The 72,089-nt window shown below is 39.7% G+C and overlaps 1 protein-coding gene across 1 annotated transcript; it reads left to right on the forward strand.

The window, feature by feature from the left end:
- Window positions 1-26,728: 26,728 nt before the first annotated feature.
- Window positions 26,729-46,562, forward strand: TXNRD3 (thioredoxin reductase 3). Its single transcript, XM_032994927.2, has 16 exons — window positions 26,729-26,931; window positions 32,916-32,976; window positions 34,572-34,681; window positions 34,887-35,000; window positions 36,884-36,956; window positions 37,812-37,931; window positions 38,338-38,480; window positions 39,686-39,801; window positions 39,906-40,131; window positions 40,360-40,452; window positions 40,914-40,990; window positions 41,866-42,022; window positions 42,220-42,327; window positions 43,233-43,328; window positions 44,855-44,989; window positions 45,283-46,562. Exons 1-16 carry the CDS (start codon window positions 26,809-26,811, stop codon window positions 45,343-45,345), a joined length of 1,815 nt encoding a protein of 604 aa, XP_032850818.2. The 5' UTR covers window positions 26,729-26,808; the 3' UTR covers window positions 45,346-46,562.
- Window positions 46,563-72,089: the final 25,527 nt, after the last annotated feature.

Raw genomic sequence — 72,089 nt, forward strand, 5'->3', positions numbered from 1 at the left:
GTCTGTTTGCTCAGAGCCCGGTGCAACTCCCACGCGTGGCAACGGAGATGGAGCTAGATGGGGCTCCTGGAAAGTATCTCTCGTTTCTTATTTTATTATTATCTCTAGGTTACCCTCATAAAGCCTGCAGTTCTAAAAGGCAAAGAATTTGTGAATAGACAGGGGACACTCACCCTTGCATAAACATCCAGCATTTCCACGTCCAGGATGCCTAACTGCTCTGTGATCGCTCTGCCAGCACTTCCGAACCACGGCGAGTGAATATCATTAGCAGCATCTCCCAGCCCCAGCGCAAGGGCTTTGTGTGCTTTACTGTTGGCTTGGTAACAGCTGCTGTTACTGTTCGAGGTGGCAGGAGGGCAAAAAAGTGCTTATTGCTTTAAAGCAGTTCAGGAAAGCCGTGCAGCATCTTTGGCAGGGTTTAATAGCAGCCAGGCACTCCCTGGAGCACCGTCCAGTGATGCTCTCGGGTTGTGCTCTTTGGTGGTGTAGCAGTGCCCCCACCGCCTCCACACAATGCCAGGGGCCAGGGGTGAGCCCGGGGCCAGGCTGCGGTACTGGGAGCGCCAAAGGAGCAGCTGGGAGCAGCCACCAGACACAGACAAACCCTGACATATTAATTGTATGCAATGGGGCAAAGATGTGCAGCTCTGCCCCATTCTGACTAGGGAACAGTGAGGGTGAAGCAGATGTTGTTCCAGCAGTTCCTGAAGCAGAGTCCCATGGGTTTTTCACATTTGGTGGGCTGGATGATAGGAGGCCAATCCGAAATGCCGCTTGCCTCCCCTCTCTCAGTGCCTCAGCCAAGAGACACGTCTGGAAGGAAAACTGTGGTCTGTGTTCAGATTTCACCAACAGCTCTGTGCAATGCAGCATGCAATGCAATTAGCACCCGCCTATAATATGCTTTAATATGAGGGATGCAGGCTGCAAGAAATCCAGGCCTAGGTCCTATTTTTACTTCAGTTTGGGTTTCTCTCTATCTGCAGTTGGCTATGATGTAATGGGAGGTGGTATAAAAGCACAGCGTGCTCAGTTGTGCATCAGCCCACAGCACTATCAACTGACATGCGAGTATGTGATGGGAGCTGATGCTTTCTGATGGGGAAGGATTGGGCAGAGCCCTAGTCCCACTGAACTTGGTGATCTGGAAATGGGGAGACCATCAGAAAATGCAGGTGTGCACAGCTGTCACGGCATGGATCTCAGCAACAGATGAGCCTGAAAGACAGTTTAGAACATGTTACCTAGGAAATGTGACATTAAACCTACAACAGCAACAAAATCAAGATGTTTAACAAGGTTTATCCCCACGTTCCTAATGGAGAAAGCGGTGGGGCAGAGCTCACTGCCTTTGAACTCCTAAACCATCGGGAGCTAAGACAAACCTTTAAGGAGTAACCCTCTGCACAGAACACTTGTAGGATATGAATGGAGAGAAACTCAATGAAAAGGATGTAAGGATGCAAGAGTTGCCACTGAACATCACCTTTCTGCCCAGGATTGTAGAATGAGATGAAGCTGTGGCTTCAACCACAACTTAAAGCCTTGATCCTCAGCCTTGCAAAACCACATTACGTTCAGCTGACACAAATACTTTGGAGAGTTTTTTCCTGGGTGATTTTGGTTTTTTTATGCCCTTACCATTTTGCTTCCATCTGATTATAATCAGGATATTGTCAAGTTTTCTAAACTATCATTTTTAATTCTCTTCTCTCTCCCCTCCAACTCTCTGGCTCCCTTGACCTGCTACCATAATGCGCTCACAGCAAAAAGCAATTGTGGGAACTCTTGGCCTTTCTGCATTGTGAAGGACAGAACTATCTCCAGGCTGCCATTCATTCCATCAGCCACCACTCAGGGAAAGCACAATTTGCTGCAAGCCGATAGCAGCACGCTGACACTTAGCGGGATGGGAACGTGCTCCAGCCTGACAAGGAACAATCACACATTGCATTAAAGGAAGAAAGGGGACAGGGAGGAGAGGGGAAAAGAGGTAGAGAAGAGAAGGGGAGAAAAAGAAAAAAAGGAATGGTTAGCTATTTAGAAGATGCCCTGTAATTTGAGTGTCAGTACTAAAATGTTAGGTCAGATGTTTTGATTGAATGTCAGTAGGAATTGTATGCTGGAGAGTCATGCTTCCCACTTTACTGACAGAACAAACTAATGGGAAAATATTCCAAAGTGACTGATTTTGGTGCCAAAACTCTTTTACTGATGTCTCAAAAAAGCACAGGAAATGACACTGCATGAATAAATATATTTTTCCCATGTATTTAAATAAATATATAAAAAATTTGAAAGTAAACTCAAACTCAGTTGAAAGAACTGCTGAGTCCCTGCAGCCCCACCAGCAAGAGCTGGCAAGTCCATAAAAGAAACAAGTCTCTTTTTTTTTTTTTTTTTTTTTTTTTTTTGACTCTCCCAGTGAGAACAACTTGATGATCTTCCCTCTACAGCTTTTCTCTCCTTGGAAGAACAGCACTGTTAATTTGCTCTCTCACATGACTGGATGTAATACAGTTCTATAACCTTTTAACATTTTGCTGCTTGCATGGCATACCTGTGTCTTACTTATTGCTCATCAAATTATGCAGGGAACTCAGAGACCTGCTAAGATATTTTAAATACATCTGCATCAAAAATATGCTTGTGTAATCCAGGCAGCACAAAATCATTATCACAGCCTCATCTGCATATTAGGATTCACTCTCTCAGCCTGAGAATGCAGCACTGAAATAGACAAGCATAAAAGAGATGGGGAATTTTCCTCAGGTGATGTCTCGTAAATCATCAATTTCTAATTTACGGATTTTTTTTTTCCTCTGGATCTCCATCTATTTATTTATTTATTGCTTTCCAGAACACAGAGTAATTAATATTATCTCCTCTGCAGACAGATTAAAAAAAAAAAAAAAAAGAAAAAAGTAAAAAAAAAAAAAAGAAAAAAATGTTGCCTGTGCACGTTCACCAAGTCCTTTTCACTATGAGCTTGTGTGGATGGGGACAGTTGTGGAGCAGAAAGAGTATGTTTTAGGTTTTGGCTAAGGATTCCTGAGTGCTGGACACAGCTCCGACCTCAGCCCTGGGTGAGCTTGAGGAAATTCATCAAACTTTCAAGACAGCTTGAATGCTGTTGACTTTCAGTGGGACGTACTCCTCAATGGGAGTTGGGGTCCTAAATGCAGATGTCTGTTTTTTTCTCTCTGTGCTTTCAACTCTAACCCTGAGACTGTGTAAGTTTGCGCTGGGTTGTGTGCTATTCAAGGCAGACTTTTTTCTTGTTGTATGCCTGTAAGGTGCTTAGGGGATGACAGGCTTTCCACTAGGACCAGTAAGTTTCACTGTATACATAAAAGTAGGAGGTATGGAAGCCTCAGTGTTCCGTATCTGGAAACAAAACCTAATATTTTCTCAACCTGCTGGTGGTTTTCAGTGCCTCTACTTATGGGTGTCCAATCTGAGAAAAGTTAAGGTGTCATGATTTAGATAGAGCAGATTTTCAGCACTTTTGGTAAAGCTGAATGCCAAAAAAAATCACTGCCGATGACTGAAAATGTAAGCCAAAGCTTTTTACTTGCAAATCTCCAGTTCAATTCTGGCACAGGCAAGCAGGCACTGGAAGTTGTTCCTGTCTAACAGTTGCATCAGTGGCATCTGGAAAATGAGCTGCTAAGTTTCAGCTTAATTTCTAGTGAATACATTACTAAAAACCCATTCAGTGCATACATCCTGGTACCTACCAACTGCAATTGCCTATGAATCATCAGTGATGCGTTTGTACAAATGATGCTACCGCAAAAACAAATGGTAGTGATTGCATCATTCTATCCTCAGCACAGAAAGCACACACTAAATGATAAAAACCATTTTGTTTCTTGAGGCCAAGAACACAGAAGGAGAGGAAACAGGCCCAGATTTTAGAATCCAGATCTAGATAGGCTTGTCTAGCCTATGAGCCGCTCCTACAATATTGCTGTGACATGCTTCGTGGACTGACAGAGGCAATGGCCTCAAGGGAAGGCAAGGAGAGCAAATTAATTACAATGTCAAAGTTAAACTGAAACAAAAGCAAGTGAAGTCAGAGCCAACTGTGAGCCCAGTGAACCTCTCTGAAGTAGGAATTTTGCAGCAATTAATAGGACTGTACCCTGATAAAGGTTACACTGTCACTGCCAACAGTATGTGATTTTCCCCTACACCCATATCTATATTGTTTGTCAGGAATGAACTTTAATAAGATTATTCTGTCAGAACTCATCACCAGAATGACCAAAGACATGGTACAGTAGATGCAGTGCAAAGATCTGCTTTGATTTTCCCCTCTAAGGTGCCAAACTAGAGCCATTGGCACCAAGACAAGTCCCACAACACCATGGCAGGTCCATCTTCAGGAGCCTTCTCTCGGAATGGGAAGGAGAGGTGTAAAGACAGGCTGGTAAGAGGTGAGATACATAGATTCTGGTCTCAGCTCTGCTAACAGCTTTTGATAACTGTGTTAGGCTGTCCGGGTCATTATTTTTCCAACTGTGCGGTTGCATGTGCGAATATGCCCACACAACTGGTTTCTCAACTTGGCCAAAAAATTGCTGTGGTGGAACCTAGTGAGGTGGGGGGAGCCCTATCAAGGCTACATCTGGAACGGGGTGTGCAACTTAGCTAAAAAAATTACACCTATACATTTGGAGTCATAAATGACCACATGCATAAATGAAACTTGTACCTTTTATCCTCCTGTGTCTTCACTTCATCTTCCATCCCCCTCTCCCTATACACATTCAGAAAATGGATAAGATTTTTAGCTACCTCACCAGACTGCATTTGAGAATGAAGTAATGCCTGTAAAGAGCTCTGTGGTTCTTGGATGGAAGGTGCCACAGGCACAGAGATTGTAATTAAACTACTAAAGAGTGCAGTTGGGTTTATTCAAAGTGCTGCCAACGTGCTGTAGTTTCAAGCAGAGCAACAAACCCACCCTTTCAACCAAAGGGCCAGACATGACCCGTATTTGTGCCTTCGGGTCTGTTTGGCAAAAATGCAGCCAGCAAACTTCATCAAGCTTAGAAGGCTGCTCAAAGAAACAGAAGACTCCTTGGTAGTTATTTGGGGCAATGAGCCCACTGAAAACCACCTCCCACAACCCATCACAATATTCAGTGGGACTGAATGTTGCTGTTTTATTCAGCACAGAGGACTGAACTTAGTCCTTACTTCTGATCTGTAATGGAAGAGCTCAGTGTGGTCATTTTATCTTCTAACGGGACTCTTGGTAGGCTGGTTCTGTTCTACCTCCCAGATATGATTTTTCATGAGGACCTCTTTCATGCCACTTGCAAGTCTTCAGAATTGCATCCTATCAGCCCTCCAAAATAATTTTGGCTGCTATGGAAAGATGCAGTCACAAATGTTTGTAGTCTGATCTACCACCCCCAAATAATAGGAAGAATATGTATGAAGTCAAGTGGCCACCAAAGCATTAAGCAAATCGTCTTCTTGACATTCTTTCTACACTCAGTTACCCACGATGCTGATCACTTTCTTATGACCTTAACTAATATTTGGATCTATGGAGAGAGAAAGCCTGAAAATTCTTCAGTGTGAGCACTTTAACATGAGGGAAGTGCATTACAGCACAGCTTGCTTCAGTCCAAGGTGAACAGTGTAAGGTGAATAGCCACAGCGAAGGTCATGGCATTGCCATGACAAGCCTGCTCCAATGCTCACTCCTCCTCTTCTATAGCCAGACTCCTAGGAACTGTTCCCATCTACTCCTCCAGGTATTCTTAGCTCCTACAGGGAGGAGAGGACCAGTGTTGGGTGCTCAACACTTCCTGGCACTGAGGCTTTACAGGAGTCAGGGATATAGAAACAATAGGATCCTCCAAAGGATTCATGCATTGCAATGGTAATACAGGGTGGAGGAAGTGATAATATCCGACAGACGCTTATTTATCACCATTTTCCAATCATAACACATACAATTACAGTTTGACAAGACACTGCCAACATGAACAACATCTGGAAGTAGACTGGGGTCTTCAAAATGAGTACAGTTTCATTTCCATTATTATTTGCTTCTGCTGAGAGTGGCAGTAAACTGTAGTTAATAAAGAAAAGCCAGCTTTTATGGGCTAGGAAGACAGTAAATAGATGCAAAATGGTTTGTTGTATCTAGCAGTGGGGTGCCATAAGAGGCTTCATAAAGCAGGGATAGAGTTTAGCATCATTCTTCTAGGGCTAGGAGAGATGCAGAATAAATCTTTCTTGAGTCTACTTACTGACTGGTCCAGTTCAGATAGTGTATACACGGTCAGTGCTTCTTCCTCTGCAGAGTTTCTGTTAATCACTGTTAATGCCAGTCATCAGATCACTAATCATTTGCAACAAGAAGCTGCAGATATTAAGACAGAGATTCAGACTGAGATAAATAGCACAGATCTCCCCAGGTGTAGAAAGGTCTGAGCCCACCTGCCACTGATGCTGCCTGGTATAGTGTGAGGCTGTTTGCCTTCCCAATCTTTATTATGATAGGAGCTACTCTACCCTAGCCCAGAGAAGGAGGCAGAAAGCTTGAGAAACCTTCACAAGGACACATGGACACAGGGATGGATGTGGCCAGACCCTGAGCATGTCCCTCTGCAGCAGATGGCAAAAGCACTATAAACCTACCTCATGGCTGTGCCCTACCAGTCTCAGAGTCCACATGTTTTGTAGCAGTTTGATTATTGAGTTGCAAGTGCCCATAGCCAGACACTGAATCACTTGAGCAGCCTTGATGGGAAGCCAAGATTTCTGATGTCCCACATCACTCTTCTAGCCCAACCTGGTTCTTTCTGTTGACTACACAAACTTGGGAGCTGAAGCAATCTCTTGCTGTTGGTGGGGTTTAAGAGCAGATGCACAGACAGAAACTGTGGTTCTGCTGATGGCCAGTTGTGTCTCAGTTTATCACTTGCAGTCCTGGAAACATGTCCTGAGTTGTCTAAAACAATCCATTTCTCTACTCAGAGCAAAGGCAATGAAAAGGTTATGCCATTGCGGTGCAAATTTTCCTTGTAAATCTGATCCAGAAGTCAATGCCTGGCAGCCACCTTCTCTGACATATTTAAGATCTTGAACCAAATGCATGTCCCTACAGATGTCAGGGTGTGGATCTACATGGCAGTTTGGGATGTGTGTCTTTGGCTGAATTTGCATGTACTACCAACGTCAGCTTCATTTCACCTGATGATGGCATTCTGTGTCCTTGGCATAATACATTTTATGATACAAAATCTGCCATTTGAACATAGGCTCACCTCACAGGTGTTAGAAGAGGGTAGACAACAGTACAAATGTGGTACCCAGTGACTTGTAAAGGCAGGACTTCACAGTGTAACAAGTAACTAAATGGGATGTGCAGGGGAGGAAGAGGGGAGAAAGGAGAATAGACTCTGGCTTGATCTTGCCTGGAGCTGATTTCAACAGACTCCATGGGAGTTAGGACTATTCTGTACTTAACAGTGGGAGTTCAGGTAATTGTGAGATTGAATCTTACAGGAGACCATGACTTGCCAAAGGGGAAGTCAAATAACATCAAAGCAATCAAAGGAATTCTTCAGGAATTACTGAGTAAAATTCTCTGGCTCAAACAGGACCTTAGGCTAGGTTAATTACAATTGGCATTTCTAGATCTGCAAATATCACAAGTTATGTCCATTTCTATTTTGTTCTTGCTTCCAAGACTACCTTGAAATCCTGATCTGGCTAAAGTAAAATGAGGAACAAAGAAAAGAGGAAGAACACTGCCAGGTGATGTCTTTAGAAGAAAGGCTGTCTAGAGACAGGGACCGTGAATGACTTTGGAGCAGATGAGTGAGGGCTAAGTCCTGCCTTCGTTCAGTAAATAAATGGAGACAGAGCCAAGCAGGGTGATGAGATGGCCCCATGAAGCCTGGGTGTAAACAAGACTAGAGATACCTGTATAAAGAGATTCTGTCTAGCTAAATTCCTTAGCACAGCTCAGAGACTCAACACAACCACCAGTGGGGCTGGTTCCACAACAGTCTCTGCAAACACCATGGTACAGACCAACATCACAACCATTATCTCACCAATCATAGAACAACTGCATCCCCCCAGGTCTCACCATCAGATTACAGCCCAAGCAGAAGACAGTTGTGAAATCCTGCAGCACTGCAAACACTCATTTTACCAGTGAGGAAGGACAAGGTGCACCCATCACCACTCCTCAGGCAAAAGCACAACTCAGATCTTGCCTTCAAGCCCACTTTTCAGAATAGCCCCGGCCCTTTCAAGAGCTGAGGAATCTCCATTGTTATTCTAAGGATCTCTTTGGGCTGTGCTGGTAAATGCTTTGTTGGACTGGCAATGATTCAATGAATTGTTTAATCTTTCTCAATCGATTCACAGAGAAAGGAATGAGACAGTTTATTTTTTATCTCTTTTCTCCAAGCTTCTTTAAGAGTGAGTTCCTTCCTGTCTCCCCTCTTCCAGCACTCACATGCACTCACATGCACATACTCACCCAGGACCTCAATGCCAGCTTCCTCTGGTATAGACTGGGTGCTACATCACTGCTGGTGGATAACATCTCTGAACAAAAATATCTGTGAGATGGTGACCCTTTATAGAGCAAACAAGTCATTTGGTTTTATTTTGGGTAAAGTGCAACCTGATGAGCTGCTATCTTAATTTTATGAGCTAGAGTTCCTCCATATCCTCCCCAACTGCCTACCAAAAAAAAAAAAAACCCAAACAACCAAAAACCCACAAACCAAAAACTTGCAAAATATTTGCATAATATAAACAAAGGTTGCTTCTCCAGATGGCTAAAGCAGACTTGCATGTTTCTTTTTAAATTTTCCCAACTGTTGCTGACCATTCCCTAAGTCCATGCTGCAGCAGAGCATGTGAACCTTGGCCCCTCTGGAGATGCAATTTAGCTGTATGCTACAGTGTACTTTATGCACACTTATAGGAGCATCTACAGTGAAGAAGGTGTTACTGGTCTGCATTGTTTTGATGAAGCTGATATCCACAGCTTGTATGTCTTCAGCTTCCTGTGAACATTTTTTTCAATTAAATCCTTATGCAGGCAAATAAGAAAATCTGCATTTCTTCATTTCAAAACCAGAAGGCTGAAGCAAGCCCTCTAAAGCCTTTCTTAGGAGCCTAACGAAGTTGTCTGACTTCCAGGAGTGACTGAGTACCTTGTATGTTTGATGTAAAATCAAGGGCTGGAAATCATACTCTTCAGATGTAGTACGGTTCTTATTAGTCCGATGGAGAGGTCTCTTCAGCCTGTCAGTGCAATGGTAAAGCCAAGTTTGCACTCCAAGACAGGGTATATAAGTCTTCCATCTGACAAAATTCAGCAGTTTTGGATCCAGAGTTTAGGCTTAGCTTTCTTCCAGAATATACACACAAATGTAGCATCAGTAGGTAAATAAAACAGCCTGATGGGAAAATATTAATCATAATTTAACTTTCTAGGAGAGCAAAGAAAGAATTTTCCTTCAGTCTGAGCTATTAGAAAATTGGCTTAATGAAACTACTAATTTAGCTAGTCATCTTTCTCTGAATCATCAGCTATGTTGTAATTGCTACCAGACAAAAGGGTCCCCTGGTCGATCTGGTGTGACCAGAAAAAGGATATTGAAAATTATTGTTGTGATTTTATTATCGCCTTTATCCTGTTTGACCCCTTCCTGTATATTCTCCCCAATTTCCTCCTGCCTTCATCAGTTTGACTTACAGCTTTAAGGAGTGGGTCGTGTCTTAAAGCTGTTTTCTAAATGGGAAAGATACACGATATAGGTAAAATAAGACATATAAAAATTAGGAACTATTCTTACTAGAAGTGCCAGATCCATCATTATAGACATTATTTCAGGTTACTTATGCTATATATGTCAATATAATAATCTCCCTCAGATAGAACTAGCAACGATTCCTTAAGTCCCCCTTCTAGAGACATATAGCATATTTATGATGAATGAGATTCCAAGAGCTCAGATATTTAATTTTCAGCTACCATGGTTAGTGATGATTAAGATCCTCTTGTTTTTACAGTGTTTCTTAAATAAAGTGTAAACACGTCCTGTCCAACTCTGTTAACCAGTGAGACACATGGGAATGCTAGTGGAATTATTAAGAAAGATACTGAAACTGGCCAAGCACGGAATAAATACACATGATCACATATCTATACACCTATGCATGTAGCTGTGTTTGTATCTGTGAAGAAAATGCATGGTCACACAGATACAGATATATCGACAGTTATACGTATTCCTTTTGTCAGGTCTTGACTGCAAGTAGGCTTAATGTCCGGGGATTTCCACTAAAACACCAGCTTGATTTCCCACCAGGAAACGTGGGGAAATTAAATCAACCTGTCTGGGTACTTGGTGAATATATTTCCCTATTCACAACTGATGAATCAAACAGATAGGCCTAACCAAACAGTACTTGCAGAGAAGGCACAAGAGAGAAGGAAGAGGAACAAAACAACAGACAAGAAGAAATCCCAATTCACAAATAGCCTCTTCTCAACATACCTGCCCAAAGGGCCAGCTAGGTTTGCTCTCCTATAATTGCACCACACAGAAGTTTATCAAGCTATATGGGTGGCTTAGGGCAGCCTATTGCACTGCAAGTTGAAGCAGAAAAGGTCTTCACACCTGTACCTGGGAATCCAGATGTTTTCCCCATCAGCCACTCCTTTTAGCTTCTTCCCCCTGACTTCCCCTCCTTGGGAGGAGCAGCATATAGGATCCTGTGATAAAGCTTATCAGAAATCCCAGAAGTTTATTAAAAGCTGTGTTTTTCCTCATTCCTTGGCTCACAACTCCGGTTCTGTCTGCAAGCTACAGGATCACATGAAGATCCCCCAGGCTTTTCACAACGCAATCTTGTATTCTGTATTTCCTTGACTGTACAATATAGTTGATTTTAGCAGAAATTGCCCCAAAATGTTGCAGACCATGAAATGTGAATTCTCCCTGTGAAGTGACTTTCTATTCAATCTCCTCACTTCTCACCAGATATCAAGGTAATATTTTTATCCTTCTTGTTTTCTGCCCCTTAAGTGCTCTCCAGATGTAGCTGATCTTTTCTCCTAGGCTTCAGTCCACCAGACAAATATCTATATATATTTACACACATACATACATGTATATACAGTTGTAAGAATTAGCAAATAACTAAACAAACAGAAAAACCTGCTACACGATACAACTGCTTCATGAATTTAAAACATATGGCGGCAAAGCACTATAAAAGCTGTAAACTATAAAGAGGGTTACACAGTCCCATTCATTTATCATGTTACAATGAGTAATTTGTGCACTAGGCAGGAAAGAGAAAACCCACACAGTTGGAGAGTGCATATGTATTTCTGAGGCTCACACTAGAGAGCCTTTTATAAAACATACACATGATTTGAATTCCAAAGTGAAAGCACCGAGAGGCAATGCACAGGCTAATATTGTTATAATGGTGTATGCAGAGCTTAGGAAGAAAGGGCACTAGCTGACACCCTTTAATGATAAGAAGACTTTCAAACAGCCTGGGTTTCTGTACAGTTCAGTCCCTGTCCATTTTTAAGTTGAGCTCCAGTCTACAGCTATAAAATTTCTCCTTAGAGCTGTTACAGAAATGGCAAGATGGTGCCTAAAGAAGAAACTATGACTGGGTGCTCCTCCTGCTGATTTTGATCAGGTTTTGTTCTTTTTTTGGCTCACCTCACATGTCTGGTGGGGGTTATGTTGAACCACATTCCCAGGTGGGTTCATGTACTCATGGTCCAAGCTGTGTTTTACACGCAAATCCACATATTACGTAGAGACAAAACAAGAATGGTGAATTTAAGCATTTTATTTCTGTAGAGGGTTTCTGACCAGTGTAGTGTCTCACATAGAGTATTATTAAATCACCTAGATTCTCCAGATAGCACAGAGACCCATAATTCACATCTACCTGTTCCTGATTTGACATTTCTTTTTTTTTTTTTTTTTTTTTCACTTGGCAAAGAGCTTTTATGAAACATATAACACAAGTCACATGCTCTGTCCTGGAAATGGATTAGTTTTCCCAGTGGGGAAAATGAATGATGTAGGCTGTGTCCCCGTTGTCATGTCCCAGTGCAAATGGTTAAGATCTTCTTTTTGTCTCAGCAAATACCCTGTGGAAGCTTGAGCTGAGTTTAGGCCCTAGGGTCATTGCTAAGCAGTTTCTCTTTCATCCTTTTTAGCACCAGCAGACGCAGCTTGAAACATGTATACAAGATGCTGCTTTACAGCATCCCTTATTCACCGGTACCTTGGAGACTCCAGTTCATTGAAAGTAATAAAACCAGATCATCAAAAAGAATTCTTTTGAACAGGCTTTGGGCTCTGCTGTGCTACTTGGTTACGGATATTCATCTTCCTGGAAACTGTGCTGTTTGATACAGCATACCGGCATGAAAGCATCGGCTGCCTCCCTGGAGCATTAACCCCTCGAGTGTTGAAATCACAATCCTTGAATAGCAAAATAGCTATCGCTTATAATTACTTGAAGGGAGAAGCAGATTATATTCTCCCAGATGCAGGGAGGCTATGCACTGGGGTCAGAGGGTTTCCCTATCCTCATCCTACTCCAGTGATACGGTGGGCTATGTACAAAAGGGAGGAGGGAGCAAAGAGGAGCAGCCTCAGTCAGTTACAGCTACAGGCTGGCTGTAAGGTGACTCCAGTATCAAAGGGTGCCATAGCACTTAATCTGAACTGAAAACACAGATGTGCTGAAAATACAGGCATTCTGATACTTGGGGCTTTAACCTTCTGTTAACTTTGCATATCTCATGATCTTATATATCTTAAAGAGCCCTGATATCAAGGCTTTAACCCAAACCTATTTGATTTGGGGAAGAGTTGTCACTGTTGTCAGAGTTGCCAGAATTCTGGTGCTTTTTCATTGCCTCCAAACCCTCCTTTTTTTCATCTGCCTCAGCTAGAAAGAAGAGAAGGTCAACACTGGTACCATGGGCATAGGTCTACAGTCCCTGAGATTCATTTCTCTAAATGTAGAAAGAGCAAGGATGGTGCAGCTGGGCTAATTTCTCCTGAGCTTCCTGTTTGAGACACTGGCATACTTTATTGCATACTATTTGCATCTTTGTTTGCAGCACAAGGAGGATTGTAGTCTGAACTCCCACTCTGGCCTCCATAGGACTGCTGTGCACCTCTGCCCTGAGATCTCGTTGTTTTGTTCTAGCTTCACCCAGGGGCAGCAAACCCAGCTTGTTTGCAAAATTCCTCCATCAGCACATATGCTACCTCCAAGACTGTCCCTTGAACTGTGCTTGTCAGCTGCTGGGAAGAAGCAGCAGCAGAGGTCTCTATCCATCCGACTTCTTCCTTATTCTCTTTCCAGACTCCCCCATTACTGGCCAACACCAGAGACCCAGGTTAGACAGTTGATATGACCTCGTACAGCCACCCTTGTGCTCTGTCTCTCATATTGCACTGGTGAAACTCCTGTGCTTACTGAGGATGGGCAAGAGAGTTTTACCTTCCTAACTCACTCCTTATTTCCTACCGTTTCCCTTGTGAGCTCTGACTGTAGGAAAACATATGGTGCCCTTTTACTCATGGCTTGCAAATAGATGCAAAAAAGAGAACATTTAAGTGCCCCCTTTGAGTCTCTCTCTCTGTTCCCTGTCTGAACCTGAGCCATGTCTGCCCTGCTGCACCCATGTCTCAGGCTTCAGATCCAGATCACACACCAGCAGTTGCCTTCACAGCATCCTTCTGTTTCCAGAATAGGCTCTACCAGGGACAATGAAAGAAGGAAAATGGCTGAAGTTTCAGATCAGCTGAGAATAAATCAATGCAGGATCCCCGGGAGGTCATTTTTACAGAATCACTCTGTACTTGAACAGCAAGCAGAGGAACAGGAGAGTAGTAGCTGGCATTGATCACACCTGATTACTTATTAAAGTTTATAAGGAAAGATGTTGGTGGAGAAAAACAGCAGGAGCATCTTTTATGACTAGACTAGAAGGGTTTGGGGGAAAAGGGAGAGGAAAATAGCTCAAAATGGACTCCTACAATGTTCTCATACGTTATGGCCCCACGTTTTTTCTCTAGATTTCATCATTAGTTCACGTACTCTGAGGCTAAGGTGAAACTGTCACTTGTGAGGGGTCTGAATAGAGCCAAGATGCAGGCAATAATACATGCACAACCATTGCATGAACAAATAATATAAAAGTATGCCTCTTAAAATAATTGCATTTATGACTTGGTCTCTGCACATCTCTGTATAGACACATGCCTCTGTGTATGTGCCTGAGGACAGGCATCTCTCTGCATGTATGAACACGTGTTTGCTCATATACATAAATCTGACACTAGAAGATACAGATCTTTCTTCATGTGGCAGCTTCAGTATAGCAACTGCATGTATGTACAGGGGTGCATTTACATCCATAGGGCATCATGTCTCCACCCATGCACATATCTGAACATAGCTCCCCCAAAAGTACTGGTTTGTATGCAGAGAGACTAAAGCAAATGGGTCCTCTGCAGAGCAGCTCGTAAGCTACTGCAGTGTTAGCTAAAAAAGCAACATCTCTTCATAAAACCTAAAATAAGCCCTACATCAAAAACAGTACAAAACAACTCTAAACCCCTAGGCTACTGCAGGATTATACAGTTGTGAAATACATTATCCAGCCTTTAAAGTCATCTTTGACTATCTGCCTGGGGTCGTTCAGACAGCCCAGACTCTCAGCTACATAATACAAAAAGAAGTTGAGCTTGCAAATGTTCCCAGGAAGACAGTACGTCGAGGTCCAAGTTCTTCCTGCAGAGAGAGGCCGATGGGATTATATCTGAATTCCTTGTTTGCCACAATAACGGCTCAGCAGAGAATTAGCTCCAACACAAACTGCTGTTAGAGGGAGATCTACTGTGTTTGGTGGCAGGAAGAGAAAAAATGAAGAGTTACTGGACTCCTGTGACTGAGTCATTGCATCAGAGGCCTAGAAGCAGACAGGCTATTCCTTAGCAATAAAGAAGCAAGACACAGTAATTTCCAACAGCAGTCTTTAGATGGATTTGCAGGTAGAGTTTTCTATTTTATCCACAGCAAGCACACCAACTTCAGCCTCCAGTTGCTGTTTCTGGTTAGCCAGTCAAGCTTCTAATTGGCTCTCCTGCTGGACATTATCTCTGGGACACACCAGGGCTAGGAGAAGGGAGCCAGGCTGCTACCTTGCCAATACAGCCAAGCCATCAGGCATCATCCTGCAGTGAGATCCAGGCAGAGAGGCAGCTATACAATAACTCACCCAAAGCACCATGTAGTCATTAGTCCACAGTGAGCTGCTTACGCCTTCATCCCAAGGCAGTAGCAGACCCAGTCAGTCCTACATGCCCCTCCCATATTGGCCTGTCTGTTTTTTCTTACACATGGGTAGTCTTGGCTGTCCATCCCCAGTCTGATCGCTTTTACTCTTCCCAGCAAGCCCAGGAGGCGGCTGAGTTCTCCAGGGAAAATGAAGCGGTGTGAATTAGTTTGTCAGCAGCTTAACCAAAGGACAAACAAGAGCAACACTGCCAGCACAGCTATTTCCAGCCTCACTTCAACAGGCAGCTTGATACTTCAAGTTCAAGAAAATAAAAGTGTCCTGGGAAGCTCTGCAACTGGTCTTTGGTTGACATTAGAAATTGTCAGACCAGGAGGTCCATGTGTTGTGGGGAAAGGAGGCTTGGTGTGATATCATCCAGCTGGGTACATTTTATGAGAAATCTCAAATTCAGAGGAGGAAAGTGTTGAGCTGTCCCCAGCATCCAGACAGGATCCTCCAGGCAGCAAGAGCAAGTATGAGATGAGAAAAGATGTTTTTCTATGGACAGTAATGATAAGTCCAGAGGATTTTTTTGCTTACCCCAGTGACTTAGATGGCCTTTTCCTTCTGTTGGTTGCAACAGACATTTGCCCAGTCCTTTGGTTGCTTACCAGGTGCCGCAGTGGTGCATTTTGTAATTCCTACTGGGGAAAATTGGCACAAATATTATCTGTGTTCTACGTAAGAACAACAAACACTGAAAGGAGCTCAATATTAAATTCCCATGAAAGTAATGACCAACTCAGGGTCAGACAGGTGGCTCCACTCCTGTGCAACAGGAGAGCCAGAACACCTCATCCAGTCAGTTCTGACAAGGGGTCCCCTACAATCTCTCCTTGGTGTTGCATCACTGCTAATCTGAAGACCAATTTCCTTAGTGTGAGAACTAAGGAGAGCAAGTACTGGTTCTTAAGAAATGATGAAGTTCCTGACCTTGTACAACATGTCTGCTGGTGCTTATATGTCACTGTTGTTCCTTATGGGGTACAGCTGTGAAGTGCTTGCAGTCAATTTATCCTTCTGTTGCTGGAGATTTACAGGAGAAAAAAGGACAGTCTCTGCTTACCAAGCAGCAGTGGGGATTCTCCAGTGAGCTATGTGTTTCTAGAGCTGGAGATACTTGTGTTCCCATGACTATGTCTAAATGTGTGCAGCTGACCACTATGGTGTCCCTGTTCTTGTGACCTTGGGTTCAGTCTAACCAATGATCCAGCTAATAAGTTTGTGTTAACATAAGCAGAGGCAGTGGCAGTCAGAAGAAAAGACATCAAAAATCAAATCTGAGGAATTAGGGGAAGAGAATTCATTAATCTCCTCTTTGCAATGACACATGCTTTCCACTCACTTTTTTAAAATGACATTTTACCAGCTATTAGTTTACTGTGAGCATCTCCAGCCCTGCCTTCCCTCCCCACAGCCAGTTCCCTCAAGAACAAAATTAAATTTAAGCTACTAAAGTTGGACCTTTCTGAAGTAAAAAGAATCTTTAAAAATGGATTTTTTTAAAGGTCATTTTGAACTTTATCTGAGCACACATGGACACGCAGGCCATTCAGCTAAATAATGCCATCTGACCACCTCCTGTCACTATTACTAGGATAAGAACATCATTTATGTGAGGGAGAGAGAGGAAGGCTTTCCACTCATTCCTTCTAGTCCTCTTCTAATTTTTTGAATATTTTAATGCTGTGAATTTGTATAGCTGCTTCTCCACTTCCAAATTCCCTTAATAACCCATAGGAAAGGTCATGAACTTACATTGAAATGGGACATCCTGATTTTGACCTAAAACAAGACAGACCGAACTCCTTGCTCCCATGAGATCAAGCTGTATTCTCCAGGGCTCAACCTGTTCCTCATCCTTACCACATCCTGTCATGTTGGCAGTTCCTTGGCAGGACAGTGTCAGAGCAGTCCATCCTCCTGCTTGGGTCTCTTTCCCTCTTCCAGCAATCCAGCTTTACAAGTTAAATAAAATATAACGTATTATCATGTATCTAAGATCGTGCTTAACTTCAAGCACAAGAACAATCTAATCAACCTCATGAGCATCTTTTGTGGGTTTATGCTTCACTGTGCATGCATGGGTGGGAGAAAACTCAGGGAAGTACAGCATTTGTCCCAGCAGAGCCCCTATCTGCCAGAGAAACCCTCACCATCGACCTGAAGCATCTAGAATTAATAAACATTATCTTCAACATTATCTTAACAACAAAGGCTGTCATGGGGAGATGTCTTTGCACTGCCAGGCTCCAGTCTGAACAAACAGGGCCTCTTAAAACCATGGAGTCCATTTCCAGATGTGGCAGATCCACCATTCTTCCTCTAGCTGAAAGTAAAGGGTTTTGCACACAGCTTGCTGTGAGCTGAGCCATGCAGCAGAGCTCAGTGCTGGGAAAACACTGCATGTTATTTACTGTATCCAGTTCTCTCCAATCATGACTTAAGTCAGGCCATATTTATGGAAGAGACACTTAAAAATGTCCCAAGGCATGCTTTGTGTGAATGGGGACTTTCCTAAAATGGAATTTCAGCACTCCATCTCTTCCTGCAATGGCATCCATGTCCTGCTTCACAGATGCCCTGTCTCCTTGAACAAGCTTCCCTTTAACAACGTTCAAACATTTAATTTGCCAAGTGCTGTGGGAATCCCAAAGGTTTGGAAGAACTATCTATTATAAATGACAAAACATGACATTATTATAGGTAGCTTGACTACTCGATGTCATCTGTGTTCTACACGGCTCCTTTAATGAGGCTGTCTTTCCGATCCTGGACATAATAGAAAAAGATCCCGATGCTAGCACTTCCCAGGTATTCTAAAAATTAAAACAGCCAAGTCCTTACAGCATAAAAAAGACCACTTTATAAACCCTAACCCCCTCATATACAGAGGAAGGTCTTTTAATATTCTGTTATTTAGTTGTACAGGCATTCAGAAGAAGGCTGCTCCCAGCCACCCAGTGCAATTCAGTACATGTTCCCCTGAAACCTAACAACACAGTGCCCTCTGCTGCATTCTTCTCTGACATATTAAAAGGAGGAAAAAAAAACAAACCCTGCCATGCTTTGCAGCCTATCCTCTGGCTCAAATTGAGATAAGCAGATGGTTTGTTAGTACTTATCAATGACTCAGTAACATCCAAGGTACTACATAAAACACTTTAGCCGGAGAGAAGTCAAAATAACAAAATGGATTCCATACGAGTGAGAGCAAAAGCAATTGAAAAATCAGCTAGGGAGTGCAGAAGTGCTAGCAGCTCCACGCCTTAGCCCGGCTGTCCCTCCTCTCCAAGCACAGCTCCAAACCCAATTATTTAAGTTCAAAAACTAGATGCTATAGTTTTGTTGCTTTCTCCCTCCCACCACCCTCAGCCCCATCCACCACATCCTCCCGTGACAAAATGCTTACAAGAAGTATGTGAAGAAAACCAAGGACATGCAAGATTGGCGAGACCAAACACCACACAATCTGCACAGTCCTGATGTCAGGTAATCTGCATCAAGTGGAGCTGGCCTCAAGCAGCATCACCTCAAGAGAGAAGGACAGGCTGGGAAGAAGACATTTCTGTCATCCTACTCTTGATTTTGATGGCAGTGCTAGTTGTTGACATTCCAGGGGACAGGGATCTTTGTGGATTACTGCAGAAGAGAAGGACGAACACAAGGTAGTCTTGAGGAACCTCAAGGCCAATGACAGCATTTCAGCAATTCTTACTTTGAGCTACTATCACTTTGGACTCAGTTAATTAAAATCAATAAATGTATTTGCTTTGATTCGGATTTTAGGCCTTCACTGAACAGTCCTAAGGCTTTTTTTCATAGATTCATCAATGATAAAGTCGATAATTTAAAATTAGCTAGACATACTGTGAATATTGTCCTGGCAATGTAAAGTACTTCTGAACATGATGACTCCAGGGAGTGCACAGGCATTAGGATTTTAAAGCAGCACCCTGCTGGTGCTGTAGCTGAAGAAAAACACTCCAAAAGACTATGTTCAGACCCAAACACCAGTGTTTGGGAATATTTCATTCTGGTTTCTAGGTTAACCTGCTAGAATAATAGGGACCAACAGCAAACTGAATCAAGAGTCAATGAGATGACAATCTTGAAAGAGCCAATCATTGACTCTTGCCACCTAAGCATACAAAAAACAACTGGCTCTAAAACTGTGCCATTAAGAAATGTTTAGTTCTTTACACAGTTGGACTGATATTCAATATTGTCAGACACATGTTCCAAGACATTGTTTGCAACAGAAACTTAAAAAGAAGATTGAGTTTCTCTCCTCATCACTGTTTTAAGCAAAACTTAAAAATTGAGAGGCTTGTCTTAAAATGCTGAGGTTTGACAAGTCTGGGCTTGTGTCTGGGTTATACTGTTATCTGGCAAGGCCATGAAATCTATTCCAGCACAACTATGGGTTTATTTGATCCTCCCCTGAAATTTGAGCTTCATCCATCTCTAAACCTTTAGAAAATGCAGGTCTGCTATGCCTTCTTCTTTCCAGAGTACCTTCTCTTGTGTTTCCTGCATCGTGCTGGGTCCCAGCCAGGCCTGGAAGCACCAACCAACCACAAGAAAGATTGCTCCTTGAGATCACCACACAGGAGCAGGAAATATTATGAGCCTCTTGGGCGGGCCTGTTTTTACTGAAGGAACCACCCTACTCAGCAGACGCAAAACCTTAAATGTATCCAGAAATTCAGCCAAAGCTTATCCTTGTCAGCATCAGCCACTACTAAGAATCAACTCATTCCACTGATACAGTGAAAATCCTAAAAGGATGGCTTCTTTTGACACATGCAGTTAGGAACACTATTCTGATCAGCAGAGAGCACAGTATGTATGAACCAAAAGGCACAAAGGGCATCATTCTCAACTTCAAGGATTCAAAGATGTCCAGCCTGCTTGTCTGCAGAATGGAAGAAAAAACTGAGAGGGCAACTACAAACTGGGTTGGAATCTGGATGCACAGGAAGATCTCTCTCTGATGCAGCTACCCTGAAGGTGAAAAACTGGGAGAATCCCTGCTCTGTTCAGAACAGTATTTAATTACCTAAAGGAAAAACCATGTAAATAGACTTTAAGAGACACACTTGATAATAAATCTATGACAAAAGGTAGTGTAGAAATCTGTGCTTTTGAATTTATTATCTGACCTCCCTGCTGAGCATTCCTGTGCAGCTGCAGGATAAAATAAATTGGTCTAGCTAAAGAAACTGTAGGAAACATTTGAATATTCCCTGTTCTGCGATATTAACCTGTGATACTTCTGACCGTCTCTCTCTCAAGTAGAGAATGGCACAGTCACAGTGGACAGATCAAGATATTAGGAATTTCATTGGAAGTGAGAAATGCAAAGGGTAGTAGACCCCAGGCCAAGACCCCTGTATTGCAAGTGCAAAAGTGTTGTCTTGCTAAAGCTAACTAGAATTAAAAAAAAAAACAAAAAACAAAAAACCAAAACAACCTTCATTAAAATACTCTCCTGGGAAATGTGCAGCACATGACTACTTAAAGGAACTGGTTTTGCTTAGAAATACAGCCAAGTTCCCATATTTCTAAAAGATTAAAGATTTTTTTATCTTTTATTTCTATATTTCTTTTCCTTTTTCTTTTAAAAAGCCTTCATAAGAAACTTAGCATGGAAAGGTGACTTCAGTGCACAGGAGACGGACACCATGCTGTTCGTTAAAGCAGACAAATAAAGGGCTCATCCTGTAAAGTAGCTGAGCACCAACGCTTTCTGTCAGCTCTGGAAAAGCTTCTGGCTTGCAGCACTTAACACAATTGAACTGTGGAGGCCATTATTCTGCAGTTTTAGATCCAGCCTGAGTCTCTCTGACTTCATTAAAGCTTCATCTGGGCAAAAGCAGACCCTGGTCTGCACAAATCCTTGGAGCCTGACAGCCTCATTGCTTTCCCTCTCGGTGCAGCCACCTGAGAAGTCCTGGCAGTCTCTATACTACTGCTTATTGTAAAATACACATAACATCGTCAACAAACCTTGTGCCCTACACCTATGGGAGCAGACGTTCCCTGAGCCTACTGCTGGCAATCTAATTATGATGCATTCAGAAAACCTCATGCTCATCTTAACACTTTATAATAATGATATTAATTAAAATTAAACACTGTTCAAGGGACACTAACCATACATTTTAGACTGGAAATGTGATGGTTAAGATTAGATGAGACACATTCATCAGACTTCCAGGGACAAATTTTGAAACAGAGGACCACCAGCATCACATCTGCAGAAAAGCAGATTTACAGCCATCTTTCATTTGCAGGCACAAAATAGCAGATGGTTTGCAAAACCAGGGAAGTGAACTTAAAGCACCCACTCTGTCTTTTACAACTTCACAAGCATGAGTTTTGCATGGAAAAAATGCGTGTGTTCATCATTAACAGATGCAGGTCCTAACTCTTCCACTTTGATTATTTCTTTTTAACTGCCTTGTTTCTGACGCCTTTTAAAAAGGAGCACAACAGCTTCTTACTATTTATCCAAGATCTTGAACAAAAATTATTCCTGGTGGGTCTTGAGCTCCCCCCATTGACTTCTCAATAGTAGCTAACATCCAGGCCTCATTTCAATGCTCCACCACTGTCCAGACAAGCTTTTCTGGGTGGGATGTTGAATCTTTACAACAATGAAGAAGTGATTGCCCTCTGCTGTGTGTACGCTTACTGTATTTTAGCACTACCACTGTTAACAGAAGTTATTGCTATGCCCAGCCCTTCCTGGAGAGCGCTGCTACTCAGCTGAAGAGCTTATTTTCCTCTTTCTTCAGTGATAGAAGAATAATCATTTCTGCCCAAGCTCTTCCCCCTCCCTGGCCAAAGTCTCTTATGATCTGAAAGACTCTCCCAATCTCAGAATTGGAGCACAGGGTTATTATGGTCTGTATTATGTGCGCCATCAGCACTCCAGTGAGCTGATGGTAATACAATGGTGCCAAAATTGGTGAATGTGCCACAAGGCTTTTGACATCATTTGCCATGAACACTGATCCATAAACTCCGAGCTGCAGGCCATTGGCATGTCACCCAAATGACAGGCTATCAAATCAGGTTTTCAACAGCTCCCCAGCATGGCTCAGTCTCCATTAACTCTTCGTTGTTAGTGTTGAAAAAGGGTGTAACCATGCACATGGCTAAGGACTTCAGTGGTCTCCTGGCTTATGACCAATTTCTATGGTAATTCAAGGACAGCCAGTTGTTATTTTTTTTCTGAAGAAATAACCAGCCTCTCTTTTCTTCCTGAAATAATGTGAGAAAGATTAAGGCCACAGTTTTGGGCTTTTGTCACCTTCTTGATCTTTAAGAGACATTCTCTACTCTTTCTCAGCTGTGTTTCAGCATTCTGGATATATAAAAGTGGCAGCAACCTTAGGGAATACCACTTCACAGACAGATCCACAAAGAAATATAAAGCTGGAGATAGGTCATGCTCTTTCCTTTCTTGTGCTGTGACATGAGGACTGAGTCATGGAACAAAGGGATGTGGCTGGGAGGGACCTCTCTGGCTATTCTTCACTGTTAAATCAACACCCTTCAACAGTATCAGGGTTCACAGCTATTTATTTACCTGAGGAATGGCAATGAGCCCAGGTGACACATGAATTTTATTTTAGACAAAAGGCTGCCTAAAGACTTTCACATTGTTACGTTTAAAACAGTTCCCTGGTTCTTTTCTATCAGACATTTGCTCCTTCCTCCAAATATCTTCTTGCAAACAACTTCATTTAGATATGCTTCCAACATCTGCTGTCTGTATCAATTTGTCTTTTGGAGCCTATTTTATGGCAGAGACTGTCTTACTCCATGTTTCTCAGAACAGTGTGTAGCTTTACACTTTTAAATATGGGATCAGATGCTAAGAGCCCTCTAGTCCTGTGCAAGGGCTGTGGAAATCATGCATATTCTATTCTATTCTATTCTATTCTATTCTATTCTATTCTATTCTATTCTATTCTATTCTATTCTATTCTATTCTATTCTATTCTATTCTATTCTATTCTATTCTATTCTATTCTATTCTATTCTATGCTAATGCTAATGCTAATGCTAATGCTAATGCTAATGCTAATGCTAATGCTATTCTATCCATAAACCTCCTCTACCAGTCTCTACCTCAATGCCTTCCCATGGCACATTATCTTACATCAATAAGAAATATTTTATGTGGTTTGTTTTCTACTAATCTTCAGACTAAGGTGAGTAATGAATAGGAGAGGACTGTCTTAATGAGACCAGTTGCTTTTATTCTATCTGTTTATAATAAAGAAGACCAAGGCCTTTCATGTGGAAGGTAGGGAAGCTTACTGTCATCCTATGCACTCTTTGTATACCTGCTGACTAGCCTGCAGGGAGACACAGTTCAAGCATGATTAAACCTTTATTAAACAAGTTGTTCACATTCCTATGTTTAAAACAGTTTCCTAGTTCTTTCCACAAGCCACTTACCCCTTCCTCAAAATCTCTTCTTGCAAACAACTTTATTCAGAAATGTTTACAACACTTCTACTGTTCCAAATATTTCAACATAGTCTAGTGAGTGGAATGGTTGCCCAAAGAGCTCAAGTCAACCCTTTAGCTCTAGCCCCAGCACACCTGAAGAGTAAGATCTTGAGAATAGAATATGATCTGATATTCTGAGAGGGAAAAAAACCCACAGAACAGAAGACAGATTCAGGGTCTATACTGTTAACAATAATCAGAAATACTATAAGCTGTTGAGGTGCACAGCAGGATACTAGTGTGGCAGTCCCTTCCTCTCTAGAACTGAGCAGTCCTCTTCCCTCTTCTTTCTCTGGAGTTCAATCCTTTCCTTTTTTCTCAACCATCAACAATGACTGCCAACACAGTAAAACTTTACCTCCCTGCTCTCTCCTCTGCTCCAGCTTTGAGGAAAGCAAAGCTAAGCAAGATACTGCAATTATAGATAACTCATTTGTGTTCCAAGTTGACACCGTCCACCTCATCCACTCTTCATAGAATCACAGAATGGTTTGGGTTGGAGGGGACCTTTAAAGTCCATCTAGTCCAACCCCTCTGCAATGAGCAGGGCTATCTTCCACTAGATCAGGTTGCTCAGAGCCCTGTCCAACCTGGCCTTGAATGTTTCCAGGGAGGGGGCCATCTAACACCTCTCTGGGCAACCTGTTCCAGTGATTCACCATCCTCATTGTAAAAAACGTCTTCCTTATATCTAGTCTGAATCTACCCCGCTTTAGTTTAACACTGTTGCCCCATTCTTTCTCTATTTAAGATAACAGTGATAATAATAACCAACAGTAGAGAGAGCACAGAAGAGGAAAAAAAACCTCAAGTGACATAATTTGCCTTTGACATTTATTCTTCATGGGACCTGGCACATTGCGATCACTGTTGAGTGTTTCAATAGAAAGAGATATTTTGAATATTTATTGCACTCTCTGACCTTTCTGGAGCTAATGGATGCCAAGTTCAGTATGAAAATCCACCAACCTTCAGAGAGTGACACAAACTGTTGAGCTTGTGATATTAATTCCTGGAAGAATACTAAGGGTAACGATGTTTCTCATCAGGTAAAAGGGTCTGAGAATGAGGGAGAACAATTAGCCAAAGCCAGGAACCAGACAAGCAGTTTTGGCTGGGCTGTGAACAAAGTACAGTGGATAGTTCTAGCCCCTACATGTTAAGTCAAACCTTAGTAGCTGCAAGTAACATATCTGCTTTCCTACATGCTGATACTGAAATAAGAGGTTGCAAAACTTAGATTTGTTTTTCTCTGTGGGGAGTGTAGAAACCCTCTTAGTCTAGAACTCTTTCATTGCCAACATTCAAATAAATGTAATATACATTTTTTTCAAGCTCATTGGGCAGTGAACACCACACACATGATCAAAAAAGAATTAAGCAAGTTAATTCAGTTGTCTCCCACCAGGCCCATTTTCATCACTGGTGGCATTACAGCTTTTATATGTGGTTATTTTTAGCATCAGCAAATAGCAGTAAGGCTGGTCTGTGGCAGGCATGTGAAGGAGCACTGGGCTTTATTACCTGCTTTGTTACAAACTTCCTCTTGAACCTTACTAAATGGTTCTGTTTCTGTGCTTCCCTCACCCATGGAAAATAATCATGCCACTCAGAAGCTTGCAGGGTTTGATTTAGTAACATTAGTGAAGCTCTTGGTTGTTAAACTCATTATGATTGTTTACAGAAAGTTGCTGCAATGAGTAAACACTGGTTTGCTCTACAGGGAGATGACCAAGCTCTTGGGAGCTTGGCACACTGCCTGCCGTTCCTCAGCCGAAAACCCAACAAAGCAGGGGAGTAACCTGACTGGATTCCTCCTGCTCTATGCCTTGATACAGGCTCTTTCCACTGCTCAGGCCAGGCCAACATCCCCTTCCACCATGTCAGACCTGGCAATTACTAATTCTTGTGAAGAGAATGACCAATCTGATCAGAGATATGTGTAACAATAAGCAGTACCAGATGCTTCAGCATCCCCTTCCTTTAACCCTGTGATGCGTAAGAAAAGGGATCTTCTATCTGCTGTCTTGGCTAAGGTGTTCTCAAGTCATAATCCATTTTATTCTAGAAGCTCCACCTGCACCCCTGATCTCATCACGCATAAGGGACCGAAGCAGCAGGCTGAAGGCAGATGGGGGGGAGCTGCTCTCCCCCTGTGGAACACAGCTTTCCCCCCCCAACTTTGCCCTAATTCCTAGGGCACCGAGGGGGGACAAAACCGGTGTCCCCAACCCCCGCTGCGGGTGTTTGTTCCACGCCGGGACACGGGGCGATGGCTGCCACCTCGAGACCGGACAGTCCCTAAGGTGACAACGGGAGGCAGGGGACAGGCCGGCGACCCCTGAGCCAGCCCCAGCTCCCGCCTGTTCCTTCCAGTCGCTTCCCGCCGGAACTCTTTGCCCTCCCCAGCCCTAGGAGGCGCGGTGGGACGAGGGGGCGTTGAGGGCGGACACTCCGGGGGCCGCACCGGCACCTGCACCGGCACCAGCGCCCGCTCCCGCCGCCCGGGGAGCGCGGCACCCACTGCGCATGCGCGCTCTCGCCTCCCGCCTGTTGGGCTATTCCACACTGCTTCTCAGAGGGCAGGGATGGCTTAAAAAAAATTGTAAGCTTGTCCTTCTCTACATCACCTTTAGGTAAATAGCAACGCTTATATCCCTGATGTAGAGATATTTTTTTTTTTATTTCACAATGAGTCTCAGTGCGTGCGGCTGAAAACCAGAGTGGGAAGCGCCCCATGGCATTTTGTCCTCCCCCCCCCTCTTTGCGGATAGGTCGGCCCGGTTCGTCACCTTCTCCGCTCCGGAAAGGGCGGGGTGAGGCTGAGGGTCAGTGCGGGCGTCGGGCCGCTGCCGCTGGAGCCTGCCCGCCCCGCCATGCCGCCGCCGGGCCAGACCCAGCTCCCGGACTGGGACGGCCTGAAGCTCCGCGTGCAGACTCTCATCGCCTCCCACCGCGTCATGATCTTCAGCAAGAGCTACTGCCCCTACTGCAATAAGGTGAGGTGGCGGCGGGGGTGAGGGGGCAGCCGCCGGGGGGTGGGGGGGAGCGCTCGGGGCCGCTTCCCTCGTCTCGCCGCGGGGAGGAGGAGGAAGAGGAGGAGGAGGCAGGCCGGCCTGGCGCGGCCCCGGTGCGAGGCGAGAGACATCTGCCCTGAGGGCACCCGCTCGCACTTGTGGCGGCCCGCCCAGGGCGGGGGGAAGAGGGTTGGGAAGCAGGCGTTGTGGGGATGCTGCTCCTCTGACGGCACCCGTGGCATTTAGAGAACAAAAGTAGCGCTGCCTCCGTGCCGCTGGGGTTAAGCACTAGATGCCACCCTTATAGGGCTTGAAATGAGGTATCGGTTCTCACTGGCGTCCGTGGTAGTTCTTTCCCTTTGCCACATGAGCGGACGGGTGGATGATGTGTGGGAAGTTCCTCACACTGCGCGTGTTCCTCAGTTAAGCAGTTTTTGTATCCGTTAGTTGAAGGTCAGGGTGCTGGTTTTGTTGCTTTCTTACTGAAAGTTTGAGCACCACACTGGTGTTCGACTTGGGAAAAGTTGCGTCACTGGGAAGGAATAAGTGAAGTTTTTGTCTCTTCTTAAATTTGAGGGCGAAGGCTGACTATATATAGTAAGAGTATAAGTTCTAAACACTGGTCATAATTTGTGTTTAAAAAACCCCCACTGTTGATTACCTGTGATGTTTAGAGAAAACTATCTTTCTAGACCTGGTTATGCATTGATATCACAGGGTGACTTTAACTAGTGAGCCAGAGTCATTAAAGAAAAATGGGATCTTCATTAGAATTTTATGACACCAGCACACTATCGTTATAGCCCATACAGACTCGGGGTGTTTGTAGATATTGTGATTCTTGGATGTTTACAAAGAGCATGTTATGAAAAGTTAGCAAAACCTCATAATACCATATTTAATGTGGCCATTGTGGAACAACATAATAGGAACTGTGGGATTGAGTCCTGGTGTTCCTCAGTGGAACTGACAACCAGGAGAACACTCAGAAGCTGTAATCCCTTGTGTAGGTTATGTTTAGTTCCGGTAACTCTTGTGAGGGAGGAGATACTATGACCCAGTTGTAGAAAACTTAAATGAATATATCTTATTTCACTTGCAACTTAATTGAGGTTTTGGGAAAGGAAGCTTCTGTGTATGAGAGTAAAGGCAAAACCAATGCCTTCTCTCCAAGAATGTTTTGGCAGAAAGATAGTATAGCAGAGTAGGCAGCTTCAATCCTTCTAAAATTTGTTTAGTTATCAATTTACTTTAACATAAGTTTTAGCTAATGAAGGGTTGGAGTCTTGCTCAAGTCTAGTCCAGTTGACGAAAATGTTATCTTTTGTTGAGGGCTTTCCATTGAGAAATACTTAATTGTGCCTGTCTGTATTGCTCTGCATGCTTTTAGTGATCGTGATTGCTCAAGTGTTGATATGTATGGCACTCAGTCCAGTGTGTTTGAGATCATACAACAGCATAATGATTTTTTAAACCTTGCAACCTTTTCCTTCATCTGTTTCTGGTATTGCAGTGACGCTAGACTAACACAAGGACCTTAAGGAAGAAATAGACTTGATTGTAGTCCAGTAATTAAATTCCAGATTAATGTTCTTTCCTGCATTTGTTCAGAGCTTCACCATTAGGCAGGATTACTTGCTTCAGAGAAACAATCAGATATGAGGAATATTATCTTTATTGTCTTAGAAAGGGAAAGAATTAATATCTTGAGTAGGAGGTTACTTTCTCATGGCCCTTTCTAGGAGGGAGAGTTGAAAGACCTTATGTGAATATTTGTGAAGGAACAGGTGTTAAACTTGGGGTACAGTGGGAGAAAGAGCTGATTTCTCAAGTAGGCACATTTCCTTTATTTGCTTTCCTGTTTGGAACAGAAGAGAAAGGTAAATAATGAAGAAAACATAGAAAAAATATATATTGCAGAGGGAGAACTAAAAGAAGAAAGCTTATGAGAGAAGGAAGCCACACATGAGACATTAAGTGATAAAACAAGTATCTGCAGCAGTATGAATATTAACAACCCCTCCCACATAAGACTTAGAAAACAGTGAAAGGAATGGGAGAACAGTGGGTAATGCAGCATTCTTGCTAGATAATCTAGTCAGTAGAATTAATGAAGTGGATATAATTTGAAAGTGTAGTTACAGCTTAGGTGCTTAGTCTGTAATCACATAGTTTGGGGTTCTTGAAGACAGACGGGTATGAATAGTGTGCACTGTGTCTGTCTCTTACTGTGGATGTTAACAATGTGCTTTTCGTAGGATTAATTGAAAAACTGATGATGTTTAGCACAAGTGCAGAGAACACTCGTGCTCTGAAAGAACCTAATTTGGGAGGTGGGAAGAATTCTTTATTTCAAATGCAGGTAGCCATGCTGGAAGAAAATTAAGATTGTGCTTTCCTTCAGAAAAGCACTGCAAATAAATTCACTAAATGAATTGAGTAGATTCGGTTCAGTTTAGCTAGTAGCATGTCTAGGCAATTGCATGGTTCTTTTTCTGAAAATGCAATTTATTGTTCTATTGCTTTAGCAAGGCAGTAGTGGTGTTAGAATTACTTCCTTGTCATAACTTGACTGTTCTTTAATTTCTTATCACCCTGAAAAGATTTAATATTAAGATAGAAATGCATAAAGAAAACATATTTTTTAGCATGAAATATTGCCAAGTCTGAACAATTGTGATATGTTTAAATTATTTTTAAGAGCAACAACTATAGTTGCATATAAGTTTCATGTTGTTCTAGTTATATGTTGTGCTATTACTGATTACATTTTATGTCCACAGGGGTTTCTGGTCAATTCAGCTGTAGCTATTACAGAATGTTAGCTGATATGTGAAACAGCAGACCTAGGACATACCATTATTACATTATTGTATGAAGCTTATTTCAAACCTGCTTGGCTATCCTACTGACAGAAAACATCTCCAGGACAGTTTTATAAAGTGTTAGACCAATTTCTCAGTTACAGAGAAATTATCTACTGTTTAATAATACCTGGAAATTTTTCTGGTTTCTCTCATTTTGTGAAATCTGGAAGGGTTTAGTAGGTAGATGGGGCCATTGCATTGGACAGAAAGGAAGTGGCTCTGTTGGTGACCATGCAACCTATCATCCTGCCCCAGACACTTGTTGGAGAAAATACATTTTTAGGATTGGAGTATAAGGGAGGAAATGTCCCAGTATACCCCTGAAGTTTCCAGCACTGTGTGGCTCAGGAATTTCTTGACATGAGTTTGTATCAGTTTTATTGAGTTAAAAGTTTTCAGTTGATCTTTCTTCCATTAGTTGGTCTAATATCTCATTTGGTCTCCTTTTAATTTTGACTTTTGCAATGTCAGGTGGCAGTAAGTTCTCTGGTTTATGTACTGTATAGAGGTTTAATTGTGTTCTGGTAAATGCATTGTTGCTGTTTGCTCCGATGAGTATTTCTCGGAAATCATTTCCTGTTCACCTTATCTAGATATTGCTCATGATTAGTGTATGTTGTCTTTTTATTCCTCCTAATCATGTTCTTTTCCAAAAAAATAGTCTGTTATCTCTTACCTGTATCGAAGATTTCGTAACTGATCATATACTTGTTACTTTTCTTTTTCTTCCATTAGCATAGCACAAATATGATCTATTCATGAGTATAGAGTGCAATAGCTGCTTCTAATTAGGGTGCTGACATTTGATTTTTTTTTTTTTTTTCCTCTACTATATATCCTTAGTTGAGAATAACGGCTGCCTAAATGCTCTGTCCTTTTTTGGGTGTAATCCTTTCTTGTTCTAATGTTCTCTGTTCTGTCCCCCTGCCAGCTGCTGTTGCAATGTTTTAGCAGTTTTTATTTAAAAAAAAAAAAAAAAAACCACAAACAGAAAAAACACTAAGGAAAACTTGCCTGTTACTCTGCTGCTTTGTTGTAAACTAAAACATCAGCCAAGCAGCTAATTTTGTGACTTCCCTCGAGTCTGTTTACACTTCATGGTAGCAATCCCTTTAGGCTTTGTTTTTTAGATCTTTCATGGCATTCAGCTTGGGCTTTGTAACAACAGTTGTGGAGTGGGACGTCTGGAACAGTTCCAGTGCTGTTCCCTTTCAGGCCATAGCCATAGTCATTCCAGTAAGCAAGCCTTAAGGTAGTGGTGAGTTTAGGACAAAAGTTTTTAGGGCCACTGAGATGGTTAGAGGACTGGAGCACAGGATGTGTGAAGAAGGAGCTCAGTTTGTTCAACCTTGAGAAAGCTAAAGAGGGATTTTAGTTGCTGTCCTCAGCTACCAAGTGGGACTAAAACCAGATTCTTCTCAGAGTTGCAGTGAAAGTGCAAGGGCCAATAAATACAAGTTACAGTGAGATATACTCCAATGAGATAAAATGGAAGTTCTTTACTATTGCCTTATAATATCTATTTGCACAGGTAAGTTTGCAAATTATGTCAAAGGAGTAAATATTGCCATATGTAATACTACATGGAGTGTCATGAGATATGGCATTGTCCATCTGGAAGGACAGTTCACAATTTCAGTACTGCCAGTTTAGCAAATAATGTTACCATAAAAATCTTAGTTCTAAAAGGCTATCAGATTTGAATATGGTGATGAATAGTACACTCTGTCCATACAGAGATGATGTTAAAAGAATGTCCAGAACTCTTTTGCGGTGGGGGGGGAAGGAGTCACTAAATTTCAACTAAGTTGTCACTTAAGGTCTTTTTTCTTTTTAAGACTAGGCTTGTGTGTAGAGTTCTTTATTGCTGACTTCTGGATGCATGGAACAAGTTTCTAGGACATGTTCTAGTGATACTGTATCTAAGTTTATTCATGGCAATGCAGGAGAAAAGCAGCCTTTTAATGACCAAGCGTCTTCAGAATGCTTCTCCTGATTAATGGAGAACATCAGCAATTTAAAAGGTTAAAAAAGGTAACTGTTACATTCTGATATTAACTCCCTCAATATTTCACAAGCAAGATGTGACTGATTTAGTGAAACAATGGCAAACAAGTTAGAACCACTCCTGCCTGATCCTGGAGGCTGAGACAGATGTTATTAAATAGCAAACCAAAAATCAGAGCTGGAAAAAAATTCAAGAAATCTGGCCCCCTGCCTCAGGGTAAGAAAAGCTCTAATTCAAACACTTTTGACTTGTACTTTGAAGCCACTCACTGATTATCATCCATGTATGCCGTATGTTCCAGTGTCCTGCTATCAGGAAAAACTTTTCCTAAAGTTTAATCTTAATCTCTTGTTACAGTTCAAGACCATTAATTATTATTCCATCTACCACTGCTTCTCTTATTCCTTGAGATAGTTAATTATTTATTTAAACACAGCTAGTTCTTTCACCATCTTTTCTATGTTAAACCCAACTCATTGACTCCCTACAATAATTGTTCTCTGCGTGTTCCTAAAACTTTTCTGAAGTATAAGAACCAGAAGTGAATGCAGGGCTGGTAGGCGTGAGCTGTCCTAGTGCTAAGTACGCATGGAGATTATTACCTTTTCTGAAGCTGTTTATAATGCACTTTTTTATTTGCATTTACTTGACAATGTTTTGTTTTGCATGTTATCCTCTACTCCTTTTTCCTTTCCTTAGTACCATCACGGAATCTGGCAGCTACTTTACCTCTCTTCTTGATGTTTTTCCATATGGCATTTATTCTCATGATTTTTGGTATCTGTCAAGGTTGGAGAAGTCTGCAGCTAAGCAAATTGTATATAGAAACTTTGTATTAACATAGTGGAAGGTTGCTGTGATGTGGGATGATTAATCTGGGTCTTGTTAAATAGTCTGGTTTTAGGTGAGGAACATGCAAAACGTAGAAGTAATGCCAAACTTTGCCAAAGCCGTGTAGAGCTAGGCCCTCAAAGCATAATAACTGAGACTTAGAAGTTACCTGTATAGGTCCAACAATCAAGTTTTCCGCTCACCTGTGTATCAGATCTTGTGAAACCTTTGCACTGGCATTGTATCTGTTTCTGTTGTAGGTGAAAGAACTCTTCCGCTCTATGCGTGTGGAGTACTATGCTTTGGAACTTGATATAACTGGTAAGTGGAAGAAAGGAAATCTATCACATGCTGTTTAATGTGACTAAAAATGGGTGACTGTGCATGACTCCTTAAGCTGTCTTGAACTAATTATAGGATATATAAAACATTTAAAATCAATTTTAATATATGCAGAAATAAAAGCAATTAGGTTTCAATGTGAATTTTAATGCAGGATGTGTTTTTAATATAACTGAGGGCTTTGACTGTACAAATCATCAACTGATAGAGGATCTGAGATCTGATTCCTCTATGAGGAACTCTGTCTTTTGGGAAAATCCTGTAGTATTTTTCTTCTACCTTAGGTTCTTTTGTGGCTTTAGATGAATTGTTAATGTTTGACATGGTATATGAGTGACCTTCATGTGGAAAGTTGCTGAGTCATTGGGAGGGTAAATTCCAGTGCCTCCGCTGTTGCTATTTGAGTTGTTTTGGTTTTTTTTTAAGGTCCAAGCTGCTTTAGTTTTAGTACACGTGTAGTGCCTTATGCATATATGTACATAATGCATGTAGCTTTCAATGTAGCTTTAAAACCAAATAGTTTCTAGCAGAATTCTTAGTAAACTCTTATTTGCACTGTTGGTAACCTGTTGAATGTGTATTAAATTTTTTCTGTGCAAAACTTAGTTTCCAATGTTTATTTTAAAGTAGTAATGCTTTTTAGAAGTGTTTGTGCCGAAGCAGTGTTTGGGAAAAGTGTATTTACTTATTGATCCATAGCATCTCTTCTTACTTTTTTTTATTTTTTATAAAAGTTGTGATACTGTGAACTAATTATACCTCAAGATGTGCAAAGTACAACGCGCAGTATTTTTTTTTTCTGGAATTATTCCTAATTAATAATGTATTTCCCTTGCAATTGCTCTTATTACTGATACTAAATAGATATGGCCTTGGAGTAGAAAGGTTTTAGTCAGTGATTACTGTAAATTCTCATTCCCCTATTTACTGCTGGACAGCTGTTGGGAGATTCAAATTGAGCCTGTTTGTAGGTGCTAATGATTCAGATGACAGGTAAGGTCAGGCAGTGATAACCTTAAAACTAGGAGGTTTAAGATAGTATGGTGGGTAGAAAAATTTTGAAGGTAGCTTTTAGGGTAAGTAGAAGAGCATGTTCATTCTTCCCATCCCCATATTCTCATAATATAAAGCTGCTGGGCAAAGCTATGTGCACTTACACAGAACGTATCCAAAATCAGACAATTCTCATGAACGAAAAGCTGTTTCTATGATCTCCTGTGATATCTGGAAAATAATTTTTGTGTAGTACCAAGTGTGACACTGTCAGGAAGAGGTTGATAAGAATCCAGGGTGTACAGGGCTAAACTAATGCTATTACTTCAACTTTACTCCATTCTGTATAATTATGGCTTGAAGCACCAATTTTTCCTTGGTATTTAAGCACGCTCTTTTGAGAAGTAGTTTCTGAAGACTTGCCTATATTCAGGAAGTCTACAAATGTGATGTTTATAATAGAATTGCTTTTTTGGCAGGCCTACAGTATGTTGCAGTCCAAACTTTTAATACTTCAGGTTTTTTTAAAAGCTCCCTTCTTGAAAATTTTTCTATAATGTGCCTGTTTCTTCTCTTCTTAGCTGATGGGCCCAGTATTCAGCAAGTGTTAGCAGAGCTAACTAATCAGAGGACAGTGCCTAATGTATTTGTGAATGGAACTCATGTAGGCGGCTGTGATTCAACTTACAAGGTAACTTTTCTTTAAAAATCAGCTGGAAGTAGACAAGACTACTGAGTGAATTTGCTGTTTGGTCATAATTAAATTTTGTGTGACATAATAGACTGGATGATCTAGGTGAGAGAAGGCAATGTCATCCAGGTTTTGGTATACTCAGAAATGTGCGTGATAATGTGATTATTTGTTGACTTTTTTTTTTCCCCTCTCTCTTTTCCAGGCTTATCATGATGGATCGCTGCAGAAACTTCTTGGGGATAGCAAAGCTGCAGAACCGTATGATTATGACCTCATTATTATCGGTGGTGGCTCAGGTGGACTTGCATGTTCCAAGGTATGACATGAAAATTGCATTAAAGAACAGGTTGTATATGAAACTTCTTCAAATCTTAGTCTCTATTAATCACAATAGTATAAACCAGTCTATATTTTGATGAATATTACAGTTCAATTTGTTAATTAACAAATCAGTAGTGGTCTAGTAATGTGCTCACTCAGGGGATCATGGTCTATGTGGACCAGATACTAGCCAGTGTCTATTCAGGTCTTGATCCTAATAATAGGTTTTACATTCCTGGCTAGGGGTAGAACCAAAAGTTTTTTAAGTATCTTCTCTTCATGTGTAGCACACAGTCACTAACGCTTCTAAACGGTAATCTGGAAAACTTAAAGGCTACTCTTGAAGTACCTTTTACTGGTCAGGATTCAGGATCACTAGTCATCTAAAATGAAGTGCTTTCAGCTGTTCTCTCAAGAAACTGGTTTGCTCTTTATTAACTTCTAACTGCTTTTTCAGAAAAGGTAATAGAGATTGTGTTGCTGTTACACATTTAGCATTTGTTCAGAGTGCCTCAGGACCTAAGGTGTGGATTCAGTTTTTGGTTCTACCTGAGAGATTTGAACACACAATTACCACCTCTCAGGCAGGTATCCTACCCATCAGTTTATAGTTTGGGCATGGTGTTTATTTTCTTGACAGCTTTGGTGATTGCTGTATAATACAGTTAAGTGTGCAACTTTCACTAAATAAATATAAAACAGGCAGAAGTTGACAGCTCAATTATTCATTTGTCCAACTGGGCATTTTCAGAATGTTCCAGATGTTTTCTCACAATGCCTTCTGGGACATCAGTTACAAACTTGATGATAATTACCAGACTGTTCAGTGTGGGAGAGGTCAGGTATTCACAGAATACAAGGTAGCTGGCTAAACCTTGTATGAGCCAGGCTTGAAGTAACTATGCAGGAGTAGCTAAACAGATTAGAGACACCTAAAGATTTGATCCAAGCACTTGAAAGATCAAGCAATGGGTAGATTTAGTCAGGTACCTGGTAATTCCTTGGACAGGGTATCATAGGATTGTTCAGGTTGGAATGGACATTAGGAGGGTGTCTAGTCTAAGCTCCTACTCCAAGCAGGATCAACTGTGAGGACAAACAAAATTACGCAGGAACACATCCAGCTGAGTCTTGAAAATAGCTGGGGTGGAGATGGCACAGCCTTTCTGGGAAATGTGTTTCACTGCTTGAGTGTCCTCATGGTGTGGAAGTTCCTTATATCAGGTCTGAAACTCTCGTATTTCAGCTTACAGCCATTGTCTTTTGTCCTTGCACTATTTGCCAGTGTGAAGAGCCTGGTGCAGTCATCTTAATGACCTCTTTATAGTTATTGGGAAGTTGCTGTTTGGTCCCCTCCAAATCCACCATTTCTCTAGGCTGAATGTGTCAAGTTCCTTCACCCTTATCATCGAGTGAGTGCTTCAGCCCCCAGAGCATCTTGGTGGTCCTTCATTGAGCTGTCTCTGGTTAATTAAGGTCACTTTTTTCATTCATGAACATGCTAAGTCATTCCTGCTCTTCTGAGAGAAAAGGAGAGCTAACAGTGTAAGTATTTCTTTGAGTGAGGTAGAAGAGGATCGTAGGCTGATAAACCCATCTTGTGTCCTCTTCAGATCATGGCTTTTGACAGTGTAGGCTGATATGGATGCAGCACTGAACATAAATATCCATTCAGAGTTTGGAAGAAAAAGAATAGTTTTTGAGAGATTTCAATTATTGTCTAATGAAGGAGGTAGAAAAGCCATATATGGTAATGAGACTAACTTGCAAAGGAGCCTTGTACTAGTACTAAGTATATCATGACCTTTCATAAGTGGACAGGCTTTCTTAGTCAGGCAACGGTTCAATAATGCTGACTTGTCTCTCTGTCTTTTATAGGAAGCTGCTGTCTTGGGAAAGAAAGTAATGGTATTAGATTATGTTGTTCCAACACCTCTTGGAACCTCATGGGGTAAGCTTATGTTAACTTGTATTTTGTGATGTTTGAATGCCAGTGATACATACTGAGTTGTTGGGTATTATGGATGTGTATTCTTAGAAGTTGTGGCTGAATTCCTATAATTCTGGAACACAGATAACAATTCCTGGCATGCCTGCTTTTCTGGGCGGTTATTTCTGTTGTGTATTGCTAACTCTCAGTTCTTTGTCAAATCTTGTTCTAGTTCTGTTCACTTTCAGATCATGTCCAGCTAGTGTGTGTGTGCAAGTTTACATTCTCATGTTTGTGGGGGCTTTTTGCCTTTTAGTTCATCTAGTTTTATTTCGTGGACAACTGATCTAGGCTACCTCTAGAACACTATGGCTATATGACTATGCATGCCTCACCTTTCCGTAATTAAAGACAGCTGCTATCTGACCTTATTACTATTGGCAGTTGAGAATGAGTAAGGAGGAACTTAACTGGTCAAGTTCTATTGAATCAAGGTATGAATGTGCTTTCATAGCTAAGATTTCAATCGAATACATATTTCAAATTCCACATAATAAGTGATACTAAACTCTAGGAACTCTGGGCTTTTTGCCTTGCTTACTTGCCAATCTGACTAAAATCTGAAGTATTTAGGGCCTGTGTTTAAGACAACACACTGTACCCTTCTTAGTTCGAGTAACCTCTTAAACTGAATACAAACTTGTAAGCTTAATGTGTTCATTGTATTTTAAATGTCTCACAACAAAAAATTCATGTTACTTGTATGGCTCTAGCAAACATCTCCAACTGCTGGATGGGTGATTATACAAAGCACATGATAGAAAAAGCTTAAATATCCTGTTCATGCATGTAATAACATGGTTCTTTCCATCTTAGGACTTGGTGGGACATGTGTAAATGTAGGTTGCATTCCTAAGAAGCTAATGCATCAAGCAGCACTTCTGGGTCAGGCACTCAAGGATTCAAGGAAATATGGGTGGCAGTATGAAGAACAAGGTTAGTAAGAACACAGAGGACAGACCAAGGCAGTGTACAGATGAGACTGAGTTTAAGATCATTCTTGCACTTTGGACTTCACAAACTATAGGCAGAGTTCAGTAGTTTTCTTAAGTGAATCGGAAGCTGTTCTCCTTGAGTCATAGGAACGTTTAAGATTGAAAGCTAATTGTGTTTTGTTCTCTATATTATCTAAATTAAATGAAAGAACTTCTAGAATAGGTTTATTTCAGATAGGAACAAGTCAGGTAAATATTAATGTAGTAGAACAAGACTTTAGTATGTATCCTCATTACTGATGATGATGTTTTCATAGCATGATGTACAGTGAATAAGACTTAAGTTTTTCTTTAACGGTTTATTGCACTTTGATTTCTTTAAATATGAAATTAACATCTTGTTTCAGTTAAACACAACTGGGAGATCATGGTAGAAGCAATTCAAAACTACATTGGTTCTTTAAACTGGGGTTATCGAGTGTCCTTAAGAGAGAAGTCTGTGACATATCTCAATTCTTATGGAGAATTCATTGAACCACACAAAATTAAGGTATGTGCTGTGTTTAAAACATTTAGTTGGGAGGGAAAACTCATGTTCTAAACCTGCATTTTAAAATACAACAAGGAAAAGGCTTCATATTGACATTGCCAACTGAAGTTAAAAACTCATTTGTGAAATAAGTTATTGATTCAAATTATGATTGTATTTTAGTACATGCCTCAATGTTTGTATACCTAGTAACTCTTACATAAGAGTACTGTGGATATCTGTAAACTTATGTCTTGCATGAATAAAGTTGTCTCAGTTGTTAACTTCATGACTGAGGTCAGCAGCCTGAGTGGGGAGAGGGGGAAAGAAAAGCTTTAGCTGTATGATTTTGCCACCCGGAAACTCTTTATACTAAAGCATAAAAGCTATTGAAATTAAATTCAGGCTAAGCACTTGCATAACAGTGCTGCTAGAACCTTATGCTGTATCAGCATAAGAATTAAACTGTCAGTTTTGCAAGACAAAACATGTGCTGGCAATCTTGCCGTAAGTGACAGTATTGTAGCAAGGTTAACTTAGAAATGCACATTGAAGACAACTGATTCAGTGGGTGTAATTGTCTGTTTTCAATATGAGTTTATGAAGCCAGAACTACATGTGTTTCAAACCAAGAGACCAGCACTGAAAAGATAGTAGTATGCTCAATTTACCTCATCTACTAACTGTTCTAGTGTCCAGGTATGCAGGTCATCTACTTCAGTGTCCTTAGTCTATAAATGAAGTAGAACAGAAAGACTTTCAAGAGGAGGCTAGACTAGATGACCTCCTGAGATCCCTTCCAACTTGAATTACCTGATGACTCAGTTTCCCTCCATCTGTGTTGGAAAGTAATTTAAGAGCAAGAATGAAGGTTGGATTTTGAGATGCATTGACAAGATGAAATTTCCCAACACCAAGGGCCTCTAGGGGTCTAATTAGTTTGAATTCATTCAAAGTTGGGTCTTAGGCCCTCTGAAATCATGTAACTACTTTTTTTTTTTTTTTAAGAAGTGCTCTAAGGTAAAAAAGCCTGATAGTTTGTGATTTAAACCTATTCTTCAGTGACCTACATGGCTTCTCTAAATGCACTAGTTCTTGTTTGAAATTGCTTGTTCTTGATTCTTAAACATATCTACAATATTTAATGAGAGGATTACATAGTTTTTAAAAGTCAACTTAAAAACTGTTCCTATGATAGACTTTCTTAACTATTTCTGTGTAAACAGGCGACTAATAGAAAAGGACAAGTAACCTATCATACAGCAGAGACTTTTGTCCTGGCAACAGGAGAAAGGCCTAGATATCTGGGTATCCCTGGAGATAAAGAATACTGTATTACAAGGTGAGATGAAAAGGCATAATAGACTGAACTTTGATCTAGTGCTTGCAAAGACAAACAACCTTGTCTTGAAAGAACCTTGTAACTTATACTTCTTTTCTTTTTAGTGATGACCTCTTCTCCTTGCCTTACTGCCCTGGCAAAACTCTAGTTGTGGGTGCTTCCTATGTGGCTCTAGAGTGTGCAGGATTTCTTGCTGGTCTAGGTCTAGATGTCACAGTGATGGTGCGTTCCATACTCCTTCGGGGCTTTGACCAAGAAATGGCAGAAAAAGTAGGTGCTCACATGGAATCACATGGCGTAAAGTTCATCAGGAAGTTTGTACCTGTTCAGGCAAGTGCTTTCTTAAGGTTTCTTCTCTTCGTGCAAAATTACTTTAAACAGCACATGTAGAATGCATGTGCTGTCTGGGAAGGCTTTGGCTGTACAGCAATAAATGTTTTATGAGATTAACCTTTTTTTACTGCTGAATGATAGATTAGTAGGTCAAGGTTTGAAGTGACAGTGTAAGTGAGCTCTGTGCTGCTAATGGTCATTCTAAGTTTACAAATATTTATGCAGGTTGAACAGCTGGAGGAAGGCACGCCTGGAAGACTGAAAGTGACAGCAAATTCTACTGAGGGACCAGAAATCTTTGAAGAGGAATATAACACTGTAAGTGTTTCTGGATTGGAAATAACTGAATATAGCAGCACATGAAGATGTGTTAAAATACTTTAAAAGTGGTTCAGAAGAAAAGTAAAAGGGAGTTCACTTGAAAAATTGTTCACGTAAATTACAGGCAGAAAAAAACACATGAAAATTCAATATTCATCTTCAGTTGAGTCCTGGCAGCAGAATGGGTGATACTTTACATGGCTGGAATTTAGTTCATATGAACAGTGTTATTGCTTCTAATTTTGTTCTGATATTGATGTTTTGCTGTTTGTGCAACTTGTTTCAGAGATGCAACATGGAGGAGCCTGAACTGTTGGTGGCTCTTCCAAAAAATTTTTTGAGAAGTTACTTCAATCACGTTTCACAGGTTTTTTTCCAGAAAAAGACCAAAGGAAGTGTTATGCTGATTGCACTTTTCTTGCATAAAACTACTGCATTTAATTTTGGGGTTTTTTTAGGTTTTGATAGCTGTTGGTCGTGATGCATGTACCAGAAGTATTGGTTTAGAGACAATTGGTGTCAAAATCAACGAGAAGTGAGTATTCCTTAACTTGCTTAAACCACTGAATGCGATTTTGATTTTTATTTTCTTTTTTACCTCTGACAATACCTAATGGTACTGATGCTTTTTTTTTGATCCTCATTCTTATACCTGGCAATTATGTGAACCTTTAAAACCTTTTCTCTCCTGGGTTTGAGTAGTCATCCATTAACTCCATTTCTTTAATAAGTATTTTCTAAAAGAACTATTCTGAGTTAAACACAGCATCCAACAAGTAGGTATTAAGGAATAGATTTAATGTATGTGCCTAATTTACTTAGAAACTGCAGTTTAATATTCTGTTAAACATTTTATTCAGATCATGTGACAAGTTAATCTAGGGATTTAAAGAGGCAGCAAACTACTCGCTTCCTACCAATTTAACTTTTTTCTTATTTCTCCCTGGTGTCAATGCAAAACTGGTGCAGAGGAGGCAGGAGGATTATATTGTTCAGGCAAAAGAAAAATTAATATCAGGTTGCAGCAGCTAACAACTTATTAAGCCAAATCACTTAAACATGTGAGTGATATTGCAGTTCTCTCCCCATGGGGGAAAATGTACATTGCAAACTATAATAATTGAGTAAAAGATCGTAAGTCCCAAGGTGTCTGAGTAGCTTCATCGTCATCAGACCCACACTGTTGCTGGGGTCAAAGCTGGTCCACTGAATACTGACTTCAGCCATGAGTCAGAGGTGATTGATGCTCTAAAGAGTTTGCAGTTGAAGTAAAAAAGGCATAAGCATATTTAATAATGTGCCCAGTAGTTAAAATAACATCTTTATAGCAGAACTTCTGCTCTGGTTTTTGCTGAGCCCTGAGGAAGGTTGTGACACTGAACTCTATTATCTTTTCTGTTTGTTTTAAAGGAATGGGAAAGTACCTGTAAATGATGAGGAACAAACCAATGTGCCTTATGTTTATGCTGTTGGAGATATACTGGATGGAAAGCTTGAACTCACTCCAGTTGCCATTCAAGCAGGGAAACTGCTAGCCCGCAGGCTTTATGATGGTAGTTCCACAAAGGTAAAGCTATAAGAATACAACTTCAACTTATTTCTATGCTTTTTACCTCAAAATTGCAATAACATGAGTTGGTTTGTCCATTTGACTCTGGGTAGTGCAAGTGTTTTGTAAAAAAAAGTGCTAATACAACTTTTCCTGTTATATACTGTATAGAACTTGCATAGTCTAAATATAAATTTTATTTTATTTTTTTTCAGTGTGACTATATCAATGTACCAACGACAGTGTTTACTCCTTTAGAGTATGGCTGCTGTGGGTTAGCTGAAGAAAGAGCCATAGAAGAATACGGAAAGCAAAACTTGGAGGTCAGAGCACTCAGGACTTAGTTAACTTGTAGCTTGAGAATGTTTTTCTTGGGCCTTGCTGCTTTACACTCAAGGCATAGTGTTAAAACAAGATTAAAAGGTCAGCTGGATAGGTCTTTGATCATGGAAGTGTTGTCATCTGGCTAACAAGGTACTGGACTCAGAAATCCAGGACCAGACTTGATAACGTTAGAATTGCCTGTAGCTATTTGCATGCTGCTGAGAAACATTTGACTTCAGAAAGCCAAACTCAGGTTGTAAAACTGTAGTTGTTTGTTTTCTGTTGTTGTTGTGAATTAAAGACTGAATTAAAGGCTGAAGTATACCAAACTCCTGGGGCGAGCTGACTATTTTCTGCTTGTTCACTGTACTTGGGAATTAATTTCTTCCTGACCTTTTCTATGGCTATAGTAGTATCAGGCATATCTTCTCTGTTTTATGGTAATTTCTGGCTTCTGCACTTCTCTGAAGAGTTTCATTAAAGCTGTTTGCATGCCTTGTGTTTAACTCCTTACGTCTTTCAAATACACTTGGCATTATTTAGCTTCTGCTAACTGTTGCAGAATAGGTTTAAACTTATAGTAAATAGATGTTCATTTTGTACTACCGAAGCACTTATCTTTCTGAAAGTGCAATCTTAAAATGCTGGGTCTTTTAGCTTTTGCTGTTTTAATCAATTATTTAAATCAAGGGCACATGGTTTGAGTCAAGTCTTCCTCTACTGGCTTTTGGAGGACAGACTGCTTGGGCCAGCGGGAACAAAAGTCACTGTCTTGTCTAGTGTATGTTATGAAAATCTAATGGGTTAATTGTCTTTATAAATAGGTGGTTTGACATTAAAAATTAGGACTATGTCTAACTGAGTTCATCAAATTCTAATACTCTTTTTCTTTTCATACTCCCAGGTTTATCACACTTTATTCTGGCCACTTGAATGGACAATACCAGGCAGAGATAACAATACTTGTTATGCAAAGATTATCTGCAGTAAACATGACAATGTAAGTATCAAGCTGGAGTGGATATGCTGAGTGTATTCTTGAAATGTCTCTTTAGATCAGTCAGAAGACTAGTATCTCTTACTTGGCCTGCTTGATGCCAGCTCTACTCACTCTGTTAACATAAGTATTTGTTCGAAGAGGTCTAATCAATTTGGAGAGAGCTGGTTGTTTTGGCTTGGGTTTTTTTGGTATAACAGGTGTTTGAGCACGTGGTAGCTTTATACTTCATGAAAATTCCATCCTGAGTTCCTACTTAAGGATAGATTTGTGAAGAATTCACCAGGGCTTTTCTTCCAAGTGGGTTTTGGGTAACTGTACTATCCAGTGTCTTGCTTTAGATTTCTGGCCTGTGTGGTTTTTGCCCTTTGCAAAGTGCAGTGTTTTGCATGTTTAGTAGAAACTTGGAAAACATGTGTTTGATCCTAGAAAAACTGATGGGAAATGGCAATTTTTAGTGATCAGTTGGTTCTTGTTGCAAATAATGTCAGTGCTGTCCAGTATTTTTCCCCAAAACTATCAGGGAGAACAGACAAACAAAGGAAGATAATTTTTTTTTTTTTTTGGTGTTTAAAATTACTTTGGAGGGAATGAATAATATGATGAAATAGCATGGCTTTTAAGCTAAGAGGAAGTAAGCTTACTCTTTTCCTTATTAGCCCACCTAACCCTTTTTCAACCCTTCAGAAAGGCTTGAAGTTCTGCTTTTATTTAAGCCTTATTGGAAATAATTCAAATGAAAAGAACACAATGGAAGAAAAGGGACTTTATCTAGATTTCTATGTGAATGGTTTATTCCTAGGATGCTGGAGGAGAATGTGAGGTAAATACTTTAGATAAATCACTTGTATTATGAGGAATTTGTATCCTGTCTTGTAAATCATGGCCAGCCCTAGGCTAGAACATCTCTAGAGGTATAGGAACATCCTGGGGAAATGTTTTAAAACATTGTTTGCATCCCTCTTGATAAACCAATTAATGAAACAAATTGAAACAAGCTACACCCATTTTTAACTTGTTTTTATAGCCTACTACCATCACTCTAGATCTTGCTATGGAGACAGCTTGCTCAAAATTCGAGCCTATAATGTTTTAATTTTCTTTCTTGTTAACTGCTTGGGGAGGAAGGGAACAGCCAGTGAAGCTCTTAATATCAGATTTTTGACAGTGTAGACAGGTCCTCTATCTGACCTAATATCAATGTAAAAAAATTATTTTAAATCTGAACATACTAAACATACTCTGTATCAAATCATAAAGACAGCTGACAAAATCTGGTTAGTGTTAAGCAGTATCTTTGAATTAGTGCTGTGCAATGATTTTAACTCATTAATTTTAAAACTTGTTTAATTCTGCTGTAATAGACTGAAAAAAAACTGCAGAACTTTCTTCAGAGTATTTCATTTTTTGTTAAAGCCTCTGATACTGACTTGCTTAACATACTTTCTGTGTAGTGGAAACTACATACTAGAGCTTTTGTTAAACTTTACCTAGTACTAACTCCTGTTTTGCTCTCATTTGTCTTAAAGAATCGTGTGATAGGATTTCATGTTCTTGGACCAAATGCTGGTGAAGTTACCCAGGGTTTTGCTGCTGCAATAAAATGTGGTCTCACGAAAGAATTACTTGATGAAACAATCGGTATCCATCCAACCTGTGCAGAGGTAAGGGAGAGGAGAAGGCAGAGCTTGGTTTAAGTCCTGCATTTGAAAATGCTTACCTAGATGTAAGGAAATAATACTACATTGTATTTTATAAGATTTATTTAGTAGTTGCTTAAGTTCTAACTGTAAGATACTGACACGTGATAGAAAATGTGTTAGTTGTCCACTGCAACTTATTTTCTGTTGTAACAGTTCAAAGAATTCTAGTATTGCTACTTTACAAGGAGACCAATAGCCATGTAGATGGTAGTACAGAGCAACAGTAAATAAGATGTTATTTTGGTGTCTTACAGGTGTTCACTACAATGGATATTACAAAATCTTCAGGACAAGACATCACCCAGAGGGGCTGCTGAGGTTAAACCTGCTGTTTTACATGTTTTCATGTTGTGCACTCTTGTTTCTGTGGAAGCCCTAATACATCCAACTGCTTTGCAGCAGAATAAACATTTGCATCAGTACCACTGTATGTACTGCAGCTGGGAGTGGTGCCTTTGTGAGGCTTCCTCAGTAAACTGTGTTGCAAATGGAAACAGTAATACAGCAGGGAAATCTTGAACTGTAAATCCTGACTTTGCTTGGAATCAGCACTACTGTGCTTTTTTGACGTTCTGGCTCGGAACCTTTTTGTGAGGTGAGCTATGACTGATGTCTGCCATGCAAGGTTGGGAGATTTCTTCGTCTGGTCAGATGACTGAACTCCTCCTGAAGGAAATTCTTAAGTTGCACAAATTAAAGCTAACGCTTCTAGGCTCCAGTATCTTGTACAAATGTCTGAGATAGAGGACAAATACATAATTGAACAATTCTTGCCAACAGTTTAGCATTGACTGATTTATCTTTTTTGATGCATTTTGTTTTACTTAATTGTATATTCAGTTGAGGCAAGATGGCACAAATAGGGTGCTATGTTGAGCAGTGCAGTTCAAACACTGGTCTCCCACCTCAACCAGTCTAAAACTTCGGAGTACTCCAAGATGTTGTTCACATTGATAGTTGTTTGACCTCAGGTGACATTATGTCTTTAAGATAAAAATTTCAGTTGTAGGCATCTTGTGTGTCAGGGTTGAAAAGCATAAGTGCAAGACCTTGTCAGTTTGCTCTTGCTGTTTATGACTATATTTGGTACTCATAGTCTCAAATCTGGTTTCCGATCTGTAATGTAAAACATCACAGAACTCAGAACTGTAAGGCTGTACTCTTATGCGGAGTATTGGAGTCTTGGAGGAGAAGGGTCTGAGTGTAATCTGTCCCACCAATATAGCAGGTGCCTGCCCATGATGGTAGTAAGTGTTGTATAGAATTTATCTGAAGCATGTGTTGCAGCAGAGAGCGATGACTTGGTGTGCTATCATGCTTTGTGTAGTGTTGTGTACAGTCAGTACTCGGAAGCTTTCTTCCACCACGAGCATTCTGCTCTGGGGCAATTGTGCTTGCATTTGGCTCTTAGTTTTGTCCAATGAGATGTTTTGAAAGACTATTCTGAACATTGTATGATAGTAAATGAACTTTTTAACTATTTAATCTATGATGTACCATGAAATTTGAAGTTCAATAAACAATGCATACAACACTTTGGTGTCTTACCTCATGGTTTATGTTACTGAATGCTTGAAATTTTATTGTGCTTCAATTATATTGTTTATCACATGCAATACTGAAACCTCTATAGACTTGTGCGTGCTGTAATCTTTCAAATGGAGAAACAATTTGTCTTGCCATATCTGGGAGCTTGCTCAAGAAATCTAACATGCTTCTATTTCTGTATGCAGAATTCTCTATGTTCAAACCAAGAGAAAAATTTTATACAACTTCTGTACAGTCAAGAAGTTCCTAAATAGGTATGTTGTAGTGTTTAACTGCAACATAGCTGAAAGATGTTCAATAGAATCTAGCTAGAGTGTTAGCAGCAAATCTTGCTGGTGTTCAAATTTAGTAATTCTTGGAGGTTTTGGGATTTTGCTCTGGGTGCCTAGTAGTACTGCAAAATATTTTCGTTTGACAATGGGGACACTTGCTGAGCTTCTGGTGTTGCTTTGCTGCAGAGCTGCAGGGAGTTACTTGTTCTGGTCTTCTATAGAAATATTCAATTAGAGCCACCTGCTTGCTATCACTTCTGCAGCAGTGACCTTAAGAATGACACTGCCAAAACATTGCATGCCTGAAAGTTTGCCTCTTAATAGGTCAGATAACTTAATAAAGTTAACAAATGTAATAGTTTGAAGTAAAGTAGGCGTAACAGTAGTGTAGAAGTGACCTTAATCTCTAAATTAAGTAGATGAACCAGAGACTCATCTGAGCTGTTTTAAAAAATCAGGGGAGATTAGGGTAGACAGCAGGTAATATGTTACAGGCTTTGCACAATTTAAACAGCTGAAATGAGATTTATTAAAGAAGCATTCAGAAGGCTTTATAGCATGAGAAATGGACTAGTAATGGCAAAGTTTACCTTGTGTAGCCATGTTGTAGAGGGAAGTGAAGAAGGAAACAAGTCAATGAATGATCACTTCCTGAATTTACTATTAGTAAGCACTAATTGAGTTTTATTTCAAATTCAGATTTGATTTGCAGGTTCAAGTTAATTGAGCAGTAATTACCACTTGTGTATCTGTAACAGTGCACTAACTGTGGATGTTCCTTATGTCAAACTTGTCTAGGCTGTCATCTTTTTCTAAGTGATACTTTACAAGCACTGAGCACTATATACAGTTAGCCTTTTAAGCTTTAAACTCTCCAGTTAAAATACACAAGAAGTAGTTAATAGCAAAAGCAGTATTTTAAGTGAACATGTTGCTTGTGTTTCAGTAGGCTCGCATGTAAATTAAAAGGTGTCATGACAGGACATAGTTAAAAGCCAAAAATTTAAGCTTGACAGTAGTGTTGGAGAAAAGGGTAGAATCTGAGAAGTAAAAACTTGTACAAGACAACTAAATACCCCTGAATATAGAGTCTGACCTTGTTTTTCCTGTCTCTTTTGTTGGGTCCGTGACTGAGTTAAATAGAATGGCTTTCTGCTTCAGTCTTTTCTAAAGTATCTTTTCTTAAGTATTCTGTGTCTGGAGTCTGGCTGTTACGTGACTAAATGCTCAAGTTGTCGGTTCTCCCTATTACTGGGGCTGTATTGTGTCCCATTCTGAAAGCCCTCTTTTGCCCAGTACCTTTCAAGTTTGTTGTATCGTAGTAATGCATTATTAATAAAACTGAAAATAAATTTTAAAAAATAGCAGTTTCAGTCTAGTGGCCAGATGTAGGGAGAATTTCCTAATGTAGTTCTGAAAAGGCTTTGAGACAGCTTTTGCCTGTTTCATTACATTGTAATTTCTACAGATTCTACTGGTCTACCCTCTGACAAGAACCTTGCAGGGAACAATGTACGTTTTGGGGCAATGAGGTGTAACAGCTGGGTTTGTTACCTTGATAAAAGAACGGTGAGAGACAGACATCAGTTTACACAAGCTGATTAAATGATCCTCTGTAGGCCCCGTAACTGGAAGTAGTAAGCTACTAGCACTTTGTATGTATTTATTTGCTTGAGTGACAAGAGTAGACCCTTAAAACCACAGGGAGACTCTTTGTTAAGCTATGTAAGTAGCATTTAAGTTAATACCTGCATATGTTTGTCTTCAGTTTTCAAACTTTGATGGAAACAGCTAGTGCAGGTCTAACTGTGTTTAGAATGCTCTGAAACAATGTTCCCTCTAGCTAACAAGGAACAGATGCCTTGTCCTGAAACTCATTTGCTCCAAATCATCAGTGAATTTGGGTAGTACAGGCATCGGGCAGTAGCATTAAAGGTAAAATGGTCTGGTTACGTTTATGTTGTCATAAGTGTTCACCAAGTTCTGAAGGGGTGTTCTGTGCCCTTAAAATACCTGATACTCATCATGTAATACCAGGAACTTTTTATAGGCTGCAGTTGAAAATGCTTACTCAATCTGCTCTTAGCTGAAGCAATGTTTTATCTAGATCACTGATAATTATGGCACTTTATCTAGACTGTAGCTCTTGAAACCGTGGAAACAGCAAAGCTGCGTGGTTTTTTTAACTTCCTGGTAAAATTTATCTTTTCCAGGTCTAGGAGTGGTTATGATTATAGCTATTGTAAATGTGGAAGACACTTAATCATCAAATTAGTAGATGGCTTTCCACATAGCATGAATTTTAATTATATTTGGAGCACTGTAATTTGTCTTGAGTAACATGATCAGCTGGTTGGCCTGTGCAAGAAAGCTGTGGGGGCAAGTCAGAGACAAAAGGGGGAGCTGAATATTCTGCAATAAGCCTTGAAATGCCAGAATAAGACATGAAAGACTTTTCCTGTATAACTGTACTTTTTAAAACTTCAAATTCTCACTATTCCCCTTGGAGTGGCTTTTGACAGAGACTTGAAGTGTTTACCCTTCTTCAACACATCTCAAATACTGGAAGAAAAGAAAACTGAAATTTTTTTTTTTTTTTAAGCTCTAAACTGGAGTTCTTACTTGTTTAAATCTTGCACTCGTCAAGCGTCCCCCGAATACTGGCAAGGGAGAAATTCCTGGATGTGCCTTAGAAGGGGTGGGAACGGCAAAGGAAGGAAAGGTCAAGTGTTTTAACTAAAAGGAAGCAGTGGATCTAATGAAGCAAACCACTTTTTTGTGGGCTTGCATCACTATATAATCTAATCTCAAATTTGTAACTCAAGGAAATGAAGAGAGAGGTTAAGAACTCCTAAATGACCTTTTGTTTTTAATTGACTGTATACAGTGAGTGTGCGTTATGTGACTGTGTGGTTGAGTATCTTCACCTCCATTAAGGTATATGAGCTCACAATTTGGAGCCGAGTTGTACATGTACAGTTTCCAGTGCTGTTGCTAAATATAACAACCATCCTTTAAGATAATTTCTTGGCATGGTAAAAACAAGAGCAGTCCTGTGCTCAAAAGTGTTATAATGACAAGATGTTTGGGAAGCAGCACTGACTACCTGTTAACTAGAAGGCATGATAGAAAATACTATTTGTTTTGCAGAGCCAGTGTCACTGGTCTGCTGGTTACTTGTACTTCCTTTTGGACCAGCAAATACGACTTTTATGTTTGTGTGTGCATTGTGCCTGCTCTGCAAGGGGAGAAGTCAAATTACCAAAACCAACTGTATGTGTCTGCAGCAAATATATCTAGATAGTGAAGAAAAGAACAACTGGCTTACCTAAAGATTCAAGTAGAGGTAGCAGAGTTTGGAGTCTTCTGAGCTATAGTAATTTCTGCTAGCTTTTCTTTAACTTGCCACTCTTAGAATGCTTACAGTCCAAACATTATGGTGGTGAAAATCTAAAAAGTTTAGCTTTGATTTCTAAATAGAAAAAGTTCTCTTTTTTTTTTTAAAAAAAGGCAATTTTTGAAGGATTTAATTTGTAATAAACAAGGTCTTTAAACTTTGTTTTGTCTGCTGAAAGGACAAAAGTGCTATTTCTGTAGTTAACTTGGTTAAAAGTGACATGCTACAGTCCTATTTTTTTCTCAAAGACAAGATGGGGGGGGGGGAGGTTGGGGGGGTGTGTCTGTATGTACAATGTCCTATAAGGAATTCTGTCTTCAAAGAAATTCACTTTGTCTCCCTTTCCCACTACACCCTGCTGAGTCCCCTGCTACGATTGATTTGACTTGCCTGTTTCTGCTTTGAGCAGTGTGCCTGCTAACTGTAGGTACATGTAAGCTGTAACTAAGTGGACTGAGAACAGAGGTTTTGTGAGCCTGAGTGGGCAAGAAACTCCCTCTAAGTAGTACTTACACTGTTGCTGTTTGCTTTTAACAGAGGCTGATAGTTGTGGATAGATGCTGGCATGGTTCACCACCTTGCCTTGTAAAAATGTCACTGTTGGAAACCTGACACTAACTTCCTTGCGTAATCTTCCCTCTGACAGGCTCTAACTTGGGGCTTGTGTACCGTGTGGGTGGAGGGCAATTTAGAGCGTGGGTGGAGGGCAATTTAGAGCGTGGATGGAGTCTGAACTATTGCAGATGGTGCTTGAGTAGAAGTCGTGGGCTGGCGTTGTGCATTGTCAGGGGAGGGAACCCATGCTGGCAGAAGTTGGGCAAAAGAGGAAAGAATTGTTGGGGGTGGGAAGGATTGGATTCACCTGGAATTTTTCACCTATCTCTCTTCCTTTTCTCCCTCACATCAAGCAGGAAGAAAAATCCTGGTAGAGCCTTTACCACTGTGTGCTGAGGCTGTATCAGCCAGGTTTGTTGCCAGGTAATGTGCCTGCTCCTTCCACCCCATCTTTTCTGGGTGTAGGTAGTGATACCAACAAAGGAGTGCACTGGGAAAGCAAAGATTTTGCTATGCACTCTTCCATCCCTTTGCAGGTAGAACTTCCCTCAGCCTGATTTACCCTGTTCCTCTACCTATCTATCCCCTTTGAAAAAAATTATTGCCTACCCTGTGGGACATGACATCTTCCTACTCTCTCTCCCCAAAATAAGATCCCCCGTGCTTTGTCTGGAACAAACACCTACAAAATGCCCTAATTCTTTTTCCCTTCCTCTCTCTCTTTCCAGGCTTTCAATTACAGCTGTCATCTCCCCATTGCATTTCAATTGCTCTTGAATGTTAATTTTATTGACCTTTGACAATTCCCTCCCTGCTCACAGCAGAGGGACAAGCTTTAGAAGGAGTATTCCTCTTGAAGGTGATTAAAGGTGCTCCTTGATTGCCAGATTGGCATCTCCATAAGATTCAAGGTCTCTGCTGGGCCAGGGAGGTGGGAAAAAAAAAAGCTTGGGAAACAGGCCAACTGTCGCCCACGTTGGATGAAGCATCATTAAGCAGCCCCTTCCCTTCAGGCTCCGATTTGTCTCTCCTTTTTAGTAAAGGAGTTGAGTTTCTAAATTAAAAAGCCTAAGATTCTTCTACTGAGGTGTTTCAGTTTAATTTAGTTCACATTCTGCAGGGGCTTGAGTTCACCTCACAGATCCTGACCTCAATCAGCAGGAAATGCACACTTTTAAAATGTTTGTCTTGTACTTGGGTTTGGTTTGCTTATCTGGGCAGCACCAGGAAAGGTTAGAACTTCTTTGCTTTGTCTTGCATCTGTGGTGTTACTTAACATCTCTGAAGATAAGCATACATTTCGTGAGTGAGAGGATTAGTTACTTTTTGCATAGCATTTTAAAGTTATCAAATGAGATGTGTTAAGAGCAATGTCACTGACAGGATCTGTCTGATGCAGATCTGTTTCTGGCTGATTGCCAGCAGTTGTGTTAGGCATTGTTAGGGTCCTGTGAAAAACTGAATTCCTAGACTTCCCTGTTCAAATTCTTACAAACAAGGTGACGTGGATTAACCTTGGCTGGTCATCTGGTGCCCATCAAGCTGTTCTCACATTCTTCCCCAGCAGCAGGAAAGGGGAAGAAAATACAATGAAAAAGCTCCTAAGTCAAGATAAGGGCGGGGAGAACACTCATCAGTTACTGTCACAGGCAAACCAGACTCTACTTGGGGAGAACTAATGTATTGCTAATTCATACCAGAGTAAGATAGTGAGAACTATACACAAGACTAAAACCACATTCTTCCCCGGCTCAACTTCACTTCCAACTCTTCTACCTCCTCCTCAGTGGCGCAGGAGGGTGGGGAATAGAGGGTTGTGGTCAGGTCATTACAATTCATCTCCCCTGCTCCTTCCCCTGCTCCAGTGTGGGGCCCTTCCCAGGGGATACAGTCCTTCACAAACTCCAACATGCCTCCTTCTCACAGACACTTAGGTTTATAGTTTTGCCTTCAATCCCTTTTTAATATGAAGTACAAATAAGTAGTTAATGATTTTGATCTGGGATTTTATGTTTTGGCACTTTTCCTGTGGTCCTCCCACTGTCCACAAAATAGTATTAGTAGGGCAGAGCTGTTACATTCAGTATCACACTATCTGTGCATTTCGCCAGCATTCCAATAGTCTCTGATTGTAATCAGGGATTAAACTATTTTTGCAGTTCATCCTAGTGGCATATGATAGCAAGCATAAATTGCTTCTAAAAATTGCAGAAGATTAAGCCTTGAGTTACTTCCTTCTAGTACAGTAGGAAAGACAGCTGTATTTGTCAGAGATTGAGAAATCAATACATCTCAAAATTTGAAAAGTTCTAAAGGTAAGATGAGTTCCTGAGTAGAGTTAGGGGCATGCTTTATTTTCTCTCCTGTTCCACAAAAAAATAAAGATGGGCTTCAGCACACTTTCTGTTACCGCTAATTTTTTTTTTTTAATGATATAACAAAATATATGAAAAAAAAAAAACAAGCCACCAAAAGAAACAATCCACCAAAACAAACATATTTTGTCATCTCTAAACCTAACAAACCAACTGGATTAGTTGCTCACACTTGTGCATCCCCTTATAAATATCTGTTACGTTGTTTTACTTGGAGGTCTCTTTTTTTTTTTTTTTTTTTTTCTCTTTGAGATTTAATAGCTCAAGGAAATGGAAGCAGGGAGGAGAAAGCATAAGGCAAAGAGTTGATTTAAACACAACTGTCCTTCAAAGCCGTTTGATTTGTGTCAGGAAGTGAGCAATGCAGTACGCGGTAGAGAGCGGCCATATTTGTCTCTGACTTGGGTCAGCATTGCAGCCTTTTTCTACCGTCGTACTGGAGGCAGCACTGTGGAATTGCCCAGCACTGCTGCCTCTGGTGGAGGTGATTTCTTGGGCTAAGCTATGGAGTGCTCACCTTGCTGCTTTTTCATTGCTTCTGTGCTGGAAGTAGATGATTAATACCCTGTAGATCAAAATCTTTTTTCTATCTAGCCCTAAAAATAGTAACATACACTTAATGATTTTCAAAGTGAAATATAAAAATGTCAAGGTAATTCTTATACTAATTTTTTTAATTCTAGTGGTTTCCTAAGTAATTCTTTATTGGAGTGATGATACTTTAAATGTATTCATTAATTATTACAACATGAAATATTATAACCTTTAATTTGAGGAGTTCTTACTTACTGTGAAAGAATCTAAGTGATAGTCTAATAGTCTTTATTGCTGATTTGTGTTACACTAAAATCAGGATGCTAGTGGCTCAAGCAAAAATAAAATATTGTATGGAGCCCTTCTTCAGCCTCAGCTGTTGCTTTGTTTTTCTTGTTTTTTTAGATGGGCTCAAATAGCCATTAAAAATCTTGCCTCCGAAGCTGTTTCTCTTCAGAAATTCAGCAGTCAATGCAGGAAGCAGAATTAGTCTGACTGAAAAATCTACAGCTTGTATCTGAACTGCAGAAGAGGCATCCTGAAGAAGTGTTCTGCTCTCGTTCAGTCCATAGCACTCATGCTGAAAGCTCTGTAGAATTAGTGTAGAGTAAGTATCGATGCTTCTGATTTATGAAGGCCATGGGGCATCTCAGGAAAGAAAGCGGATCGCAGAATTTAGTCTAACGATTGCTAGGTTGTAACATTAGGGTCTCACTCAAAGCAAAACAGGTGTATACTGTCTTCTCAATCTCCAAACGGTGCTTTGTCAAACTGTGTGTTTGTATATACTGAAATCAACCTTCTGTACAAGAGCAAAATGCATAAGCAAACTTCTGTCTTGCAAGACAGAAGTGGCTTTCCATGGCTGCTATTAAAAGAGTAATGTCTGGATTGACACATGCCATGGCCACAAACAGGGACAAGAAGAGGACTGAAAAATCCTGATGGAGTATAGAATTAGAGTCCTATGAAAAAAAAATTACTTTTTCTATCTATTTCTCAGTTATGTTTCTGTGAAGGTTTCCGTAACTTGTCAGGCATACGTTATCTCCCTTAAGATATCAGGGAGGGGATATCAAGATATCAGGGAATGAGAAAACTCCAGTCTCCCTAATTAAAACAAAAATGGGGCAAGTTCTTAATATTTTTCTTCTTTGTGAATGAATTGTTGTAAAATGAGACAAGTTTTTTAAAGCAAATGATACATAGGCTATTTTTTTATAATTAGGAAAAACTAGGTAAAACACTTATATACTACTTTGTGCTCAGAAAGAACACAAACTTGAAATGTGTTAACTTGTGAATTTTAATCTTTGGGCTTCTTAAGTAAAAATGAAATGATTTTCAACAAGTGAGATATATAACCTCCAAAAAATAGGATGCCCATTTTGCATCAAGATAAGTTGCTTGAAGTAAAAACTCTTGCAGTTACCTAGGATTGATGGTGGGGTGGGGGGTGGTTCCTTTTCTGTATTGTGTGCTCTGAAGGTAAGATTGAATTTATAGATGGAGGGGAAGCCCAGGGATGTTGTGTATAGGACCGTTGCATCCAGCTTTTAGACACCAGGAAAATGATGCAAAATAACTGCAGCCTTTCTGATGAAAGTCTTCTCTTGTTTTGTGGGGTTTTTTCCTGTTGTTTTTTTTTGGTTGTGTTTTTTTTTGTTGTTGTTGTTGGTTGTTTTTTTTAGAACTAATAATAGCTATTTGTAGACAAATACTATTAACCAGTCTTGCTGCTGTCTTCTATTTTTGGTTTTATCCTAAAGCCCTTGTATATTTGCATTTGTGCCAAAGCAGAGGCCAATAAACTGAAGAAAGATGGCGAAACTTGGATTACTTCTGTGGTAAAGAGTACTGTTAATGTTTTGTCAGCTGATTCATCTAATGTTTCTCGCAGCATAGTTCTTTAAACTTTAGTGAAACTTACTTAGTTCATCGTGTTGAAGAAATAATGGAAACACAAGAGATGAAGAAAGGGGCTGCTTTTCTTGTCCACAGTCTGAAGGCAAAGAAAACAGTAAAAGTGTATGAAAGTTGTGATGAAATTTTCTGTACCACTCTTATGGTGTGCTTGTCTGGGATAACTGAAATTGATCTACTCTGTATGTTTAGGATTCATATGTCATTGTGTCTGTATGATCCTGGAGTGAAAACAACTGTAAAGTTTCATTGTAGCCGTTAAATACAATTGCTACTGTAACACTGCAAATAGGAAACAGCCTGTTAGAAATGTTAGGCTAGTCTGAACTCTTGGTGGGAGGTGGTGGATTTAACAGTGTTTCTTAAGTAAAAAATTTGTCTACTTGTAAAGACTAGCTTCTAATAGGGTTGTAGCAAGTCTTTTTTGGAAATATATCTTTACAGAGTCATGTTCCTACTTCAGCAGTTCTCCTATGAATTGAATGCTTTACTGGATTCAGATCCTTATCCACCCACCCTTTTTCTAATTTTTGGCATAGTATGTGGCCATAACTTTGGGCTTAATAAGTTATATTATGTGAAGAGATCTGTTTACACAAAATTGTGTTCACTTGTGTGGTGCTTATTGTATGCAGTCTAGTTAAAGACGATCTCATTTACAACAGAAGGTAAAGGTGTAGAGGAAAGATACCTTGCATCTTAAGACAAATATCTTGGGCTGTTTGTGCAAAATTTGGGAGACCTGAGAATAAATAAAAGAATGGGAGACTCTGTTTTCATAGGTCTTCTCCGGTTTTGTCTGGCTTTCCTAAAAGCCATGAACCAGTTCTCTGATGAACCAGACAGGGGCTAGTAGCCTGTATCTATCTGATAGTATAGTGATACAGTCTCAAAAAATACATTAAACGGGCAATACTCAATCCTGGAGCAAAGCTATCTCTTTTGGTACGTAGAAATGTCCAGGTTTAAAATCTACTAAAATATAACCAAGTTAATTTTATGTCTTTGGAAAGTGAATGTTTCTAAGTGTTCAAGGAATCTGAGGACTTGCCTCTGGAAATCCCTGAGATGTTACTGTCTGAAGCTGAGAATGAATGTTTAAAGTAGTTTTATGGCTTTTGGAGAGTTGTGGATTGGACTGTTGATAATTAGGGTGTTTGATTTCAAAAACCAAGTCATAATTCTCAGACACTTCTTTGCACTGCAGCAGTGTACTTGGAGTCCTTTGAAATTTGGGAAGATGGGGTAAATTGTTGATGGAGACTGAAGCAAGTTCTGTTGCTATCACAAAAGGATAATAGTAAGGCCTTTTAAACTGTGCTTTTACATATTCCACCATAGTTTGCACAGATCTGATCTTACCAATGTTACTCTTAAATAAAACACAATTTCCACATATGAACATCTGGTGTATGAGCATAGCTTGCTGTCAGCATATTGAAACTTACTGGCTTTTATCAAACGTCACATCTGCTATGAAGGCACAGGGAATACACTATTTCAGCTTGTTTCTGCCCATCAGAGTACCATCCTTTTCTGTACCTATTCATCATACTCTGGTCTTCTTTCAAGGACCCTGAAATGAAAAAGATATGTGCTGGAGTGCATAGGTTGCTCTTTTTCACCTACCTCAAATTATTATGAGGCAACAGTGACACTATTCTACCAAGCTACCATTTTTTCAGATTGATCTGCTTTAATTCACAGTGTAATTCTAGCACTGTCTTCTATCACATGCCAGATGACCACTTCAGCTGTAGTCAGCTTTACAAGAGGGTCTGAGCAGAGGGTCGGGTATTGGAATCAGTGGTCCTCAGTCCATTTGTATTTCCTCTAATTTTCAGAAATAAAGCTCTTGTGAGTCTATAAATACTTGAAACCGACATGGCGTATGATGTTGACTTCTTATGAATATGAATGTTGCTAGAGCCTCTCCTTCAGATCCAGTTGCTAATCAAGTCAGATTATTCTCCTTTGTATATTAACATTTGACCTTGCAAAAGTGCTGTTACAAAAAGACATCCAGGATTAATTTTCTGGGACAATAGCAAGTTGCTAAGATTAGGCAATGAAGGCATTTGACTGCTCAACAAACTGAACTTAGTGTGCCCTAACTCAAGATATGTCTGTATTTTTCAATTATCTTCTCAACTACTTATAATAAGGTGTCAATGTTTTTAATTGCCTGTCATCTCCCAAGAATCTCCATAAACTTATGCATCTCTGATGTCTGAGGGGAGGTATGCATGATAAACTTACTCTTAGGATGGCCCAGACTTTGCATTTCCTAACAAACAGGAACATCTGGTTGTTGCTGTCAAAGCCTAGTGCTAAACATTAGAAAAGTGTCAAGACTCTGATTTTTGTCATGATCCTTATCAGGAAACAGGTCTTGTTTGTTTTTAAAGCTTCTTTAGAGGTTTAAGAAGCCCCCTGGCTAAAAGCTAACCAGTTTCTAATTTTTTTTTTTTGTCGTTACAAAATTTTCTTTCTTTATCTCGTGATTTGTCTGTTTTCTAATGGTTCTCGGGAAAATAATTGGATGAAGTATTCTTTATCTTCATTGGGAATTAATCTTGTGTGATATGATATTATTTTTATTAAAAACAGCAAAATGCTGGAATAAAGAGGGCTGCTTGCATGTATCATGGGCAGATCTAGGCTGTCACAAATCTCCTTTTCCACATAAATACTTAATTTTTGTTTATCTTTGAATTCTCGCATGGGGCAGTGGGATTACATCAATGGACACAATGTAGATGCTTTACAGGTATTAGTAAGGAGATGAAATATTTCAAGTGACAGGAGGTGATTCTTTAAGGAAAAATATTTATATAATGAACTTGTGAATTTCAGCATTAAAGGAGGATTTTTTGAGCTGCTGTGTACTCCCTGCTCGGTCAGAAGCTAAAAATGCTAATATAAGGTCCACTTTTCAATTGCTACAGTCAGATTTGGTGCTGAAGTTGGGAGATTACCTCTACTTGATCATTCTCAGCTCACAAGATGAAGATAATCTTGGTACTATTTCTGCTTTTAATTTGCACATGCGTTTTTATTAGACACTAACCTCATTAAGTGTTTGGTGTCATACTGCCAGTGAGGTCTACTGCTTTTCAAGAAGGATCTTAGCAGGCTTGATCTTTTTTCCTAACACTGTGAAGGTTAACTCTGGGGCTTGTGTTGACAGTATCCTCTGGTCTGACAGTATCTTTCATTTCTGAAACAGAAGAAAAAAAAAAAAAAAATCATCTACCTTGACCAGATAAAACCGAAGCTTTCAGTGTACTACTTTTCTAAAGCTTTTACTGCTTCAAATTTGGGAAAGAAATATTTTTGTGGAAGAAAATCTTATTCTAGGGCTGGTTCTCACTTAGTGTCAGCAGAGCAAAACAGTGTTTGGCTAAACAGAGATAATAGAAAGAAAAATAAATGTTTCATATAATATATACAGTTAGAATCTGAAGTCTTACAAGATTAATAGAGTACCTAGCTACATGACAAAGACAAGAGGCTTCTCCTACCCATGAATTCTAGCTGTAATAGTCTCTGGTGGGGATAGGCAAGCAATACCAAAAATTCATCCTATCCATCATATAGTTATCACCGCTGTTTTACTTACACAAAAATTCAGTATAAAGAGGGGCCTCTCCCATTAAAAGGCCTCTCTATTAATTTGTGAATATTTGTGCTGAAATGCGCAGTGGACTTTTAATTCACCACAACAACAAAAGTAGAGAGTCTTGTATCTTATTTGCAGTGTATCTACTTGACAGTTAAAGGAAAAGTTTCTCCCTTTCTGAAGCATACATAACTCATAAAATCTGAAAATTGCTTTGAAGCATTGGCCTTGTACAGAGCTATACTGTGTAATTGTTTTTTTCAAGAAACCTCTGCATCATATGCTTTAAGGTATGTACTAAGTGATTTAATAGGATATGTCATTTTTAATTACTGTGGAAGAGTATTCATAAGTCTAAAAATGCAAGTCATGTCCTCTTGGCTTTACCGCCTCTAAAAGCATTTTTATGTAACCTGCAGGAACTAGCACAGTATTTTTTTATCCTCTAAGTGCATGATAGTTTTACATTTTTGTGATCTGCAGAATGAGTTCAGTACACGATTCAAGGTAAATTAGTCTTAACTGAGCTCTCAGAAAAACTGCTGCCAGTTTTTGAGTTTAAATGGTCTAAAATTAGCTCGACCAGCTCTACAATACATCACTGTCTTCGGAGCAGTCTAGTTCTCTCCACCTTCTTAATACCATCTAATGCAGTATAATCTCTACTAACAAGAGGGGGGGAAAAGCTATGTCATCGTAATTGCCCCATCCATACCATAGCTGCATCTGATTTCAGTGGCTATCTGTGGCAAATAATTTATTTTGGGTTTTTGTTTTTTCCCTGATCTTGAGTTCTCAGCAAATCTTTAGAATTTTAAAATGATAAAAAACTTCTTTATAGGAGAAGATGATTTGCTTTGAAGTAGTGTCATGTGCAATTTAACCTGCAGTCCATTGTAATTGATGTTAGCTACCTTTGACAGTTATTTCATCATTTTCTCTGTTGTGTCTGTGCTGTAGCCCTGTGTGGTGAAAGAATACTGATGCCTGACAAAGGAGAATCTGCTGTGTTGTTATCGTTGCAGGCTCTAACTCTTTGAATGGTTTTATCCAGTTCTGGGTTTGTCAGTAATCCAATCCACACAACGCAGGTGGAAAATCCAGCAGAGTAGTAGTGCCGAGAGTTGACAACAGGTTTGTGAATTTAATGGGAATTGCAAAACTCTGAAACAGCCTATTCCAGAAAGGAGCCTAACACAGGTGTGGTTGGGTAAAGCTCTGGAGTTCTGTATGAGAAGCAGATTTGTCAAAGTGAAAGCCTGGGAAAGGTCCCAACCTACAAAGTTCGTTCTCAGCGTTCATAGGAAGGAGCACACCTTCCAACAAAGTTAGAACTGGCCATCTTCAATTAGATTTGGTCTTTCATCTTCTGCAACACTTCTATCAATGTTTGAAAGTTTTCAATGCTTCTTAATACCTAAAAATATATAAAGCATATGCTGCTATGCATTTAAGTGTGTCAGTTGGGGCAAGATTTTAGCCTAAAGTGGAACTGTATGAATTCACCAGAAAATAACCAGGCCCATTCTTCAGTAGAGGACTAGTTGAATGGAAGCTTGCTAGCACAGATTTAGGTAATCCTTTTACTTTAATGAAATCTCATCTTTACATTATAATTTTCCCTTGCTATTTTTGTCTTTTTTTCATGGCTAAGATTAAAGCATTCTCTCTGCAGCCAGACAAGATGCAATAGCTCTGTGTCCCCACTCCAGTCTACCATCAACTTTTTGTACAATTACACCAGTGGAACAATTCACAATGCTGTGGGACATCAGACCTACACAGAAAGGTACTGGTTTTATTTTTGCCCTTTCACACTGTACCTTGCTCAAAACGCTGCTTATTTCAACTTCAGCCCTTGGTTGCTGATGTGTCCTGTTCAACTCTGTCACTTTCTTGACAGAGGAAAAACTAGAAATAGATTTTTAGATTAAACCAGATTAGATGTTTGCGAGGGTGTGTTTATATATGAAAGTAGATAATAAAATATATCTATATTGGTGCCTTACAGATTTTATTGACTTCTGGTTTCAATGTCTGGTTGTCTTCTTTCCATAGGAAAAAAAAACGTAGAAAATCCACAGAAAACAAAGCAGAATGACTCCTGGAGTTCATTTAGTGCATCTTCCTCATTTAACGTAGGCACAGCTATCCCGAAAGTGATCTTGCTTGTTCTATGGTTAGCCTTGAAAAGACCCTGCTTTCGTTACCAATTTTATTTATGCATGTATTGTGAGAAGGAGGTTAGAAAGCCTTTCTAAAGAGAAAGAAGTGAGATGTTTGAAGAGAGAAGAAGCACATGGCAGAACAGAGGAAAGGATTGGAATTTCCAAACTATTAGGTGATAACCTGTAAAGCATAGACTAGATATGCAAGAATCATTTCATCTTACCTGGGACAGGTAAGTATAACTATAAAGACAGAGAGAGTGAATGAGTGCTTGAATAGGAAGTGAGTTTCTGGTTCTCTGCTGCTGCTTCTTGCTTTCTCTGCAAGCCCTTGTTACCTGAACCTGTTTATGGCAAATTAAGTGTTGAGAGTCTCAAATTAACTGAATACTTTAACATCCTTTTTTTATGAACCTCGTATTATAGAAGTTATTCTGTAAAAATTATGACTTGACTATAAATGTAGCTGTGCTGTTGTAGCCTTATGTTTCCCTTTCTAATACTATTTAAAATACCCAGGCTTTTATGCGTCAATATAAGCTTTCACCTTGCTAATACTGCTTATTCTGCTAGACTAAATAAGAAACTACAAATACTAAATTCTAATTTCACTGAAGATGAGGGAAACTGAAAAGAAGGAACTTTTGATAAAAGGAGTCAGAAAAATAATTTCAATTTTAATGGGGTTTTAGTTGTGTTCTGAATATGCTTCAAGTTTAAATTCAGCACTTAAAAAGCTCATATTACAAATAGGGTTGTATTTTCAGCGGAAGCATATGTGTTTTGTCTCCCGAAGCACCCCATCTGTCAGGTAGCACCCTGATAGCTGACTTGTGTATGCAGAGAACCATGTGTGTAAATGTTTATTTACATAGCTTGATGTGAAATTTAGAAGTGTCACTAAAACTTCAGAGTCCTTCTGTTTAGGGTAATGTAAAGATGCATTAAATGAAGAAACACAAAAAATATCTGTGGGAATACTGCTAATCAGAGAGCTGTATTTGCATCAGCTGTAGTTACAGGTATCCAATAGTCTTATTTGGTGCAAATACTCAAGCAAACACTTATTACTTTTATTTTCATTTTATTTAAAGACTACATTAATTTATCCCACAATCAAGTCATACAGAAGAAAATCAGAAAGCTTGAGCTTCACTAAAAAAAAAGAAAAAGCAATGCTTATTTGTCTTCAGACCCCTTAAAGTACTGTCTCTCTGAAGTAACAAAGAGAATACCATTTCATATAGTGACTGAATATAAAACCAGGTAGCATTTCCAGATAGACTATGTATTACCGTCTAATAAAATAATTCAAATATTGCTAAATTGTGGTTCCTGTATAATATAATAGTGACTCATAGATTGCTTTGCAGTGGAGTAGATTACCAAAGGCTATTCTAATTTGTTTCTAGGGAATCACCAAGTGATACAGACCAACAGTTCCATTATCTCAGAAAGGAAATACACAAAAAAGGACCACATTTAACATACAAAATATAGACCAAATTGTTACAGCGGTCACAGTATGGACTACTGTTTCTGCTGTCTCTGTGTTGTAATGTTCTCATCTCCCTTTTCAACAGAAAAGCTTACTGCATTACTGCTCTAATTCTGGCCAGAAAAGCATTACTTCTACTGGTGTGCTCAATGAGTTGCAAAATTTCAGTTAAAGCATCAGCACAGTGGTTAATAGATGTCATTCATCCGTAATGCCAAGGATTCATTTGGATTAACACTCCATTGATGTTTGTCTCTGGTGATGAGTGCCTTGGACAGGTAGTGTGCAAACACTGGAGCTCTGAGCACTAGGCTGTCTTTCAGTACACTTATATAGTTATCAGACCAGAATGGGAGAATAAGACAATTTTTAAACTAGACATTAGGAATTAGGAAGCCTGACTCCATTCTTCTCCTATTGGTTAACTTTGTATTATTAATCTTTTCAGTTGTATTGAAAAATCGAGGAGGGTGGTTGAAGGGAAGAATAAAACAACAACAAAATATTCAAGTGTTTGTCTCAGGTCAAATACAGTATTGAAGCTTGCTTAGGTGCCATCTCAAATTCTTGCTGAATATGGAGTTCTTGACTAATATTTTAATGAAAAATAGGCAGGAGAAGGTGATTCAGAGTTTTGATGGCCTAGGTGTCCTCAGTGAATTTTAGTAAGCTACTATTCTTCTGTGGTGAAGAAATTAAAATGTAATGTGTGTCTAGGGAAAGGTAAGGAAGAAAGAAATAACGCAGCTGCTCAAATAGAATAAATCTAAGGTGACTACGGGTATCTTTGCCTCTAGAAGTAAAGTGACAAAATAAGTAAAAGCTGTTTTAGAGTAGCATTTCAGAGGTTGTTTTGTTATACTAACTTCTTCAATAAATTGAGAACAAAGTATTATTAAAATGTGTCTCTGTTATGGTGCACGAGTGAAACCCCTGTTTAGTTCTCAGTAACTACTATATCTGCTAGAGCTATTAATAAAAGTCAGCCACACAGTTGTGGATTGTTATATCTGACCAGTATAGTTTATGGTGCACTGGGCATTAAGTGAAAATCCTGCTAGACAAATTCCATATTGCACTCTTATCACAGCAGTTCTTACTGCAATTCATACTTTGCCCTCAGTAATAGCTCTGCAACACCAGAAGTCTCAGAGGGTATGTAAAGGTGTATTAGTGGGCAATGGAGTTTGGCTCTGCATCTGTAAAACTGCTTAAGAATTGTATTGATGGGACTTGAGAAATTGATACAAACTGGATTCTGTAAGAGCTGTAATGCTCTTTATAAGAAAAGGTTATTAAATCATCTGTTTTCACTAAAATTAGGGTGTAGAAGTGGATTGTAAGTGCAGGGCAGATCTATTTCATTGTTTGTAATTTCTTTCTAGCAGTGGTTTATTTTAAAATGTATTGCACAAGCCTCTGCCTGAGAATTTCATCTTCAGACACACCATTGATTTAAATCTTTTCCCACAAAATGGTGAGAGAACTACCTGAGTAGCAATAGTAAAAACGCAGAATCATTCTTCCTTCTTATACACATGTACTCACATACACGTGCACTCATACACCCAAAGGTGAAATAATCCCTATTTAGTTGCCAGAGCTAGTGGGAGACTAATGGTGGCCCCAGGCAGAAATTAAGGGGCAAGTGCATTGAATGACTCATTGAGTTACCTAATGTAGCTTTGTGGGGTCTCTGTGGAGCCCTAAGTAATTGTTATCTGACCCTTCCCTCTGCTGGAGCCAGTATTAAATCCAGAATTGATAAAGGGAGTTGCACCATAGCTTTGAATGAATAATGCAGTAATTTTGCAGCACTGTGTAGCTACTGAAAACCAACAGTTTGTTATGATTCAGTGGGTGAACAGACATTCACACAGAGTGTGTTGTTCTCACATGCTTGGCAATGTGCACAGCTGAAGTTCACATAAGTTTACTACATCTTCATGATGAGATGAATGTTGGGAAGATTATTACTCTGCTGACTTATACGTGGCTTTGGGTGAATGGGTGTGACCCTATTGAGATCCTAAAGGTACAGGCAATTGCATTGTGCAATCTGTCAGATCATTGCATATGAAAAACTTTTTATAATATTCAAACCAAGAACTCAGGCTGAACAGGGCTGATCTCTCCAGGCATCAGGAAATGCTTGCTTACTTGTATTGAGTACGCCTGAGCTTTATTGCAGTAGCAATCTGAGATGTGAAGATGGAGATATGAATTATAGTCATAATTACAGACACTCCATTTCCCTGAAAAGTTTATGGAGAGGGAATATCACACCATCACAGCAAGAGCATGGGTATGCAGGAAAATAAGTGACTGTCCAAAAGGTTATACTGAAGTCTGTGGCAGAGCATAAAATTAAAACAGAGGTGTAGAACTATGGAGATTTTAATTAGAGAAGATAAACATTTTTCAACTAAAGTAGCAGTCAATAAGAGATGTGGACTTGTCAAAATTTAAGTCTCTCCTAGGAGCATACCAACTATGTTGAAATTTGTGTCAGAAAAGATCCCAAAGACCAGGGTGAATTTTTTATTATTTTGCCCTGAGAAAGAAATTTGCTGAGCAGTCAAGAGTTGATCTAGGATGTGTAAAGTGCAAGTTCACGTTTTTGCTTTTTCTCATTCGGAATGGATGCTTGAATCTGAGTTTCCCTTATCCCAAACAGTTGGGAATATTGTCCTTTCACTGTTTCCAGGCACTGTCCTCATCACCTTTCCTTTGTAAAGGGACATGCAAGTATCTTTGGAGTCATTATTGTTTAAAAGAGACTGAAAATCCTCCCTTTTTCCTTTAAACACATAAAGTGTTTGTTGCCCATGCTGCTTGTACTAGGAGAAAAATACTTATGCTTTGATGGTTAAAACACATCTGTAATTAAGGATAAATTAAGTCATGGCCAATTTATTAGACTTTTTTGTTCTTGTGAGAAGATTGTCTTTTGGATTTTCTTTCCTCTCTCTGGTGTGCTGAGCATGTCAATGTTGTTATATATTGTTATTAATGGTAATAATATGTAACAACACTTCATTCAAGTCATGAGAAGACTGCAGTGTGAAACCAGAAAAACACACCAAGCCAAAAAGTGTTTCAGACATTTACCCATCCCTCTATTGTTCTTCTTTGATTTATTGTGTGTTGTGGTGTTTTTGTTTATCTGTTTGGTTTGGTTTTTAGTCACTGAGTGTGCCAGAGCTTGAAGTTTGTATTCTGAGTTGCTTCCTACACCAATACAACACCCAGTAGACTGGGTGGTGATTTTTATGGGGAAAAATACCTAACATAATGATGGATCGCCGAACTCCCGCTGTTTGTGATTTATCTTGTATCTCTGGAAATGTACAGAGACTGTGAACTTCTCTGGCTAAAACATGAGAATCACTTTCACCTGAGAAGGCACTCAACTATTTCACTCAAAAACAACAACAAAAAAATACTCTTAGATTACATGGCTTCTGCAAAATAGAAAGTCTTACGTTGTTGGGCAACCTCATCCTCTAAAACTGACTGATGACTTAAAGTATTCTTCCGAGATTTTCTGTACATTTCTAGTTCACCAGATGATCAGCAGCTGTGCTGCAAGAGTTTCTAGGTTTATGACTGTATGCTTATATGAGGTAAGCAATGGATGTTTCTGCTTAATCTTTTCTAGGCAGATTCAAGCTCTAATTGGAAGCCTGTCGTCATGTGAAGGCAGCTCCGAGCCCAAGGTGATACCTCCACCCTCTAAGTCTACCTTCTTCACCTGGATTCAGTACCACACTACCATAGCTCTCTGGCTCCTTCAACTTCTTCACAAAAGGGCTAGAGGCATCCAACACTGCAAGATACCTGGTATAAAGGGGAAGGAATTACATCATCTTTCTTGGGCTCTTAGCTTTCTGAAAATATGCAGAAATACGTTAACTGCAACAGGAGTAAATGTAAATCCAGGATTCTGAGAATACGACTTTAATAATGTTCTCATCTTCACAAGGGCTTGAAAAGCTAAAGTTTTCTGGGCAGCTGCCAAATGTAGGTAATGAATGGTTGTTTAGCACTTTAGAAAGGTACAAAGCAAATGCTAAATACCAGTTACATTCTGCTAGCCAAGTCACAAGACTGCCTAAAGAGCTGCCAGAGATAAATGTCCACAATTATAGTATATAAATACCAACAGGAATTATTTAGGGTGGAACAAGGCAGGGCCACCTAGGAGTAATTACATGGATTTAGTGAGAGGAGAAAACTTCCTTGAGAGAGAACTTTTGCAAAGGACACATTTGACAAGAGAAATATTGACCATATAGGAAGAAATACTTTTGTATAGACTGTGGCAGGTTAAATTTATAATTTCTAGTATGAAAAGTAAACCAAATCATTCACAGAGCCACTGCATCCAAAGGCCAAATTTAGTGCTTCTAATTGGAAATGCAGGCACTTTTCACTGATGATTTTTGCCCTTTGTAGTACTTTGCATAGGTCACTTAAGCATCTGCAGGAAGTTTAGTGATGCATGAGATGGGGAAAGGTTCAATATGTATGAACAGGCCCAACTACATTTCCAAGCCTGATTTTCTCCATGCACAATAGCATCAAAAGTTTGCTAACAAGAATATACATTACACTAATGTCTTTCATTTGTCCTCCTTATTGCTTTATTAGCAATTCCAGCATAATCTGCTTTGAGCTATTTTTACTATAGTTTTGCTGGATTAGTGATAGAACCATTGTAATAAATCAGCTAGAGACATTGAAACACTTAAGGTTAGATCTCCATTTGCACCTGGTGAGTGGATGTACAGTGTGATGTACAGTGTGTGTACAGCAGTAGTATAGGCCGTAGAAAAAAAAAAATATAGCAACATCTGAACAGAAGGCATCCCTTATCTTCATGAGTTCCCTTAATTAGCTTGGCATAGAATTAAATTGCCTTCCCTGTGAAAAAAAGTTTCTGCTCGTTTATTCTTTCTTTTCTGAATACTACTAAAGTCGTACCATATATATATAAATGTAGAGGGGTTTTCCCCAAAGAGTCTTGAAGTATTTAAACTTAACACAGAATGAGAGACAGGTCAGTAAGTTAGGAGATTATTCCTGGGGAGAGGGAAGAACTTGCCTGGTCTGTGAGAACACAAATTCTGCACAGTAATTTGTAAGAAAGCAGAAAAACTAGATAAGGAGGTCAGTGATGGTTAAAGAGAAAAGTGCATGAAGTGAACACAGCAACAACAGAAAGGGAGAAGTAAGCAGATGCATAAGGCCATAGAAACAAGGTGCAGAAGCTGAATTTGAAATAGTGGGAAGAAAGTTAGACACACAAGCCTGTGTCTTCCTTGACAGGACAGTAAATTGGACACTGGCGAGTTGGTACAACAGAGAGGCTCTAAACCCTCATATGCAGGATTACACTGGAGAGGTGACCGAAGCGCGGGCTGCAGCTGGGGGTGTATAACCACAGGACCTGCAGAGGAAGAAGACAGACTTTGTGTTCAAATGGTCATATTCATGTTAGCAATTCAGTCAGATGTCTTTTATGAAGTCACTTTAGAGCCACCCGTAAGTCCTTTGAGTATGATTGACGATTACTGACTATTTGCTTTTCCTTCTTGTGGATCGTGAAACTTCAATCAAAATTACTCTCAATATAATAAGTTTGAAAAGGCTGAATTCTTAATGTTTTTTCTCAACACTTTTACAATCTGATCAATCTTTAATAATGAGAACCAGCTGAAAAAATATACAATTTTCTATTCAGACAATACAATTTCATCAAAAAATGAATCATCTTAAGTGAATACATTGATTTTGATTAAATTTGATGGGAAGATATCAAAATGAATAATTTTACCTTATTTCTTTCTGGCAATGTTGAAATATTTTATATTGTCATTTTCTTCCTTTCATTTCAATGTCTATGATATTTACATTATTTTGATATTCCTACGCTATTGCATATAAGAGTTTCAGTGATTCCAACTCAGTATGCTTTTTATTTGCACTGAAAATAAATGTCAAAATGTTGGAATTTCCCATGGGATGAGAATTCCACTTTCTACTTACAATACAATGCGAAAAGAAATACAGTGCTCCAGTGTAAGTCTGACCTTAGTACTTCTCAGCTCTGGAATGCCAGTCAATCTGATATATGGATCAGGATTGTGTAATAAGATTTCTGAATGATTTATACCAATCATCTTTTCATTATTTCCTCACCAATATTGGCAGTGGTAATTCCTTGTACACTAATACGTTTTTTCCATCCATCTAGATACAACTTATATGACATAAACTGCAAAGGAGTCTCCTTGGAGCATGGTTTCCAGTTTTAAGAACCGTTCAGATATTTCATCTTTTTTGCTGAGTTAGGTCCAATGTTGGTCAATGTACGATTTGAATAATCTTTAGTATTATCATCAATACTTATTTTACAAAATGTTCTGCAGTGTTGATGAGTTTCAATCCATGTGAAGATAACAGTAGTTTTCCTTATGTGCTTTCTCATAAAATTGATTTGAAAGCAATCAATTAGATGGTAAGACTTTCTTTAAAACACCAGAATGACAGTTAAAAATATTAGTAAGGGGACTTTTTTTATCAAGCACGTAACCAATCTTCATGTAAAGAAAGATGTTTTTAGCATGTATTGAGGAAGTAATTAACACATTAGCTGAAAGTTAACTTATTCAAATGGTTTTCCTGAAGGTAAGGGAAATTGAATAAGTTCTAAGTTTGTTCATCAGAAATATGCCCATATAAAAATGTATTGATTTGATATTTTCCTGAAATAATAACAAGGTGTACAAACTCTTTAATTGGCTTGTCTGTTGGAGAGAAACTTAGGCAAACCCTATGCAGAACCCTCTCTGAATCTTTATATCGAAGGTAAACTTCTTGATTAAAATGCTTAAATTTGGCTGTCTTAATTCAGGTCAGATTTCCCTATCTTAAAGATGTAGGTTTTGATCTCTTAATATGCTATCTTCTCTTAAAACACTGACAAGGAGGTCAGATAATAGCTTCAAATTTTGTTATGCAACATTAGTCCTGCTGGGTTCTCCTATCTACCTGTTCTCCTGCTTATAGTATATACTTGGAAATTAACAGTGCAATAAATGTAAGCACGCATAGACAAAGGAGAGATGGTAACCAGAGCTTCCATAATATCTTGTATTCTGCAATCTAAACCTAAAGCAACACACGGAGTAAATTATTTTGCTATCAACAGAATCTGCTGGTGATCTGAAAAACAGTCTTTTTACATTTAGTTTCTCAAATACAGATTTAAATGCGTTTGCTGATTCCTGCTGAGGGGCATGTGTCTGGTGGAGCAGGCACCTTCTGCATCCTACTCCACCAGAAATACTGCATGAAACCTGTTTGTAGAAACCCTGAGGGGCAAATGATGATTACAGTCTCTGAAGTTCTGTCAGAAGCAATGCAAAAAAAAAAGCAGCATAGGTTTTTTGCTCTTTCTGTCATCTAATACAGAGTTAAACTTAAAAATGTTACATTTATCTGGTTTTCTCTAACCAGAGTAGTCTTACCCTATTTTTGTCTGCAGGGTAGCTGTCCTGCCTTCCAAGAAAGAACAATTATTGCTCTGGAAAAATAAATGTTTCTGGCCTCTTTTGGGCACAGATTTTGTGTTCTACTTTATTTATTTCAAATATTACAACCCAGAAATTTATTCCACTAACCAGGGACACCACAGGAATTCCCTTGCTTTGAACAACTCCATCACCTTCTCTCCTTGCTTCTTCCCTGTTGAGTGTCTGCTGGGATGAGCTCATACATGGTCATGGCTGGGTGAGAGTTGGGCCCATTCTGCCTTAGAGGAGAGCCATTAGAGGATGGCTGTTTTGTGAAAATCTGCTCCTGAAAAATGTATTTAGTACTTTAAAAACATGTTACCTTAAATTTTGTGCTATCCGACAGACTGATCTCATAGTAAAAACACTGCAGGAAGGCAGTTTAGTAAGGATTTTGTGTTGTCAGCTTTTAATGTCATCCTTTGTGGCTTTTTTAAATTTATTTTTCTGCACAGAATATGGTAATATATGTCACTGTTTTTCAGATGTAATATCCAAAAATATTTTCAAGTAATCAAAAAATGTGACATTTCTCAAAAAAAATCCCAAACTCCAAAAATACAAACCAAAAGCAAACAACTTGCCTCTAGATTCAGGTCATGCACTTTGTTTCACATGGAGCAAAACTTTGCAGCTAATGCTAGCACGTTTACTTGTCTCTGGTTGTTTGCCAAGCTAAACCATCCATTACATGACATGCCACTTGTATAGACAATCCGTGTTTGAACTGGGGTTTCTAGATACCCCTTTGGGTTCTGTAAACAGACATAACTGATTGTTTCAATGTTGTTTTCTTTGTCAAGAAGAGTTTAAACCCCATCCTCTGCTGGCAAGCTTCCCTCCTAATTGCAGCAAAGTAGTGCTGCCGATGTCATTGTAATGTGGCTGATAGTGGCAGCATTTTAAATGACAAGCTCTCTGCAAGGCAGAGGAGAAAAGCCCCTGCCCTCTGGAACCTGCTGTATAAACAGATAAATGTATGTCGGGTATAGAACTAGTGAGCCAGATCTTGCAGAGTAGTTATCTGTGGCTTTTACAGAAAGGATCTGTCTTGTAGGGCTGATTCAATAAAAGGCAGGGGGGGTAGGGAATTGCACCTAATGAAGGCAAAACCAGAGGCATATGAGATGGACTGACAGGCATCAAGATGTGAATGGACAAATTCTGAGGCAGAGCATGTGGATAAATATAATAAAAGATACCTAGTATACAGGCAGGACAGACACATAAAGGTGGTCTGGGTTTGCTGTCAAGGAGGCAAGAAAAATTTGGGTGTGATTGCTGTTGAGCTGATGGCGGAGGGGCAGTTAATTATGCTCTGAGGAGAATTGCAACTGTGGGATAGAGTTTGCTTAGGAAGTTGTCAAAAATCAAAACTGCCAAAGGACAAACAGTTTAGCCACAAAATTTAGAAGGAAAATTAAGTGCTTTCTAAAAAATTGTGGTGGAGAAAAAACAAAAGCAAGTGTGTATTAACAGCAGTGCAGATATGCCAAAAGGACAAATCAAAAGTCCTTAGACTGCACTGAGATTGTAAGCCTCAGTGAGAGGATAAATCCTTTATTTTTCTCATGCAAATTGCCAGAAAT

Source organism: Tyto alba, unplaced genomic scaffold (assembly GCF_018691265.1).
Source record: "Tyto alba isolate M040663 unplaced genomic scaffold, T.alba_DEE_v4.0 Super-Scaffold_3, whole genome shotgun sequence".
Lineage (NCBI taxonomy): Eukaryota > Metazoa > Chordata > Aves > Strigiformes > Tytonidae > Tyto > Tyto alba.

Bases quoted from the DNA above. Each gene is read 5' to 3' on its own strand.
- TXNRD3 (XM_032994927.2), top strand. From the start codon at position 26,809: ATGCCGCCGCCGGGCCAGACCCAGCTCCCGGACTGGGACGGCCTGAAG. The intron at 38,481-39,685 runs GTATGTGCTGTG...CTGTGTAAACAG, and splicing joins TTGAACCACACAAAATTAAG to GCGACTAATAGAAAAGGACA. The intron at 40,132-40,359 runs GCAAGTGCTTTC...ATATTTATGCAG, and splicing joins GGAAGTTTGTACCTGTTCAG to GTTGAACAGCTGGAGGAAGG.